The sequence below is a fragment of the Neofelis nebulosa genome, chromosome 8, assembly GCF_028018385.1.
Source record: "Neofelis nebulosa isolate mNeoNeb1 chromosome 8, mNeoNeb1.pri, whole genome shotgun sequence".
NCBI lineage: Eukaryota > Metazoa > Chordata > Mammalia > Carnivora > Felidae > Neofelis > Neofelis nebulosa.
The window spans coordinates 9,588,603-9,657,711 of record NC_080789.1 but is presented as its reverse complement, the minus strand read 5'-3'; the positions used below and the strand labels follow the sequence as shown (position 1 = coordinate 9,657,711).

The following is a 69,109-nucleotide window of genomic DNA, read 5'->3' as shown; positions in this document are numbered from 1 at the left end:
CTCAGATCATGATCTTGCAGCTTGTTGGTTCAAGCTCTGCATTGGGCTCTGTGCTGGCAGCTCAGAGCCTGGAGCCTCTTTCAGATTCTGTGCACTCTCTCTGCCCCTTCCTTGCTCATGCTCTGTCTTTCTCGCCCTCTCAAAAATAAACATTAAAAAAAAATTTTAATTAAGAAAAATTTTTAAAAAAGAAGTTAGAAAAATGAAAGAAACCAAAAATAGGAAATTAATAAAGATCAAAGTTGAAATTAATTAGAAAATTTTAGATGGTAGGAAGAACAAATAAATTTAAAAATCTCTTCCTCGAAAAGATTAGTGAAGTAAATAAATCCAGCAAGAACCTGAAAGAAGAAAAAAGACAGCAAAATATACAAAAATAAAGTATGAGAAAGAAAATATAACCTTGATACAGAAAATACTAGAAGAATTAATTACATAAGAATATTTCATGTGAATTGATAGAAATGACTTTGAAAACCTTGAGGAAATGAATAATTTCCTGGCAAAACATAAATTAACAAAACTGACCCAAGAAGAAATCGAAGACTTGGATAAACCTATTCTCATGGAGGAAATTGGAAACATAATTAAAGGTCTACCACTAAGAAAGAAAGAAAGAAAGAAAGAAAGAAAGAAAGAAAGAACAAAAAAACCCCACCAGGACCAATTGTATTCACAAATCTTCTTTTAAATTTTTTTAATGTTTTTATTTATTTTTGAGACAGAGAGAGACAGAGCATGAGCAGGGGAGGGGTAGAGAGAGAGGGAGACACAGAATCCGAAGCAAGCTCCAGGCTCTGAGCTGTCAGCACAGACCCTGACGCGGGGCTTGAACTCATGGAGGGTGAGATCATGACCTGAGCTGAAGTCGGACACTCAACTGACTGAGCCACCCAGGTGCCCCAGAAATCTTTTTATCATACATCTAAAGAATATATAATTTCAGTGTTGCTAAGAGATTAAAAGTTATAGAAAAATATGGAAAATTTCTCCGGACTCCTGTTGTAAAGAAATAGCCTTAATACCTATATCACTTATGAATATAGATGCAAAAATTATAAATAAAATATTTACAAATAGAATCAACAATGTATGAAGAGGATTTACAAAAAATGCAAGTATAGTTACACACAGGAAATAGATCAACGTGATCCATTATATGACTGATTAAAGAAGAAAAACCATGTGGTGTCACGTCAATAAATGCTGAACAGAATTTCATAGGATTTGGCCAGCGTTAAAAGATTAAGCAAAAAGAAAAATAAAAAATGCTGAAGTGTAGGAAAAGATTTTTATGGAAAATGCAGCAATGAATATTATAAATGGTAAAACATTAAAATCATTTCAATTAAATTGGGAATATGACAGGGAGGGCACCTATCACCATTTATTCCACGTTGACTTGGAGTTCTAATGCATGAAATACGACAAAGAAACTCCATAATTAGTGTAAACACTGGAAAAAAGATATTAACTGTCTTCTGTTGTTGACAATTTGACACCCTCCAAACCCAAGAGACTCCAGTTCGTGGGGAAAAAAGAAAGAGTAAATAAGACAGCTGAACACAACATAAATATATAAAACCTTTTCTCTATATCAACAACAATCATCTAAAAATGGAAAAGGGGAGGGGCGCCTGGGTGGTTCAGTCGGTTAAGCACCTGACTTCGGCTCAGGTCATGATCTCACGGTCTGTGAGTTCGAGCCCCACATCCGGCTCTGTGCTGACAACTCAGAACCTGGAGCCTGCTTTGGATTCTGGGTCTCCCTCTCTCTCTGGCCCTTCCCCTGCTTGAGCTCTGTCTCTCTCTCTCTCTCTCTCACTCAAAAATAAACAGACATTTAAAAAAAAATGGAAAAGGGGAAAGTATTATACTTAGAATAGCAATAAAAAGTATTAAATCCAATTCATACAAAAATCGATTGTACATCTATCCACTAACGAACAATCTGAGAAGGAAATTAAGAAAACAATCCCGTTTAAGGAAAAAGACTAAAATACTTAAGAGTACATTTCATCTTTTTATCATACATCTAAAGAATATATAATTTCAGAGTTACTAAGAGATTATAAGCAGGCATAAGGCCTAGACATGGCCAGTTTTAAAACACTGCTGAAAGACATTTAAAAAGACACAAATACATTCAAAGATGCCTCATGTTCATGGACTAGAAAGCTTAATATGTTAAAATGTTGAAACTACCCAAGGCAACTGACAAATTCAGTGCAGTAACTATCAAAAGCTTAAGCTCATTTTTTGCTGGAACAGGAAAAAGTATCCTAAAATTCCAGTGAAATCTTAAGAGACCCCAAATTGCCATGCAAACTTAGAAAATGCAGAAATTCTAAGAAAGATGCCAAGTTTCAAAAATAAAGTCTCGATGACAAAGGGAAACGTAACAGTCCTTGATGATGCCACAAATAAATATCACAAATTCATTGTTAAAAAGACCAAGCCTAACAATCAAAGATTTCAGTATAAATTTCCTTCGTGTGTGCATCTCAGTAAAGAATCAATCTAGATTCCTCAGTCCTGAAATCTCAATCAGCCTGAAATAATGTTTGACCTGTTATTTAAGACCCCAAAGGGTTGGGCGTGTGGGTGGCTCGGTTGGCTAAGCGTCCGACTTTGGCTCAGGTCATGATCTCACGGTTCATGAGTTTGAGCCCCGTGTCGGGCTCTGTGGTGACAGCTCCGAGCCCGCGGCCAGCTTCCAGTTCTGTGTCTCCCCCTCTCTCTGCCCCTCCCCTGCTTGTGCTGTGTCTCTCAAAAATAAAGAAACATCAAAATCTTTTTCAAATGTCTAAAGGGTCTAAAAAAATCAATCATACTGGATTTATAATTGCCATTTAAGTTTTAAGGAAGTGTAATTAATCACATTAATAATAATGTTTAAATGTTCAAGGAAAATTGATTTCCAGAGTTCTATTACTTTCATAAATTGTCCAATACACTAAGTACCAATACAATTGAGTGCTCCCCTCCGGGCACAAAAACCTACTGGATATTAAAGAACTGTCAAAAACGTACTCGTTAAATCAAGACTGCCTGTAAGTAACTGAAAGCCCCCAACTGGAGGCTGAAACCAGCCAGGAGCAGGGGCCTCTGAGGATGGTCTGTTCACCTCAAAGCTCCAAGGTCTCCCTTCTGTCTTCTACCGTGTGAATGCACCCCCTAGGTTTGTGCAGTATGGGACAGTATATGCAGTATGGGATGCCCTGGGCGGAGGTTTATCTCAAACAGAAAAGTCCAGATATAAGCTGCAGAGGTAGGACGATCTGTCAGCCCGGCTGGGGAAGCGGAGGAGAAAGGGGCAAAGGACCAAGCTGGCTGTCTCTTAGGAAAGGTCCCAGAAGCTGCCATTTGGCCTTTATTGTCACATCCCATTGACCAAGACTTAGTCATTCGGCTACATCCGGCAGCAAAGGAGTCTGGGAAATGTAGCCTTTATTATGTATGGAGGGCCATGTAACTTGCAAAAACTCAGGGGTTATACAGTGACAAAAAGGAGAACAAATAGAGTGAAACAATTAGTAGTCTGTGCCACATACATGAGAAAGTATCTAATAAATGTGAAATGTGTATGTGTTGAGTTGGATCGTATTCCCTCCAAAATGCATATCCTTTCCAGAACCTCCGAATGGGACCTTATTTGGAAACGGGGTCTTTGCAGACGTAATCATTTAAGATAAGGTCTCCACTGAAGCAGCATGGGCCTTTAATATGACCGGTGTCCTTATAGGAATTGGAGAGGGGCCTCCTGGGTGGCTCGCTTGGTTAAGCGCCCAACTTCAGCTCAGGTCATGATCTCATGGTTCAGTTCATGAGTTCAAGCTCCCCCATGAGTTCAAGCTCCCCATGAGTTCAAGCTCCTCGCTGAGAGCAGAGAGCCCACTTTGGATCCTCTGTCCCCCACCCCGTCCCTCCCCCACTCGTGCTTTTTCTCTCTCTCTCTCTCTCTCTCAAAAGTAAATGAACATAAAAAAGAAGAAGAAGACGAAGACAAAGACAAAGACGAAGAAGAAGAATTGGAGAGACTCAGGGGCACCTGGGTGGCTCAGTCCTTAAGTTTCTGACTTCGGCTCAGGTCATGATCTCACCACTTGTGAGTTCAAGTCCCATGGCAGGTAAGCTCGAGCTCCCCATCCCGGGTGAGCCCCGGTTCTCTCTCTCTCTCTCCCTCCCTCTTTCTCTCTCTCTCCCCTCCCCCCTCTGCCCCTCACTCACTTGCACCCTCTATCTCTAAAAAACAAAACAAAAACAAAAAAAGAGAAGAGACGCAGACAGACTTTCAGGGAGAAGGCCATCAGAAGGGCCCCATGTATAGAAGATGCAAGAAAGATCCTCCCCTAGAGCCTTCAGAGAAAGCACAGCCTGCCTTGATGACAGAATTCCAGCCTCCAGACCGTGAGAGAATTGATTTCTGCTGTTTAAAGCCGCCCAGTTTGTGATCATTTGTCACGGCGCCCTGGAAATGAGTGCAATGTATACATGAATAGGGGTCCTATGAACTAACAATCTCCAACTTAAAAATATTCATGTGTGGTTAGTGGGGGGATACTATTCACAACTGTCACGAAAATTGTGACATGCAGAGGAAAAGCCCTAAGAAGAAATAGGTACACTTTATGAACATAATTTAAAAAGTTGAATAAAGGGCATAAAAATAGAAGCTACACGAAGGGAGGAAAAATGCAATGTCCTTACAGAAAATATTTTACTTTTTTTTTTCTTTTTCTTCCATAAAGTGACAGGAATCTTAACCAAAATTTCCCTTTGAATTTTTTCCCCCCATAATTGGCCATATCAGTTTTCATCTCAGTATGAGAAGAGAAAATCTTCAAGAATAGCCAAGAGAATTCTGGAAAATAATAACAATGTGGGGGGGGGGGCGGGGGAAGGAGAGGAATTGCCCTGCAAAGTATTTTTAAAACCTTAAAAATATTGAAGATTAAACATACCCTAAAGCTAGAGTAGCTAAACGAGTTACAAGGGCTCCCGCCAGCCAAATCTGAGAAATTTTGAGCATTCAGGTAAATAACAGTACAGCGAACTATAGCCCGTTGAATGAAATAGGAAGCCATGAATCCATGCTCATAAATACATAACTACTTTGCAAATGTGGGGAGGGATCTTAACCGAATGATCCAAGCGGATGCCGGGAGCGGTGGGACAAACAGACACCAGGTGCTCTGTGCCAGGGTACCCTGAGAAGAACACAGCATCACTTTGGTCATGTCCCTGTGGAAGATGCATGAGGACCGGAACCTAATCATGAGGACGCATCCGATGAGCCCCAGTCCGGGCGCAGACTCTACAGAGAGCTCACCTGTTATCATCGGTCGGTCGTATAGCACCCCTAGCGGTGGGGAGCTGGGGAGGGAGGTTGGGTAAGTCGTGGCTTCCACTCCTCCCAATTGAATGAAGCTTCTGTCAGCAGCAAGATGAGTAGGGTGTTGGTGGGCAGGTGCGATGGGCTGGAATGTGTCCCCTGCAATATTCCCGTGCTCAAGTCTAAACCGCCCGGACCTCAGGATGTGACTGCATTTGGAGACAGAGCCTTTAAAGAGATTAGGTTAGGGGCACCTGGGTGGCCCAGTCAGTTACGCTTCTGCCTCTTGATTTGGGCTCAGGTCGTGATCTCACGGTTCGTGAGATCGAACCCACGTCAGGCTCCACGTTGACAGCGAGGCGTCTGTTTGGGACTCTCTCTCTCTCTCTCTCAAAATAAATAAATAAACTTTAAAAAAATAAAATAAAGAGATTCAGTGATGTCATATGGGTGAACCCTAATCCAGTATGACTGGTGTCCTTATAAGAGGAGGAGATTAGGGCACAGACACGCGCAGAAGGAAGGAGAGGGCAGGAGAGATCAGACTTCCAGGAAAGCGCTTCAGAGCTCAGGGCTATTAGGATCACACCAGGCTCGGACACCGTCGTCAGTCGTCATTCGGATGCCACCCAAGCAGGGGGGCCCGGGAAAAGACCGAAGGCCCTGTCGTGCAGTGTGGGGAGGGGGCGGGGAGGTGGGGCTTGCAGCCCCCAGTCCGGGGACCTGGCTGTCTCTTCCCCTTTCCAAAGTTGGGAGCCTTTGCAAAGCCAGGGCGGCCTCCGTCTCCTTTCCCCCACCGTCAGCTGGTCCTCCCCGAAGCCTCCCCTGGGCCGGACCCTCCCTTCCTCCGGACCAGGGTCCAGCCTCTGCCCCTTCCTACCCCCCAGCTCCACTGCGCCCCCCTTTCCTCCCACTGGCTTTAAATCCTCCCTCTCTTGCCTCGCTTTTCTTTCCCACCTCTTTATTCCTCCTCCCTCCCTTCAAACTTCTTCCTAGGCCTTCAGCTTTCCCCTCGCAGAGCGAGGGGGGTGGCGGGGACTTGACAGATGGCAGGGAGCTCTCTCAAGGCCACACCCGGGAGAAGCCAGCAAGGGCCTTCTAGGAGGGCGGAGGACATCAGACCCAGAGCCCCGCCAGCCTCCGTCCCAGAGTGGCAAGGGGAAAAGTGGCGACTCTCAAGTGTGGCCCGGGAAACCTCTCAGGGATCTGCAAGGTCCAGAGGTTTTCCTAATGTTGCTTGAGATCAAGTCTGGCTGAGGCGGCCCGTGGGAGCTCTTCACCGTGGCCTCTGCTTTGGGGTAGGTTGGAGCTTTTTCACCTTAAAAAGTTTTAAAACTGGGGCGCCTGGGTGGCTCAGTCGGTTAAGCGTCTGACTCTTGATTTCGGCTCAGGTCAGGATCTCACCTGAGTTTGTGAGTTCGAGCCCCACATCGGGCTCTGTGCCGACAGCAAGGAGCCTGCTTGGGATTCGCTCTCTATCTTCTCTCTCTGTCAATAAATACGTAATCATTTTTTTAAAAGTTTTAAAACTAAGAGACTCCTTCAAACATGTTTTTCTCCCCAAGCTTCGGCGCGGCATGTGGACTGCTTTCGGGACCTCTCTACACGCAGACACCTTCAACTCAGAATGAAAAACGTGCCTCTCTCTTCTACTGCACACGTTTCTGGGCTCAACTCGGTCCTCTCGCCCGCATTTCTGATTTTAGCTCCGGCTGGGTGGACGCCCCCCACCTTCACCCCCTGCCTGGGTGGGGGGCTCCTCTGACCCTGGGTGGGAACTCCCTTGCCCTCTGCACAGCTCGGAAGTGCAAAGGAGTCGACGCCCCTTGACATTGAAGGATAGAGGCCTGTGAGTGAGCAGGCCTGTGTGGGTCCTTTCGGAGGAGAACTGGAGGGACATCTGGAGGCTTCTCAGAAAGTTCAGGCGGAATCAAGCCCTCGTTTCCTACAGCATCAACCTCAATGACCCCCTGTCCTCACTCTTGCTTCCTAGGACCACCTCCCAAATACGGTGCCTGCACACTAGCCTCGTCTCAGACTCCATTCTCGCGGATGCAGTAGCGGTTCCCTGGGGCCTCCGTCACAAAGGGAGACCAGGCGGCTCAAACACCAGAAATTTATTTGCTCAACGTTCTGGAGGCTGAAGTCTGAGGCCAAGGTGTTTGGCAAGGTTGGTTCCCTGAGGCTGGGAGGGAAGGGTCTGTGCCAGGTCTCTGTCATTGGCTTGTAGATGGCCTTCCCCTCAGCGTGTCCTTCACATCGTCTTCCCTCTGTCTCTGGGCCCCACATTTCCCCTTTGCCTAAGGGCATCAGTCACATCAGACTAGGGCCCATCCTGTGGCCTCATTTTCACTTACCTATCTCTGTAAAGAACCTGTCTCCAAATTAAGTCGTATCCTGAAGTACCTGAGGTTAGGGCTCTAATACATGAATTTAGGGAGGCAGGGGGAGGCGGGGACACAAGTGAACCCGTAACAGGTGAGGGTGCTGGGATAGCGAGGGCTCTAGTCTTTGAATGGTGGCGTTGGACAAAGAAAATGGCGGCCTCAGACCAGCCACTGTCAACTCTGGTTATGCTGTGAAAGTTCTTGTAAGTTTTTTGTTTGGGAAAATAGTTATTTTTCATATATATATATATATATATATGTCATATAAAAACATGATATATATAGAGACATATATATAGAGACATATATATAGACGGTCTATATGTCTATATATATATGTCTATATATATGTCTCTATATATATCATATTTTTTCATGTTTTATGACATATATTCATATGCATGACAGCGTTTAACGACCCCTGATCTCCCAAAGCCCTGGGGTACGTCTTGCTGACCATCAGGCCCGATATTTAGCTACAGGAGGTGCAGACAAGGCTGGGCACATTGCCTTGGCAGGCCTCTCATTGGGGACCCTGACAGGGAAGGAACAGAACCCTAAGTCCCAGGACGGAAACATTTGGGATAAGGTGTCTGAGAAACTTGACCGCCAGAGTCTCCTGACCCCTCGGGCTGGCATCGGAAGCCCGTCACCCTGACTGGGGAAGGGCAGACCCCTTGCTTGGTGACCGCGTGAAGGCCTCACCTGAGGCAGACACCCCTCCAGATTACACTCTTCCTTCTCAAGCTTCCCCTCCGCCTCCTTTCCTTATCCCGGCGTGGCCCAAGCAGGGAAACACGCTCCCTCCCCAGGAGGAAATTGTCAACTCGCTCCCAGGAGCCGGGGCAGCCGCGGACACAGCGGAGCAGGAACGCGCAGCTCGCAACGCGGGGCTGGACTGGAGGGTTTGAGACCTAGTGGCGCGAATAAACCGTACAGGAGAAGATGTCGGCGTTGAGAGCGTCCCCATGCCGCAGGATCTCCCCCAGCTGACGAGGACACCTGGTGACAGCGGCGGGGCACGGCCAAGGTGGCCCCGCGAAGCCTGGCCCTGACGGCCTACTGTGGGATGGAGATGCTGTCGGGAGGGACCTGAATCCCCATCTTGGTGTTTAACTGCTGCCAGCTTTTAAACCTACATCTGGGCAAACTGATGAGAAAGCCTGGTGCGTCTTCTTTGGTGCCAGAAGATTCAAACCCGGCCGGTACCGGGGAGCTTGGCCCCGGCCCGCCCTCCCAACAGCGAGAAAACCCGGGCCACTCTCCTCTCAGGTCATTCTGGGCCCGCCTGAGAGACACCCCGCCCCCACTCTCCCCAGAGATCTCAATTAGGCATGTAATCCGTATTTCCACGCCCTTCTGGTGTGTGTGTGTGTGTGTGTGTGTGTGTGTGGCATGAATCTCAACATCTGAACCAAATTTGGGAGGGAGGGGTGGGTGGGGCTCATTTGCCTCTACAGGTGACCGCAACAGGTGCTAAAACCCGCCTGGGCATAGTTGCCAGGGAGGGGCCGGAAGGCTCGGGTTGGTGGAAATTTGGGGATGGATTTCTGACGTCTGACCCTGCTCTCCCCTGAAGGGGGCACATTGTGACGGCCTGTCACCACAACGCGATGGCTGGAGAAAAACACCACGCAGAGCTATGCCAGAAATAATAGAGCCTTGAGAAAATGTATATTGGAAGGTCTCTCTGGAGAGGCGGCCGACGTACGTCGCGAAGCCGAGCAGCTGGGAGACCCGCTCAAGGTGGACCTGCCGCCTGCCTCTTTGGTCTGTACTTCTCTGCTTCCTCAGAGACCACAACCACCTGCCACGGATCCGATCGGGGTCTTTGATTGTGCTCGCTCGACCCTAGATGACTCCCGCCACGCGCTTAAGCGAGTTCTGTCCTTCTCCGGAGAAGGCTCTTTGAACGCTGTAGTGAATCTTGAAGTCTTTTTGTTGATGGTTCGCACTTTCCCGATAAATATGGGAATGAGGAGCCGTGCGGGGCGACTGTCCTTCCAACTGTCGACCCCTGCTCCCTTTCTCTTGCCCCTGACTTGTTCGTGCCTCGTTCTTCTCTCGTGCGCCGCTGGATTTGTGCCCGTCGGAGAGCACTCGCCGCAGAGAAGATCTCACAAGGAGGACAGGGCGAGCCATCTATCCATCTGACAGGGGACGACAGCCAGCCTCTGCCCTTGACAGCCGGTGCCTGCACAGTAAGCCCGCCAGTGGAATGACCATAGTGGGTGTGACACGGAGGGTGCGCGTGGCCTGGCCGCCCGGGCTTCCTTTCACAAAGTTGTCCCGAGGCTAGTTCCCATCGCTGATGAATGGCCAACCTGTCAGAGGCAGGTGCTGAGGGTTCGCCCTCGATATGGCATCATCCTTCAAGGAGATCGGCCGGACCCTTCGTGGCAAGGGTCGATGACCCTTCGATTACACTGGCTTCCTTCCCTGCTGGAGAAGTCGGCAGTTCACGCTTAGCAGATCGGACACCAACGCGCGATGAGGGTTTGCCTTCTCTGCCCACACCACCCATCCATCCCACCACTGCCACCATCGCCCTGCAGAGCTGGGCCATTGCCCGCCAGGACCTAGTGTAGACACCAACAGTGCTGTGTCCAGGGAGAGCCGAGGGGGCAGACGCTACACTGGTCCTCCTCACCGCGGCAGTGTAGACCCTGGTCAATCAGAGGTCGACCTGGTTTCCGGCACAGGGTAAGGAATTCCTCGGAAGCTACAAGTACCAACCGGTCGCTTTGGCGAAAAGCGTGGTTACTTAACTGATGTGGCGAACTGACCTTGCTTACCCGAGATGCCAGGGTCACCGCCACATGCTGCGGGTAGAGAGGTCACTGAGGCATCTCTCAGTGCCCGGTGGCGATTTTAAACGGGCACTCGCGGCAAACTCAGCTGATCTGACAAAGACGAGTCGACAAGGACTCAGACTCTTTGTGGACAAGAGGCTGGGTCACCCCACCGGGCAGACAGCCTGGACCAATGCGAACTCGGGCTGAGTGAGGGAGATGGTGAGGGTCAGACACAGGCTTGGGGTTGGCCAAGGCACCGAGGACTCTCGCTGCTAAGTCTTTGTTTAGAGAGTGTAACTGGCCACCGTCTGGAAGACTCCACGAGAGTGAATTTGTGTGGCGAACGCACAGAGGAGCGGTGTGAGGCGTGGGCCGTGTCAGACGCCTTTAGTGGCCCCCCGGGCACACTTGGCCTCGGCTCTGGGTCAGCTGTGGAAGGGGACGGTTCCGTGTGCAATTAGACTGGCAGCGCGTCTCCACTTTCTGCCCCAGGCTCTTCCAATAAGACAGATGGGGTAATGGACGGTGGCCGCCGACATGTGCAAATCTTGGAAGTTGGGGGCTGGGTTCGCAAACCCTGGGGCAACCCTTGACCAGGGCTCAGGGAATAATGCTCCCGGCCCTCATCCTTCGGGAATGGGCGACTCTGGGCGACACGTGTGTCCTTCTGGGGTGACCTCAGGTAGAATGACACGGTAGTTGCCATAATGGCGACCTCAAGAGCCCACCTCATTGCGGCTTCTCCTCCTTCCCTGACCCATTCTACCCCCCTCACCCCTACTCCTTGGATCACTTCCCAAATAAAGCCCCTATCTTGGGCTCTGCTTCTGGGGTGGCCAAGGCACCTCCAAACCTGCTTCTCCTCCTCTAGCCTCCACCCACATGAAGAACCACCATCTACCCGGTTGTCCAAACCAGAAACCGGGGCATCATCGTGATGCCTCCCTCGCCCTCACACCAAATCGTTTCCCAAGTCTTGGTAATTCTACCACCTAAGTCTATCGCCAGCCGATCCGTTCTCCCCCTCTCCCTGACACATCCGTGGCTGTGGGCACCACCACTCCCCACCTGGGCGGCCACTGGGAGGGTTGGGACACAAGTTGACTCTTACCTGTTCTCTGTTACCAGTCCTGCACGCTCCTGTTCGCGGTCTCTACCCTGAGCCCAGCATGAGCCTAAATGCAGAGGAGGGTAGCGGACTCTCCCAGCCCCCACTCATGTTTGCTCCGACCGCCACTTTCTGGGCCCAGACAGGTGTGCCGAGCTTAGCTGAACGGTAGGTGAGCATTAGCCCATGAGAGTCCAGGGTTCCGGAACCTGCAACCGCAGAGACTCGGGATATGGACCACCCCCGGGTTCTAGAAGAGAACACTCTTGGCAGGAAGCAGAGAAAAGGTGAAGGGATCCCGGCCTCTGATGACACCCTGCAGGGACCCTAATGGTGGGCGCCTGCCCATCTATGCTCCAGCCTCCAGTCCCCAACCCCTTTCCCACCCCCACCCAAAGTAATCCTGCTGTACATCTGGAGGGCTCAGAAAATGTCCAAGATCACGGTCAGTAAATGGCAGACCTGGGACCTAAATCCCTGGGGGCTGGAGCTCCTTCCTCGGCCCAGCTGTGACTCCGCCAAAAACGAAGGCTCGAATGCAAGAGCTTTTTTTTTTTTTTTTTTTTCAAAATCATCTTTAATGTATTTTTAATAATTTTTTTTGCCTCATTTACCAGATAAATCATCTAAATAAATAGATGCTATACAGTCTCTTACCAATATCAGTACAAAAATAAACCGCGCTCTGCGTCCGCTCTAGCCCTCCCAGCACACACTCACTCGGAAAAGGCATGTGCTTGGAATCAACTCACACCCCCAACCCTCCCAAATACATTCACGTTGTCTGAACAAAGCTCGACGCTCATTCCGCGCAAAGGCAGCGTTCCTGTGCTGAGACGTGGAGGCCGGGCTGGCCACTTACAAAGCAAAGCTAAGCCACCTTACACGGGCATAGCGGCCCCCGCAGGAGGGGAGTCAGCAAGGGGATCATCACCCCGGAGGGATGACAGGGCTCGGCTGGGCATCACAAGTGGCCGTGCGGGGGTGGAGGAATCCTCTCCTCGCCCCATCCCACAGCAAGAGGAAAGTACCGACCGGGCTCTCTACATTCAAAATGGGTGGGGGCTGGAGGGGGGGAAGACAGGGGGTCCAACTCTTTCTAAGAACCCCCACCCCTGCAAGTACTGGCCTTCTGGGGAGGGGTGGGGTGGGAGCTCAGTGTCCCAGGCCCCACTGGGACGCTCAGGGCTGGGAAGAGGCCTGCAAGGCCGCACCCAGCCCCTCATAGAGGTCTCCATCCCAGGGAGCCGCGGGGAGCCCCGGCTCCCAGGGTTCTGCCCTCTCTGAGACGCGGGATGCTGAGGAAGGGGCAAGAAGCGTTTTGCTGCAGCAGACAGAACATCAGCCGTCTCACTCCACAAAGAGCCCCCCAAATCTCCAGGCCTGCTAATTGCACAAACAGCTCTTTCAAAGTGCCCATGAGGCAGGAAGAGGTCCCATGTCCCCTGGAGGAGGGGGGTTCCTTCTATTGCAAGCCGCCAGCCCGGTCCCAAAGCCACGGGCGACGGCATTCAATCAGACAGACCCCCACCCCCGGCCACCCTCCCCACCACCCTCACATCTGTTGGGAGCCCCTGTCCTGGGAGACACCCCCCCAATTCCAAACTGCCCTTCCCCGACCCAGGGTCTCCCAGCTGGGCAGGGTGGAGGTGTCCAGGTGCCCCTCCTTCCCTGGTCCACCCCCACATACTCCTCTAGAGTCAACTTCCCAGGCTGGGAGGAACCACCAGAGGGGACCACCCCCCAATGGAAGCACTGAATTGACCCTGGACAACGAAGGATTAAGGAGGGAGGGGAGAGAGAGACTCAGGGATTTAGGAATCTTGCCAGCAGGGCACCCCAAACAAAAATGGGGTACAGGCTGTCTTTGGTTTGGGAACCTGGGGAGAAGGGGTCTGGGGGAAGAACCGCCCTATCCTTGCCTCAGCAGGGTTCTGCTGACTTCCTCAGGACAAAGCAGAGTGGGGAGAGAGCCCTGGGAGAGGGCGGGCAGGCCCCCCCCAAGCGCCCCCACTCTGATGATGGGGGAAAGGGAGAGGGAGCCAGCCTTTTACTTTTGCTCCCCTGGCACCCCCCACCCCCCCGCCCCTGTCATCTGGCTTTTTCTCCCTTACGGGGCTGGGGCAGGGGAGAGGGGGAGAGGACGCTCCTCATTGCCTGGGAAGCCACTTGCCTGCGGGGCACATTTGCGCAAACCAGGAACCGAGGGCCCCTCCTCCTGGCAGCCACAGCCCCTTGCCGGGTGGGCCCGGGGCTTACACACAGCCTGACCCACCGTCCCCCGCAGCCAGACGGCAGAGAGACACGGCAGAGGTCCCCCCACAGGAAAGCTAGGTCGCTCCCGGCTGTGGCATTTCGGACGAATGGGAAGGGGACACAGAATGGGAGGAGGGAGAGTTTCGGGAGGTGAGGCTGCCCTGAGAAGGTGACGGGACGCTCCCTCCCTCTCTGGGAGGGCAGAAAAAGAGAGGAGTGGGTAGGGTTGAAAAGTCACCTGAGTCAGAGAAAACAAGAGCCCCTCGGGGGAAGAAGGACAGGGCCCAAGTGCCTCAGAGCCAGTGCTGACCCACGGCGCACCTGCACAGACACGTGCACACCTGTGGCCGGCCAGGTGAAGCCACAAAACCCCACTGCGTGCTGGGAGCATCGGAGGCCATCCTGCCCTCTGCTGACAGCTGTGAGCAAACAGAGTTGGGACAGAGCCCGTCACATGATGTGCTGTACAAGGGTGGTTAAGGGTGGGGTGCCCCCGACAAGTTCTCAGGTGCTGCGAATCGCCCCGCATTCCCCGGGCCAGGGTTTCCGAACAGGAGATTTGCAAGGCCCACGGCCCACGCCTGCAGGCAGCGCGCGTGGTCGCGAGGGCATGGGGCCGGGTGCGCCCACCTCACGGGTCAGGCGATGCGGGTGGGGGAGCTCCCCGGAGAAGGGGCTCGGCGGGCAGCCACCCCCAGGGGAAGACCTCTCTGAAGGGTCTGGAACGCACCCCAGCAACCTCAAAGCCTTCCTCCTGCCCCCTCATTTTGACCCAGTCCTTTTTGGCCAAAGCCAGCCTCCGTATCCCACCGCAAAGCCGGGGTGGAAAGTGACACACAGCGACCCACCCCCACCCCCGCCCCCAAAACGGAAAAGGGAAACCAACCAAAAAGGCGGGAGGGGGTGGCTCAAGGGAGAGGGTCTGGGCCTTCCCGTTCTCCTTTGGTTCCTGGGACCAGCTGCTGCGTCTCTAGAGAACACTGGTGGTGGAGGCATCCGGGGGTGGGGGGCCCAGAGACGGCACCCTGACCGACAGAGCGATGCCGGGCCTCCCCAGCCCCCCAGACAGACCACCGAGCCTTTCTGTAAACATCACACGCAGAGAAAGGGGCGAGGTGGCGGGAAAGTGTCAGGATCTTCCCCCCCTTCTCCTGTTCCATATATTTTTAAATAAAATAATTACCCCGCCCCCAACCCCTCCCCATCTCTGGAAGTCCCCACCCCAAGCCCAAAAGCAAACAGTTTACGAAGAGTAAAAACGGTGACTCAGAACTTCCCGCCGCGGTCCCGGAAGAAACCTTCAGCCGCCTGGGCCTCGCGGAAGGTGACGGTGACGGAATTGGCGGTGATATCGGTCACTGTCACTTCGCTCGGGGGGAGCACGGGAGTCCAAGGAGGGGGCCCCTCGGCCAGGTCTGCATCTGCGGCAGCCACGGGAGAGAAAGGCAGAGAGATGGGGGACAGCGTTGACGACAGCGTAGGAAAGGTGGGAGCGGGAGGCGGCATGCAGACCCCCGCCAGCCCAGCACCGGGTCCCCCTCCACGTCCGCGGCCAGGCCGGGGCCTAGCTCAAGGCTGGACACACGGGAGGACGCCACTACATTTATCTTCCCTGCCTGGACCAGTTCACCCACAGTGGGACCACGGGAGGAGGGGGACCAGGCTGAGCCGGGGGCCCCTGCGGGCTGTGCAGCCTCAGGAACCCGCCGGGCCCTCTCTGGGCCTTACGGCAGCTGAACCTGATGACTCGTGGGGACTTTCCAGCTCTGAGGGGCTCTGGGACTGGGCCTCGGGGCCTGGTCACCTTACCCTCCTCCTCGGGGGGCTGCTCAGCAGGCTCCCACTCGCCGGCCGCCTGCAGGACGTCCGGGGCTGCTGGCTCCTGCAGGAAGAGCTCCCGTGGATGGCTGTGACTCTCCAGGTCGGGCCCGCGGGGCGGGAACTTCTTGCGTGAGAGCCGCAGGTACTTGTGGGCCTTGCGCGGCTTGCGGAGCGGGAAGGGCAGGGTGGGCACCAAGGGGCCCTTGTCCACCAGCTCGGGCGCCCCTGCCTTGACCACCCCCTCAGGGCTCCCGCTGCCGAGTGGGCGCGTCAGGGAGAAGCACAGCTTCTCCTTGCCCTTGGCCTTGTGGGAGCTCCGCAGGTCCATGCTGTACAGCCGCTGCGGGGGCAAGCCAGGGCACGGCGGGTCAGCCCTGCCCTCCCCGCCACTGCCGCGCCTTTGCTCATGCCGTTCCCCCCCCCCCTCCCCCCCCCCCCGCCTGGAGTGCCCTTCCCTGCGTTCCGTGGCCCGGAGCCGGCCATCACCCCGACCCCCACCCCGGCCCAGAAAGCCAGCCCCGAGCAGCCCAGGTCCAGCCCTGGCCGGGTACAGCCACTCATCCTGGCCCCACAGGGCAGCCTCATCTCCCCGGGGGGTTGTAGGTGGCGCCGGGATGGGGCTGCAGGGACTATTACTCTGGTGCACAGCAGAGGAGCGTACAAGAGGTACAGACTGAACATCGACCAAGAAAAACCAAATCTCGGTTCGTGAGGCAGACAAGTGAAGGAAAGGCACTTCTGCTTACTAAAGGACCCCCAAAGCCGAAACAGCCAGGCCGTCGAGGAGATGGTGTGAGATGGAGGCCCTAAGGCTCCCGGGGCAAGTAACCAGGGGCGCACGTGGCACTGGGCGCACGGTCACGCGGCCACAGGGACAGTGCTCTGCCAGCAGCCTACAGGCGCTCCAGGCGCTCCTCCCCCTGAGCTGCGCGGGCCCAGCCCCCTGCCGATGCCCCGTCTCACTCTCGTGAAAATGGGGCCGGAGGGCACGTTCTCCCGCCACGCAAGGGCTGGATTTTTGTACTCCGGGGATTTGACTAATTGACTTTGGCAGAAAGTTAGACAAATCCACGAGAGATCCCTGGTGCTAAGGCGTCGGGAAGGCGTGGATCACGCTGGGACGGTACCTTCTGCTGCCACCTGTCACCAGGGGCCAAGAGTCTCCACGGAGAGCGAGGCCCTCAGATGGGGCCTGCCCGTCAAACATCTCCCAGTTGGGAGCAAAGCCCACATGCGCAGGCTCCATTGGCCAGTGCTGCCCACTAATGCCCGTCACACGGCATGGGACATGGGTGGTTATGGGACAGGAGGAGGGCCGACCAGGCGGAGATCGGGACAACACTGCCATGCCGGGAGGGCTTATCCGATGGCAGCTTTACCAAAACCTGCTCCTTCGGCCCGGCTCACAGGCCATCACGAGCTCAGTAAGCTCCTCCCTCCTGCCGCCCACAGAGCGAGAACCTGCGGCTGCCCACAGCCGTCCAGGAGCACCCAGGGCCAGACCTGGGTTTGAATCCAGCTCTGGGTAAACTACCGGCCTCCCTGAGCCTCGGTTTCTTCGTCAGTGAGACGATGAAGAAAAGAGTGGCCAGCCTCTGAGACCGCCCCAACGATGCCCGCCTCAGGGAATTCACAGCCATGGGCAGTCCCCTGGAACCCTGGGCACTGTGGGTTGGGACCTCCAAGGCTAAGTCAGTAAAGACCCTGTGCTCCCACCTTCCTCGTGCTCTCTCTCTCTCACATCATCCACTCTGGGGGAAGCTAGTGGCCACGCTGCAAGGCCACCCGGGAGCCCTTGGAAAGTACAAGGCCTCTTGACAACATCCCGTGCTGACCTGCTGGCACGCGAGCAGCCGGCCAACGGTCCAGCCCCGGTCAAACCTCCAGATGAGTGCGCCCTGGCTGACATCGTGACCGTAACCTGAACTAGAAATCACTAAGGAACCAGCTACAGGACCCCTGAATTCCTGACCCACCGGGACTGGGTGAGGTACTAAGTGTTTATTGCTCTAAGTTGCTAAGTTCGGGGCTAGTTTGCTACTTTCCTTCCTGGGACAATTCACACCAAACCCTGTGAAAATACCCATCGCATGAAGGGAATCCCACCTTATCTGGCAAAAGTCCCAGGTGATCTCTAATCAAGGGTGGGCAGGAGACTGGACACGTCTCCTCACCCTGCGTGGGGGCCAAGAAGCCTTATTTTTGGCTTCAAATACCCGGGTGAACCTTATTCACTTAAGGAGAGCAGGTACGCTGATCACCCCAATTTTACAGAGAACGCTCGAGCTCAGAGAGGCAGAGAGACCTGCCTCAAATCACACAGCCACGTCACTTCAAACTTCACCCGCGTTCCAAGCAGACCAGTGATGTCAGCAAAGCGGCCCCAAGACCTGGGTAACTTGGGGTGTCCCAGAGTCTAGACACAACCCCCCTGCCTGTGGCAGAGGATTGGAAAAGGGGGCCCCATAGGTTTCTTCTCGCTCAAAAACAACACATTTCTAGGGCATTTCAAGACTACGGTCTCAGAATTCTGAGTGTCCTTTTCTTGGATTCTAAAATCCCAGGCTCCCACGTTTCCTCAGTTCTAACGTGTATGTGTCTGAGGTTCTCCAATGTTACAATCTTGTGTTCTGGTGACTTTGAGCGTGATGAAGGCTAATTTACAAGATTCTAAGCTTTCAAAAGTCTAGGCTCCCACCAGCCATAGACCCATCTTCCCCCATACCCACAGCACCTCCCGCCCAGGCTATTTTCCTTCCCCACGTCCCCCTGTGGAGACGGACCCACTAAGTTCCACCGCCCCCCCCCCCCCGCCACCCCGTGCCCTGGGCAGAGCAAAGAGGTTAAGTAGTTCGGCTCCACTGGCTGGTGCAAATGCATGGGGTGGGGAAGGCTGGTAGGAGGAGCAAGGGGGGGCCTGTGGGTGGGCACCAAGGCTGGTGGCGTTACCTGCAGCAGAAGCCGCTTGGGTTTCGGACCTCTCTTCCTATACCCCGACGCTCGGTCTCTCTCCTCCCTGGGGTGCAAAGCAGATGGCAGAAGAAAAGCAAACACTGGTGACATTTAAGGGAAAGGAAAGCATCCGCTCCGCCCAGGCCTCCGCTGTCTATGGGGAAAGGGGGCACCCACCACAGGCCACCCCCCCACCCCGGAGTAGGGACTCCTCCCCATTGCCCTCGTTAGACCGTAACAGTGGGGTCCCACGTTCATGTCCCAGGGTCTCGGTCTTCCCCTCTGACAAAAGGGGAGGGCACAGCCACCGGTCCTAATGCTGAGGAGGGACGCGGGCGACATCTCCAAAAGCAGGCGTGTCTTTACCGGGCTCCAGGGTCACGCCAGAGCCCCGCTCTGCACGCCACTGGGAACAGCCTCCAAAACAAAACAGTTTCCACCCTCCAGGAGAGTTGCATAGAAACCCGCCAATCAAATTTGCCTCAGACGTCCCAGGGGGGCTGATGAGCATGGGCACGGTCCTTCTGTGAGCGAAGCCCTGCCCAGATTTCCCCCCATTTGGGATCTGCATGAACCTGGTGGAGAGGACAGGCCCTCACTGTATCATCTGGTTGGGGAAAGGGAGGAAAGCCCGCCTTTTCGGAGTCCCCGGTGGATGCCAGGTTCTCTGCTGGGTGCCCTCCCCACAACCCACCTGCACAAACACACACACAACCCAAGGATGTGTACAAAGTCACACGGGACACATGCGAGACATCGCAACAGAGACTCCAGCAACAGCTTCAAAGCCATTTTCATTCCACCTTTTCGTTTCATTCCATCCCACTCTCTATAGCTAGCCCCCACTGCAGAGGCCATGTGGGCAGGAGAGAGAATGCGGGGGCCGGGAGCGTGCCCCCTTCCCGCTGCGGGCTGTGTGACTCGGGGCGGTCTCTCCATCTGAGCTCGGCAAAACCGGAGAGTCCCAGGCAGCTGGTCCACCGCCAGCCCTCCTCGGGGCGGCAGCTGTCTGCCGTCTCCAGGGGTGCTGGGGAGACGCACCTCGCGTGGGGCCCTCCCTCCCTGCCTGTGCGCTTGGCCGCAGCAGGTCTGACCCGGGGCCCCGGAGCCAGCCTCTGAAAGCAGCAGCCAAGGCGCTGTGATAGCAGCCGCTCGGCTGCCAGGAGGGACCTGCCAGCCTTTAAGGGTGAGAATCTTCCCTCGGAAGCTGGTGCTGGGCACCAGGACACCCTGTTCCAGGCCCAGCTCTCCCCTGATCCACGGGAGACCCTGGCCGGTCGCTTCCCCTCTGGACCTCAGTGTCCTTGTCTGGAGCGAGCGGTCGCTTCTCAGCCGGCCACCAGGGCTCCTGGGAGGAGCAAGAGGGGTCCCTGGGATTTATCGAAATAGGGGGGAGAAAAAGCTAAAATGATAAAGTGAGGTGGAGTAGGAAGGGAAAAAAAGAAGAGAGGAAGAGGAGGAGGAAGTAGACAGGGGGAAAGGGAAGGGCCTTAGGGGAAAAGAATAATGATGGGAGCGTGTTTGTGACGTTTAGGTAAGTGTGGCGTATGATCATCACATACCGGACGCTCTGCACAAGGCACTGCTCTACCTAAGGCCCCCCTGTGAGGGAGCCACCATTACTATCCTCATTTTATAGTTGTGGAAACTGAGGCACAAAGACGCTAAATGACTTGCCCCATGCCAAAATTCTGACAACTTCTGCCACTGAGCTCCGGGCTCCAGGCCTAGTGAGGGTCAGGCCCAGGGTCCAATCAGGGCCCCCAGGGCAGGCCTGGAGCCCAGGCCACATGATCCGGGTTTCCAATCTACAGCGTGCATGCGTGCGTGTGTGTGAGTGTGTGCACGTGCATGTGTGAAGGGGGAGAGGTCCATTCTATCCAGTCCTGACCACCCAGGGCCTGGTTTCTGCCAGCCTTGGGTCCTACCCATCAATGGCCAGTGCTGTAGGGCTGTGGCGACTTAGGAGTCGTACCCTCTCGGCCTCTCCCTGCGGGCGGGACTCCCCAAAAGAGCCCCCTTGCCAGACTCCCTCTGAGTCTCTTTAAAACCCTGCAGAGCAGGTGTTAAATGGACATCATCCCTCTTTCACCTCCTTTTCACCAACACTGAGAGAGAAGAAGTCGGCTGAAAGTCACACAGTGGGTCTGTACAAGCTCTTCGTTTGTTCCTTAACTATTGACTTTTCTGACTCCTTCAAAATAACATCCGGATCTTGCACCAGGACCTACACGGCACTCCCTGAGCTGCGCCCCCCATTCCCTCAGCTGCCCCATTCCTGCCTCATCTCCCACACCTTACCCGGCTCACATCACCCCAGCCAGCCACACTCACAGCCACGCTGGCCTCCGTGCTGTTCCTTAAACACCGGCTCTCACCCCGGGGTCTTCGTACTGATTGTTCTCTTTACCTGGGATGTCCTCTAATACTCACTGGGCTCAATCCCTCGCTTAATCCAGGTCTCTGGTCACACCCCCCACCTAACCACCCACTGACCCCTGCACCCCTACCTATCCCCTCTCTCTGCCCCCAACCCTGTCTTTGCAGCAGTTATGACCATCTGATACTGTATACGGGTTTTTTTTTTAATGTTTTTTTATTGCTGGTCTCTGCACTGGAGCCCATGAAAATAGGGTTGTCTGTTGGTTTGGTTCCTTGCTGTGTCCCCAGACACCTGGAATAGTGTCTGGCACACAGCGGAACCTCAATACCTGTTGCGCAAATGAACGAACGACCCTTAGTTACCATCGGGAAGATAATTCACACACGTGTGCCCACACTTACTGGCCTACAAAGTGCTTTCAGAAACCTTGGTCCCCATGAGAGCCCCATGAGATCAGCACTCTTATCCTCACTTCACAGATGGGGAAGATGACGCTCCAAGAGGAAAAGGCCTTGCCCATCGCCACACAGCTGGCGAGTAGCAGAGCTAGGGTGCTAACCCAGGACTTTGGCACCTGCCCGGCACTCTCCTCGCTACAGTCCGGGACATTCCACAGGATTTTTCCAAGCACCCAGGGGCAAGAAAGAAGCTGAGGGACAGGGACACCCTGATTTTTAAAGGAAAGAACCATGGAAGGTCCTTGGAATCGGCAACAGGAAACTTCCTGGGGGAGAAGCCATGGGAAGAGGGCAAGGAGGGCCAGAGGAAGGGCATCTGACTTGGAGTCAGAAGCTCTGGGTTAAGTCCTAGGCTGGCTGCTTCCCAGCTGCGAGACACCCGGACAAGCTCCTTAGCTCCTCAGAGCCTCAGTTTCCCCATCCATCCAATGAGACCCTCATCCCTGTCTCAGGAGGCTACCGCGAAGGGCCAAATGAAAACAATTTTATGAAAAGATCCCGCCCTGCAGGGTCTCCAGGGAAGAGGCAGGAGGGTTTGGGCTGCCTGCTGGCAGGGAGGTCGGTCAAGCTGGAGCTCATGCGGCAGACGGGGATGGCGAGACTCAAAAGGCTCCCACATCAGGAGAAACAACATTCTGTCAAAGGCTCCCCCCTGAGATGCGCCCTCACTGCCCACCGGTGGAGCTGCCGATCGCGAAACAACCTTCGGAATCGGAGCAGAGCACTGGCAGGTAAGGGAGACTGAGGTAAGGGAGCTTTGCCCAGGGCCACTGAGCTGGGAGGCGGCCAAGTGGGATGGACCAGAACTCAGATGTCCTTGCTCCAAAGCCATGGTCCCCGGCCTTTCTCCAGCTTCACCGGACCTCCCTTCGCTTGGTGGGAGAATCTCTCTCTGATCTGTCCCCAAGGCCATGACGGGGCATTACTGATACTGTGCCCCTCACACAGGGCATCTGTGAAAAGCATTTTTACACTCTTCGCAGCAACTGAAACCCCAACTTTAGGGAAACCGGGGCCGGTGTTATTACAGACGGCCCATTTTACAGCAGAGAGACCGAGGACTGGGGAGGTTAGAGACGTGGCCAGCGTCACTCAGCGACAGGAATGGGACCCAGGACCCCCAGCTGCAGACTAGACCAGGCTGTCCCCACCAAGTCCCCGACCCCCATGCCCATGACCCTCATCCGGAGCCAAGCCAGCGGCAGGCTGAGGCCCCCCTTACTTCTCCTCATAGGCCATGACCAGGCGGGGGTCCAGGATGTGCTCTTCTGGCTCCCATGTGCTGTACCTGGGGAGAGAGATGAGAGGTCAGACGCGGCCCTGCTCCCCACTGGCATTCACAGAAGCTACGGCAGTTCCACCTGGGCCCACTGGGGGCAGGGGCGGGGCAGGCTTTTGGCCCTTCCCAGGTCCAGCGTAATTGTCACCAACTCCCGAGAGCTGTTCCTGGCTGCCCAGGCTGGGTCAGGAGGCTCCCACGACACTAGGACTGCCCTCGTTCTGAGCACCGATCACATCAGCCTCTAAACAAGTGTGTCTAACTCCCAGTTAGACCTCGTGTTCACCTCAGGAGCACAGGGTCCTTCTCCCAGGATTCCCTTCCCATGAGAGGCATGAGCATGTGGTCAAGAGCGGAGGCTCTAGAGCCAGACCAGCTGGGTTCAAATCCCAGCCCTGCCCTTGCTCGCCACACAACCTTGAAGGATTTCCTCAACATTTCTGTGCCTCCATTTCCCCAACCATAAAGAACTCCCGTGCTGCTTAATGCATTCACCTAAGGGCTCCATGCCTATCCCTTTTGCTGTCCCCAGCCATCCTCAAGCCCTGGCCCCAGCATGGCCCTCTCTGCCTGGGCCGAGCTACTCCCTCCCTCCTCGGTACACATCTGCACCTTCACGGCCAGGTCTGAAGTTCCCTTGTCGGGCCCGGCACGCAGCAGGAATTTGGTAGATGTCTAGTGACTGACTGGTAGATGCCACAGCAGGCCCCTTGGTATTTCCACCACCCCCACACCAGAGACCATCCCCTGTTGGGACAGATCTGGAAGTCAGAGCTCAGCAGTTCCACAGCTCAAGCCACCTTTGTTCCACATGCACTATCATTTACTTAATATCTGCCTTTCAAATAGATCACTTTTTTTTAAGTGTATTTATTTATTCTTTTTGAGACAGAGTGTGAGACGGGGAGGAGCAGAGAAAGAGAGAAGGAAAAAGAATCCCAAGCAAGCTCTGCACTGTCAGCCCAGAGCCCCAAGCGGGGCTCGAACTCACGAACCACGAGATCATGACCTGAGCCGACATCAAGAGTCGGACGATTAACTGACTGAGCCACCCAGGTGGCCCTAAAGCAGGTCATTTTTTTTAGTTTAATAATTTTATTTTAAAATCAAACTTTAGGGGCGCCTGGGTGGTGCAGTCGGTTAAGCGTCCGACTTCAGCCAGGTCACGATCTCGCAGTCTGTGAGTTCGAGCCCTGCGTCGGGCTCTGGGCTGATAGCTCGGAGCCTGGAGCCTGTTTCCGATTCTGTGTCTCCCTCTCTCTCTGCCCCTCCCCCGTTCATGCTCTGTCTCTCTCTGTCCCAAAAATAAATAAAAAAAAAATAATAAAAATAAAAAATAAAAAAATAAAATAAATAAAATCAAACTTTAGGGGTGCCTGGCTGGCTCGGTCAGAGGAACATGCCACTCTTGGTCTCGGGGTCGTGACTTTGAGTCCCATGTTGGGTGTAGAGATTACTTAAAAACATAGATAAAAAAAACAACTTTATATCACTTCATGAATGGAAAAACTAGTACAGTTCACCATAAACAGATGCCAGTGCATAAAAAACTAAAAGTTTTAAAACACAAATCTAAATGTGTGTATGCATACACATACTCAGACATACTATACACATACAAACATATAAATACAGATGTGTGTTCATGTGTGTGCACGTATGCATACAAACAACACCAGAGCCACAGACTATGATTCTGACCCAGGTGGCCCCCAGCTGCGCTGGGTAAGAAGGGAGGTGAGAAGTGTCACGGAGGTGTTAGGAGGCAGAAAGAGGCTGGGGCCAGCCCCTCCTCGGGCTGCCTCCTAATCAGCCGAGCTAAAACCTTCACCTTCAACTGTCCTGGGACACTGATACCCACCAGCAGTCCAATCCGGATTCGAACAACAAGCTACCCAAGGACAGAATCCTTTCCTCCTTCCTTCCACGGACGCTTCTGTGCACCTACTGTGCGCTGGGCCCCGTGTCAGGCTCTGTGGACTCAGTGACAAAGGTCTGTGCCCTGAGGACCTTATAGCCCTTACCCAAGTGCCACATGCCCAGCCTGATCGGGCACAATGACACCTTCCTTGTACGTGCTGTGCTCTCCTCCTGACGGCCAGTCCCTCGGTGACCACCTCCTCATCCTTTAGGAGCCAGGCCCTTGTAGCTTCCCCTGACATCCTCTCCAAGCTGTCCCACTCCCAGCCTCCTCCCTGCTGCTCGCCACAGCCTGGGCACTTGGTACTTCCAAAATTATTGATGAACCCAGCTGGTATCTTGGTTGGCAGGCTGTAAGCCCTCCCCAGGGTGCCCAGCCCAGCCCCAGTCCCTTGGTGCTCTAGGAAAGGTGACAGAAACCACTGTAGAGTTTTGCTCACCCTGAAGAAATGCTAAAAGTGAAACTTTTTTTTTTTTTTTTTTAGTAGTTGGAGTAATGCCCCAAGTGTAAGCAACCAGAGACTGGCAAAGACTCCCAACCTTCCTCTCCCAAAACAAAGGCTGACTTTCCCCAACTGTAACTAGAAACAAGAAAAGAGGAATTTTGCTTTCCTCCTGTGTCCTCTGTCCTCTGCCTCGCCCTCTCTGCTCTGTTAAAATATCCCTACAGTGTTCTAGTCCTCTCTGTCCTGCCCACTTCTCCACTGCCCTGCCCATTTCTTTGTTGATGGAGGTGCTGTGTGGTTCCTGGCAAGTCCCCAACCTCCTCTGGATCTCAGTTTCCTCATCTTAAGAATCACCACCATCATGGTAACAGCACGACTGCCAGGGACTCCTCAATTCCTCACAAACCCCCTATGAGGTAGGTTACCCCACTTAAAGACGAAGAAACGGAGGCACAGAGGGTAAGCATCTTGCCAAGGTCACTGAGACAGCACGTGACCAGTCTGTGGTTGGAACTGTTGAATCTTGGCCACCCTCTACCTTTGGGTCTCTCACATGTCACTGCATCTGGCTCCCCGCCAGACTGTAATGTCTTCGGGAGACGGGCAGTGCCCGACTGACCATGCCCTGTGTCTGACGGGGGCCTCGTACACAGTACGTGCACAGAAAGGGTCAGTGGATTCAGGGGACATTGTTACTGGGCTGGGGCTGCTGGGGGTCTGAAACAATGGGAGAGGGTCTGAAACAATGGGAGAGGGTCAGACCAGGCAGCAGGAGGCCAGGTCCTGCTTCGTGCTGCGCGAGAGAAAAAGGAGGGGGACTGCGCTACGTCTCACTCTCCCCGACATCCCTGTCCCATGAAGTGGAGGCCATTAGCCCCGCTCCGCAATGTGGAGAGAGAGAGAGACCACGTCGAGGGCGAACCCGCTTTGCGAAGAACTGGGCGCGGGCAGAAGAGCACCCAGCCGGCGGGGCTCACAGCCTAGATACCACGGAGCTGAGTCTGCGGGTCGCAGGGCGGAATGGGGCGGGGCGTGCAGGGGGGCGGGCGCGGGCTGGGCGGGAACGGAGCGCTCCGCGGGGCGGGGCGGAGAGCCCCACTTGGCCCCGCCCCGCCCCCTGCAGCGGGTCCGCCGTGAGCGCGCACGCACGAGGGGCGCGCCCCGGATTACCAGGCCAGCCAATGAGGGGCGGGGGCGGGGACGGCGCGCGCCGGCTCCGAGGTAAACACGGCCACGTGACCGACCGCCCCACCCCCTCCCCCCCTTCCCCCCCCCCCCCCCCCCGCCCGAGTCCGGGTAAACAGGCTCGCGGCCGCCCCGCCTGGGCTCCGCTGCGCAGGCTCCCGCCGTGCAGGGGGCGGGGCCCCCCAGAGCCAGGCCCGCCCTAGTACCCCCACCCTCCCATTTAAAGCCCTCCAAAATACGAAGCAGCGAGGCGGACTCGGGTGCGCCGGTAAGTCCGCCGCTGGGGCCTCCAGTTACTCATCCGTGAAGTGGGACTAATGTGAGAATTAGTTGTGCGAAGCCACGTGAAGCACTTAGTTCAGCGTGACACATAATAAAAGCAAATGCTCGTTAAGAAATCAGTTCCAAGCAAGTGCAAAAACCTCCCAGGCCCCAATCCTGGACTCTGCTGCGGCTGCCCAAACCCTGCGCTGGAAGGAGATGACGCCCTTCCTCTGCCCCTGGCATTGCTGTGAAACTTTTCTGGTCTCAGGCAGCCTTGCCAGGGTCCTGTGAGGCTAGGGCTCCATTTTACAGGTGGAGAAATGGAGGTGCAGAAGTTGAGGGCTTTGCCCTGGGTCACACAGCTTGTAAATCTACAGAACGAGGGTTCAAAGGCAGCCTGGTCTGCCCTAGGCACTCCAAAGCCTAGGCACTTCTTACTGAATAGTCAACAGACCAAAGGACAAAAGATCCTCAGTCACCTTTGGCAGAGCTGACTGTGTATCACAGGGGCTAGGTCCCCAAATTCTGGGGTCAGGCAAACCATAGTTCAAATGATCCCAGCTGTAGATGACCCTGGGCATGGCCTCCTCTGCTGTGGATTTGTTTCCCCATCTGTAAAATCGGTTGCCATGAGGCACTTAAAAATGGGCCAATACCTGACTCAGACAAGGTGCTTACTGACCAGCAGCCTGATTATTGCTGTACCCACTGACAACATCATTACCAAAGCTCCATGGAGGCAGTCCTCCCTAAAAGATGGGGTAGTATTCACAAGTGGTAAAGGAAGGAAGGAAGGGAGGAATGCATTCCCAAAAGGGGAACAGCAGTCCTGGGCAGGCTGAAATAAGTGGGGTATCTGACAGTCTCCGTGGGGCAGAGAGCCTATACCTGGTGACTTAACATCCATCACCCTGTTCCCCTGGCCCCTCCCTGGGCAATTTGCAGTACCTTCCAGAACAAACAAGATAGCTCCTCTGCCCCATCTGCTGGGGATGAAGGGCAGTCATTTGTCTGCAGTTGGGGAGAGAAAATGGGCAAAGCATGTAATGGCCTAAAAGGGGCCTGGCACAGAGTGTTTGTTTAAGTCATGGTTTCTGTTACTAACATAAGCCTCCTTGGCCACGGCGAGGAAGGTGCTGCTGAGCAGGAGAATCAGACTCTCCCCCAGCCAAGGCTCCCAGGCCTGCCCAACTACCCACTCCCCAGCCTCTCTCTCAGCCTCTTCTCCAAGCAAGGCCCCCTGAGAAGAGGAGACTAAGCCCCAGTGGATTATAAAAGGGCCTGGGTTCTCCTGCTCTCCCCCTGACTGAACCTGTCTTCCCCCAAGTCAAGTGGGGTGATACAGCAGGTAGCATGGGGTTGGAAGTTATACTCTTGTAATGATCCCCCCTTTGGGCCTCAGTTTCCCCATCTGAGGGCAGACCCAAATCATTTCTAAGGCTATGTTGAGTTTTTATGGCGGATGGGATTTCCCAGATCCCTTTCCTGGCTGCAGGGAAACCTAGAAGCTGAGCTGTCTGACTTTGTGTTAACGACAAACATTTCCTAAGTGCCTGGTCACCTGAGAAAGCACCAGTACTTTATCTCCATCATCTAATCCTCACAACAATGTTGTGACACAGGCCTCATCATTCCAACCTGGAGATGAGGGACCACAGGCCCCACCATGTTGGGGACCTGGACGGCTGTGAACCAGGCCAGGAACCCAGGACCAATGTGCAGGAGAGTCAGGGGTGCCCCAGGTCATCTGGTCAAACAGGACTCCCAGAACCTTTGGGGAGTCACCAAAGGCAGGCATTAGGGCCCCCCTGGTGGTCTCAGCATGTTAAGAAACAAGTGGCATCAGGGTGAGGGGCTCAGGCCAGCAGAAGCACGAGGGACTGCCTTTGGAGTGCTAGGCCCTTCTCTCCTGGCTGAAGCTCTGGTAAGCAGACATATCCGTTTGGGATTTAAAAGGTGGAAGAAGGAAAAAAAATTAAAAAATAATAAAATAAAATAAAAAGTGGAAGAAGGAACTTTTCATTGAGAGGTACCTCTGTTTAGAGAAGGAAATCTTTCAAAAGATGGGAGTCTACAGAGGAGGAAAAATAGCCAACGGTGCTGTGAAGGCCAACAGGCTGGTGACCACACCCCAGTGCAGTGCCTTCTGGCGCACAAGCTGAGTGGGGAGCGTGCATCCAGGGAGTCAGCGCTCCTGCGGCCGATCCTAGGCATCTTCCTTTTCTAGCTCCCCCTCAACTCTTAAGTGCTTCTTCACCCCGATGAGTCCACCTCTCATCTGCCGTGAGGAGCAGGGGATCCCCCTCCAGTTCTGGGGTGTTGGGGAGGGGGCAGCAGGGGCAGCGGGAGCCAACCGGCGCATTATCTGGTGGGCCAGCCACCGACCCCAATCCTCAGGACGCCTGCAGGGTGCCCTGAACACACGGGCCCAGGACTTTCACCCGCAAGGTGAAGGAGCCTGGGAGAGGGGAGCAGGGCCTGGCCTAATGAGCCTGTTTTGTAGAAAGGGAAGCTCAGGTGACATAGGCTGTATTCCCCTCTGCTCTGTTTCCCCACCAGGCTCCCATGATGCTCCTAGAATCCAATACCAGCTCAGCCCTCAACATAAACACAGCAGAAAGCCCCCTGCACAGAGAGCAGAGGCTCTGGGCCAAGGGGGTTTCCAGGAGGGCAAGGAGGCAGGGCACCCACAGACCAATGAAGAGGCCCCACGACTTGCTCAGTCCCTCCCACTCCCACCGCCCTGTTGGGTGGTGATTGGTTACTAGGAAGGTTCCTGATTGGACCTTAGCAGGAGAGGTGGAGCCACTGAGAGAAGTCCTGGATCCAGCACCCTGTCCCCCAACTCCAAGATGGAAGAGGCACAGAGGAGACTTCCGCAAGCAGGGAGGCCCAGTTCAAGTCCCACCTCTGCCTCCACTTGCTGTGGGACCTAAGGCAAGGCGCTTACCTTCTCTGAGCAAGCTTTCTCATCTTTAGAGATCACCACCATACCTGCTTCACAAGGCTGTATGGAAACCTGCTTGGTAGACTGGAGAATGCTGTCCAAAGGCATAGGGGGCTCAGGCTCTGCCCCTAGCTCTATGGCACTGAGGACTCATGCTGCACTGGCTAGACGTGTCTAATCCAGCCCCACAAACCCGCACTCGGCCTGTATTTGTTCTGCCTCCACCTGGCGAGCAGCCATCTCTGAAGCCAAGACGCTGGGCCTTCACCTCCCAGGTGCCAGGAAAGGCCACAAGGAGGGGAGGGGAGGCTGCAATCAGGAGATGAAGCTCAACCCAGAGAAGAGCAGGAGAGAAGAGGAGCTGGGGCCCACCTTGGCCCTCATGTCCTTCTAGCCCCTCAGCTGGCAGAGGGGACACTGAGACCCAGAGAAGAAGATGATTTAGTCAAGGTCCAATGGCCAATTACTAAAGCAGCTGGAGAGGCAAGAGGCATAGAGAAGGGTGAACAGGTAGGCAGACACACAGACACACAGACAGACACACACACACACACACACACACACACACACACACACACACAGGAGCCTTACTTTGGAGGCCATCCTTTCCATTTCACCAGATATTCGACTTTACCCTGGGAAGAAAGAAGAGCAGAAACAGTGAGATACACGGCTGCCCCAAAAACCACTCCTGGGACAGTAAGGCCCAACCCCTACTGTGCACTGATGTTCCCCCACCACATACACAGCCCGGGGACACGCCCCCTCCCACAAGACCCCCCACCAACCCAGAGACACCCAAACTTTGGCTGCTGCGTGATCACCCCTGGATCGCTTTCGCTTCCTGCGAAAGCACAGGCGCACATCTGGCCCCAAACATTTCTGGGGCTCCTGCGGCAGAAGCTCAGAGCTCGTGTCACACACGGGGAAACTAAGACCAAATGGGGCAGGTTATCGCCAAAGATCCAGTGTCCAGAGTCCCAGTGCTAAGACCGTAAGTCTTAACTTTTTAGAACAGAAGACTCTCCAGGTCCTAGAAAAATTCCTCACTGGTGTGTTTCCCGTGGTGCTAGTCCCACCAGCCAGCCCCCTCTCTGGGAGGGGATGCCTCCGGCCCAGAGGTGACCCCCGGCTCAAAAGACCCTGGTGGGACCCCAGAGAAGACTAACAAAGTCTCCCCCTTCAGAAGTGGTGGTCACATCTCTAGTAGTTACAAAATAGAGCCTGACCCCTCCCTTCCTCACTGACCGGGCCTGGCTTTCCAGTCCAAACCCATCCCCACCACGTCTTAAGACCAAGACGTGTCACCTCCTCCAAGAGGCCTGCCCTGACCAACCTTGCTAAGGCCATCTCTCCCACCTTCCACCTCTCTTTCTGCATAGCACAGGGCCCCACTTGAGGACATCTGCATTTATTTCCTCGTTCGTTATGTGTCTCCTCTGCCAGAATGCCAGCTCCGTGAAGGAAGGGATGTAGTCTTCCCTGGGGCTGAGAATGCTGCCTGGTACATAACAGGCCCTCGAAAAATATGTTTTGAATGAAGGCTGAAGGAACGATGTTCCTCACCCTCCACGAAGAAGGAAGGTAACCGCTGTATCTGCTTAGGCTGCAGTGCATGGAAAACACTGGGCTTTGTGGAATAAATTAAAATCGAGGAAACCTTGGAAGAAGGGAGAAGGAGGAGGAAGGGCAGCCCCAAGAGTTCAACCCCATCAGAGCTGGGGGAAAGAAAATCCCCACCTCAAACTTCACCCTTGGCCCAAGATGCCAGGACTGAGTTTTCTCTCTCCAAAGAAGATGAGCTAGCAATGAGCCAACTCGAGCTCCCGCTCTACCCCCATCACTAGCTTGCTGTGTGACCTTGACCAGGTCATTTCCTCCGCCTGGGTCTGAGTCTCTGCCTCTGTCAAACGGGAGGGAGAAGGCGATCTCTAAGACCCCTCCCAGCCCTACCACTGAAGCCTCCCAAGGGGCTGCAGAGAGGAGACGAGGGGACAGGATGGTGGTGACTGCCAGAGGATGAACTTTCCCCAAGGGCTTCCATCCCCAACCTCCAGCGCGAGGCGACCACTCTGCAAACAGGTGCACAGGACGTACGGACCGCCAAAGCCAAGCCCTGAGGCGCGGGTACCCGAACCCAGTGGAATAGATGCCTCCTTAAATTGCAGGGCGTCTGTTTGGGAGGCGAAGGGAAGGGGGAGGAGCTTAGAGGATGCCCCAGCGCCGTAGGCGGCTTCACTGAGCCTGGCCGGGCGGGGCTGAGAGTTGGGGTGGGGAAGACAGAGAGGTGTGCGCCGGAAGACCGGGAAAAAGACCGAGGTGGGGGTAGAAGGGATCCGAAAAGGTCGAAGTCCAGAGTTAGTCTTCGGAGGCGGGAGGCTGAAGCTCCGCCTCGAACTTCAAAGGTCTCGGTACCGAATCGAGAGTCTTGAGTTCGAGACCCAGCTCCGACGCTAACACACCAGGCAAGCCTTTTCCTCAACTTGGGCCTCAATCTCCCCTTATTTAGAATGAGGGGAGCTTGAGGAAGGATGGCGTTCAGGATCCCTACAGTCTGATCCTAATCTCCAGCTCTGGCGGGCTCAGCTGCCCCCAGGATGCTGGGGCGACAACTTTTATTCTACTCCGTCCTACAAGGCGGCGGGGGAAACTGAGGCACGGACTGGGGAGACGAGCCCAGCAGCGCGGAGCTGCCTGGGCCCCCCGCCCCACTTTTCCCCCTCGCCGCCAGCGTGGAGGGGACGGTGCTGGGGACAACAGGGGACCCCACAGGGGTCCTGGGAGCCGCCCCCAGGCAGCCTCACCTTCCGCACGCGCTTCTTCCGGATGCTCTCCACCGCGAACACCTGCTCGCCGATGGCTGACAGCTCCATGCGGGGCGGCGGGCGAGCGGGCCCGGGGCCGGGCCGGGCCGGGCCGGGGGCGGAGCTGCGGGGCCGCGGCTGAGGCGCGCGATGCTCGGGCCGGCGGGGACCCCGTCACCCTCGCCCGGGCGCGCACGCGCACGCGCACGCGCGCACACCCCCTCGCGCTCCCTCACGCCGCCGACGTTCCATTTTTGAACCTGCGCAACGTTTTCCTCTGCGCGAGCGAGCGAGCGAGCGAGCGCGCGAGGAGGGGGCGGGGCGGGGGCTCGGCTCGCGCCCGGCAGGTCACGCCCCTCCCTCTCGGGCCTCCCTCGCCCCGCCGGCCCCGCCCCCTGGCCCCGCCCCACGATGGAGCCCCGCCCCACCCGCCGCCGCGCCGCGGGCCGCGAGCTGCTGTTCTGCGGAGCCGGCCCGCGGGACTTATTTGGCGCCGGTGTTGCTTGGCACTGGGGCGGAGCGAGATCTTAATACCGAGACGCGTTTCTTTAAATGCTCCCGGCGACCCTGAGAGGCCGGAAGCGACACGCCCCGGTTGGGCAGAAGAGGAGCGGGCCGACCTCGGAGGCCAAGCGGCCCACCTCCTACGGGGGACGGGCGGGGCCGGGGAGCGAACCCCAGAGCGGCGGGAGGGCGGGGCCAGCCGAAATTTCCTTCTGAAGACCGAGGGCTCTAGATCCGGGCTCCGCGGCGGCGTGGTTTGGCCAGTCCTAAGCCGGCGCCTGCCTGCTCGTCAGTCTGTCTGTCCGTCCGTTGGGGGCTGTGCGGAGGGCCCCGGCTAGGCGATAATTCGCGGCAGGTGTGGCCGGGGCGGATGGAACGTGCACACCGGGACCGGTTTTGCTGCCACGCGCTTGGCGCTAGGCATCCAGTAGCCGCTCCACTGTTTGTGGAATGAATGGATCTCGAGGTCCCAGCCTCACCCACCCCAACCCGCTTCCGTTTTCGCTCCCGCGCCACCATTCATCCCCGCCCGGAAGCGCGCCCCTCCGGCTCCCACCGCCTACCTGCATCGATCCCAAGTCCTGCCTCTCTGCCCTCTCCCCTCCACACCCCTCGTCCTTTCCTCTGGGCTGCAGCCCTTTCCGAGCCCGCGTCCACACAGTGCCAGAGAGCGCTTTCTAAAATGCAGATGTGACTGGGTCACCTTAGTGCTTAAAAACCTCCCATAGCTCCTTATTCCGCTCAGAATAAAGTCCAAAAGCCTCAGTCTGGAGCACAGAAGAAAGAAATGATAGATTTACACTTGATTTTTTTTTTTTTTTTAATCAGAAACCAGCCAGAAGGCGCTGGAATGATTTATCTAATGTCCCGGGAAAAAAATAACCATCATCTTAGAATTATATACCCAGTGAAAATTTATTCCAAGAATTATGTGCCCGGTGAAAATATCTTTCCAGGAGGAGGTGGAATAAGATTTACAAATGCTAAGACTAAGTCTTTGCCACTAGCAGACCCTCCCTAAAGGAAATTCCAACGGAAGAACTTGAGACAGGAAGAAGATGATCACAGACAGGTCTGATGCAATAGGGAATAAAGAACAATGAAGAACATTGATAATATAAAACAATAACAATGCCTTCCGGATAAAAATAGAATTAAAATACACAAGAACAATAGCATATAACTTGGATGAGTGGAGTTAAAGGGTTCTAAAATCCTTTTTTTTTTACTCAGGAGGACAATGGAGATATGAAATAACACAGACTTGTTAAGAATGTAAGTTGTCATTACCAAGGTACACTAAAAGAATGGAACTGCAGTTTATAATATTTATTCAAATTCTTACAGGAGGAAAATAGAATGAGAAAATCAACCCTCTCAATCCTAAGCCAAGTGAGAATGGAGAGAAAAATAAATACAAGACAGGTGGGGCAAATGACAGATATAAATTCAAATGTGCTGTAATTCCATAAATGCAAGCGGACTAGATGTTGTTAAAATACAAAGATGGGGCACCTGGGTGGCTCAGTTGAGCATGGGGCTCTGTGCTGACAGCTCAGAGCCTGGAGCCTGCTTCGGATTCTGGGTCTCCTTCTCTCTCTGCTCCTCCCCTGCTTGTGCTCTGTCTCTCTCTCTCTGTCTCTCTCTCTCTCTCTCAAAAATAAATAAACAAACATTAAAATAAATTTAAAAAAATAAAATACAAAGACTATCAGACTGGGTAAAAATCCTACTACATGCAATTTGGAGAAGACATCCGCAGGAGACACTTCCCAAAACAAGGGTAGAGAGAGGATCAAAGTGAATGCATGGGAAAAGGACATCACACAAAGGCTAACGAAAAGAAGGCTGATTTATTCCCTTTAATTCCGGTGGGGGGGGGGGGACCCTCACTAGAGATCAAGATCAAGAGAGTTGCTTCAAAATGAAAACGATCCAATTTGCCAGAAAGAGAGAACAATTTCATATCTGTGTGCAAATTCCATAATCTTAACATATAAGAAACATGAAGAAAGCTACACAGAAAAATAAACCCACAATTATGGTGGGAGATCTAAAAACACACCCCTCTAATTGGTAGAACAAACAGAAATATATTCAATAAGAATATGATGAAAACATTTGACTAATGGACTTTCATAGAACACTGTGGCTACCACGGCAGAATACTTTCCAAGACTTGTGGGATATTTACAAAAACAGTAAATCTCAAGAAATTGCTAAAGTTTGAAATCATACAGAGTACATCTTCTGACCACAACGCAAATAAGCCAGAGATCAATAATGAAAAGATTTACGATTTCTTCTTTGGTCCATCAGTTATTTAGAAATTAAGATGTGTGTTTCTAAGTAACTGATGGACCAAAGAAGAACTCATAATAGAAATTATAAAATACTTTTAACTGAATGGAATGGAAATATTACATATTAAAAACTGCGTGGGTGCCTGGCCGGCTCGGCACCCACAACCCCTGATCTTGGGGTTGTGAGTTTGAGCCCCATGTTGGATGTAGAGATTACTTAAAAAATAAACTCTTTTTTAAAAAGTTTTTTAATGTTTATTTTTGAGAGACACACACTCAGAGTGCAAGTGGGGGAGGGGCAGAGAGGGAGACACAGAATCTGAAGCAGGATCCAGGCTCCGGGCTGTCAGCACAGAGCCCAGCACGGGGTTCCAACTCACCAACCGCGAGATCATGACCTGGGCTGAAGTCCGACGCTTAACTAACTGAGTCACCCAGGCGCCCTTAAAAATAAAGTCTTAAAAAAAAAAATTTAGCAGGATACAGCTAAAGCATGACTCAAAGAGAAGTTTATGGCTTTTAATGCTTATATTAGAAAAGAGAAAAGGCTGAAAGTAGTAAGTGCCCATCTCAAGAAGCTGGGAAAAGGACAGTAAAGTAAAACAAAGAAAAAAAAGGACAGAGTAACAGCAAGAGCAGAAGGTGATGGAAAGGATCAACAAAAAACAAAACTTACTTCTAGAAAAACACTAATTATAACTGACAACCGCTGGTGAAATTGATCAAGAAAAAAGAGCGAGGGCGCAATTAACCAATATCGGGAATAAAGAGCGAGAGAGTCTGCTGAGGTTGAGAAAAAGAAGATAAAAGATAATTATGAATAACTATTGCAGTAACTTCAACATTTTAATGAACTGGGAACATTTTTTCTATGGGTCATCAGAAGGTCTGGGGGATCTGGGGCAGCCATGGGGTGGCTGTGGCACTTGGCGGGTTGGGAGTGGTGGCTCTGTACCAACGGACATGAAATTATCTTGGTGCTATAGCAACCTGATGTCCCATGGCACCAACTGAACATCAGATCTCCCCATAAGCGTTGAAAGAATTGACTTGACCATCAGTAATGTTCCCACAAAGAAAACTCAGGCCCAGAGGGCTTCACCTAGGAGTTATTTAAAGAAGAAATCATTCTAGTCTCACCCCAACTATTCTGCATGCCACAAGTACAGCGCCAAAAAAAAAAAAAAAAAAAAAAAAAAAATTATAGACCAGTGTCACTCAGGAATATAGATACAAAATTCTTAATCAAAACATCAGCAAACCAAATGTGGCAGTGTAGAAAAATGATACTACCTCGTGACAAAACTGGGTCTCATCCGGAAATGCAAGGTTGGCTTACCATTTGAAAATCAGTCAATGTAATTCACCACATTGAAAGTTCAAGGAGAAAGACATAGGGTCATCTCCAGAGATGCAGGGAAAGCTCAACATTCATTTATGTCTTAAAATGTGTAGCAAACTAGAAATACAAAGAGAATGTCTTTATCCTGGTAAAGGTATTTCCAAAAAGCCTACGGCAAATATCCTAATTAAGGGAGAAATATTGAAAGCATTCCCCTTGAGATTGGTAAGAAAGGCAAGGGTGGTTGCAATCTCCGTTTCTATGACACGTGACACCAGATATCCTAGACCTGTGTTGCCCAATATGGTAGCCACTGGCCACCTGTGATTATGAGAACATCACCTGTGACTAGACCCAACTGAGTTGTAAGGGTAAAGCTCAATACTTATTGGACTTTTAACGACTTAGTACAGAAAAAAAAACTTCACGCCATAAAATGTTTCATTAGTAGTTCTATATTGGGGCACCTGGATGGCTCATTCGCTTAGGCATCGGACTTCGGCTCAGGTCATGATCTCATGGTTCATGAGATCAAGCCCCGCGTCGGGCTCTGGGCTGACAGCGCGGAGCCTGGAGCCTGCTTCGGATTCTGTGTCTCCCTCTCTCTCTGCCTCTTCCCTGTCCGCGCTGTCTCTCTCTCTTTCTTTCTCAAAAAGAAATAAAGGTTAAAAAAAAATCATTCTACATGGGTTACATGTTGAAACAATATTTTTTATATAGTGGGTTATATGAAATATAAAAATGAATTTCACCTACTTCTTTTGATTTTTTTTAATGTGCTAGCGAAAGATTTCACATTATGCATGTGGCCTGCATAAATGACCCACATTAGGTTTCTCTTGGACAGTGCTGTCCTAGACAGCAAGACCACAAAATGAAAACAAAAGTAAGAGGATTATTTTACCTTTGTTGAAGTGTCAGTGTTTTCAGATTCCATGTAGAAAATCCAAAAAAATTCTTCAGATTATTTTTTCAGGTTAATAAAAGCTTTTAGCAAAATGGTCGGATTTAAAAAAACAAAAACAATATACAAAAATCTGTTGTTCTGTGCTTCTCTATGCCGGTAATAAATGATTAGAAAATGAAATACAATAAGCTATCATTTATAGCATAATACAAATATGTAAAGTGCCTAGGAATAAATCGAGTGAAAATATGCAAAGTCATTATGGAATAAAATTTTATACTGAGAGGGGTGTCTAGGTGACTCAGTCAGTTGAGCATCTGACTCTTGATTTTTGTTCGGGTCATGATCTCACGGTTCATGAGATCCAGCCCAGGGTTGGGCTCTGTGCTGACAGCCCAGAGCCTACTTGGGATTCTCTCTCTCTCTCTCTCTCTCTGCCCCTCCCCCACATGCACACATGCTCTCTCTCTCTCTCCAAATATAAATAAAGAAACATTTAAAAAAATTCTATACTGAGAAACATTAAAGATGAGATCAAAATGGCTGGCTGGCTCAGTCCGCGAAGCACGGGGCTCTTGATCTTAGGGTCATGAGTTTGAGCCCCATGTTGGGTGCAGAGATTACTTAAGAATAAAACCTTTCATAAACAAACAAACAGGCGGTTACCAGAGGGGAGGTGCGTGGGTCGGGGGTGGAGGAAATAGGTGAAGGCTTACGAAGAGTATACACTTAACCGGGATGAGCACTGAATAATACATACACAGAATTGTTGAATCACTGTATTGTACACCCCAAACTACTCTAACACTGTGTGTTAACTACATGGGAATTAAAATGCTTTAAAATGGAGAGTTAAGCCGTGTTCACAGATTGAAAGACTCCGGACTGGAACCATGTCAATTCTCTCCAAATGGATCTGTAGAGTCAAAGCAATCCTAATCAAGATCATCCAATTTGGGGGAACTGGAGAGGCTGTATGGAACATTTATTGGGAAGTACAAAGGACCAGACTAGCCAGGGCACCCTTAAGGGAGGAGATGGTGGAGAAGAAATTGTCCCTAGCCGCTAACAAGACATTACCAAAACACTCAACAAACACATACAGAGATTTGGAGGGAGGGAGAGAGACGGAGATCGCTCAGTTGAGTATGTACTTTGTTATAAATGGTGCTGAATAATTAGTGATTCACGTGGGGGAAAATGCCATCATTTCTCCTACATCACGAAAATTTACTCCATATGACTTTCAAGCCTAAATGTGAAAAGCAAAACGCTGAAACTTTTAGAAGATATTTGGAAATATCTTTATTCATGTGAGGTAGAGAATAACGTCTTGCATGAGACACAAAGAACATGTCACACAGGAAACAAATCAATAACTCCGACAACATCCACATTATGAACTCTATCAGAGACTAGATAGTTACAAGAGGAAGAAAACAGGGTGTCTGGGTGGCTCGGTGGTTAAGCATCTGACTTCGGCTCAGGTCATGATCTCACCGTTCGTGAGCTTGAGCCCTGCTTCGGGTGAGCCCCGCTTCTCTCTGTCTGTCTCCCTCTCCGTCTCCCTCCTCCCATCGTGGGACTCTCTCTCTCTATCCCTCTCTCACTTGCGCCCCCTCCTTTCAAAAAACAAAAAAGAGAGAAAAGAAAAAGGAAGAAAACATTTAAAATACTCATTAATTGACAAAGGAGACTATGTAAGGAATTCCTATGAATTGATAAGGAGGATAAAAAAAACTGGGGCACCGGGGTGGCCCAGGGCTTGATCTCAGGATCTGAGTTCAAGCCCTGAGCCGGGCTCCACACTGAGCGAGGAGCCTATTAGAAAAAAAAAAAAAAAAGGCTAGGCAAGATCCTCTCCTAGGGACACACCTCAGAGCGACCACGCTTGTACACATGCACCCGAATCCCTGTTTTGTTTTGTTAAATGTTTATTTATTCTTGTGAGGCGGGGGGGGGGGGGGGGGGGGTAGTAGGGAGAGACAGAGAGAGAGGGAGACAGAGGACCCCAAGCAGGCTCCGCCCTGACAGCAGAAAGCCCCGATGTGGGGGCTCGAACTCACAAACCCTGAGATCATGACCTGAGCTGAACTGGGGAACTGGGACGTTTAACCTGCCTGAACCACCCAGGCGCCCCCAAAAAATCTGTTTTTAAAAGTCCGTACCAACAATACTTGTGAAAACCAGGAACTGGAACCAGCTTCGAAATCCAGTAGGCTGAGCAAGGAAAGCCTGGACTATTCACACACTGGGTTATTATCCGGCATTGAGATTTAAGGAACCACCGTGATAACATCAACTTGGATGGATCTTTCAAAATAATGCTTAGTGGAAGAACTAAGAATACAAATTACTTGGTACCACTTCCATACAGTTAAAAACCAGGCAAAGCTGACATTATTTTGTGTACGCATGGTAAAACTAATGAGAAACGAGGAAATTATTATTGCAGAGATCAAAATAGTGATTCCTCCTTGGGGAGCGACGTGTGTATGAACACAGAGGGACACACAGTCCTGGGGATGTGCCCTTTCTTAATTTGGAAGCTGTTTATGTGTTATTATTATTCTTTGAATTTCTGTATGCTTTCTGCACTCTTACATATATTATGTGTCGCAACCCAAACATTAAATTATATTAAATTTTTTTAATGTTTATTTATATTTGAAAGAATGGAGACAGAGTGTGAGCAGGGTAGGGGCAGAGAGAGAGAGGGGGACACAGAATCCCAAGCAGACTCCAGGCTCCGAGCCGTCAGCACAGAGCCCGGCTCGGGGCTCGAACTTACAAACTGTGAGATCGTGACCTGAGCCGGAGTTGGATGCTTAACCGACTGAACCACCCAGGCGCCCCCCAAAATTAAATTTAATTTAAAAGAAATGTTTCTGAAACTGTAGTCAGGGGGCCACACTCTACAGGGTAGTATTTTAGGCTATGTTGAGGATTTTTTTTTTTTAACGTTTATTTATTTTTGAGACAGAGAGAGACAGAGCATGAACAGGGGAGGGGCAGAGAGAGAGGGAGACACAGAATCCGAAACAGGCTCCAGGCTCTGAGCTGTCAGCACAGAGCCCGACGCGGGGCTCGAACTCACGGACCGTGAGATCATGACCTGAGCCGAAGTCGGACGCTTAACCGACCAAGCCACCCAGGCGCCCCGAGGATTTTTAACTTTACTCTAAAAGTAGCAGACAGTTCGGGGGCAGATTGCAGCTGCAGGAGAAATACAAAGAGTGATAGAAAAAAATCACTCAAAAGAAAATAAAAATAAGTCAGGATATTTGCGATGAAAGCTCCTCAGAGATATTTTAGGAGACACCCCATGAGCAAAACAAGAACGGGCTGCTTTGAGAAAGGAGCAATCAGAAAATGAGAACGAATTCTTGGGTGTGGAAAACATCGCTGAAATTTTCAAACTGGATGAAGAGTTAGTGGATCCCAGCACATGGCACGAAGATGTAGAATATGAAAGAAAAAACAAGAGCTATAAAGGATCAGTCCAGGTCCAACATTTGCTATCAGGAGTTTCAGTAAGGGAAGGTAGGGAGGCCACAGGGAACCAACTAGAAAAGAATTTCCCAGCGCCGAGCAGATACCACCCTGATCTGAAACGCTTGTCAGCTGACGGGCAGGATGGATTTTCAAAAGGCTAACACTTCTACACGCTAAGAAATGTCTGAACACCAAGGATTTAAAAAATTAAAAGCTTTCCATTTAAAACAAAATCACAAAGAAAGGAGTACGAATCAGTCTGGCACCACCAATAACAGAGGCCAGAAGGCAGCAGAGAAAGAAATCCAAATTCTAAGGGGAGATTACTTTGAACCAAAAATTATATACCTTCTGGGTCAGTTACAAATGGTCTGCAGAGGGGCGCCTGAGTGGCTCAGTTGGTTCAGCGTCTGACTCTTGGTTTCGGCTCAGGTCATGATTTCATGGTTTGTGAGATGGAGCCCCACGTCAGGCTCTGCGTTGACGGCATGGAGGCCGCTTGGGATTCTCTCTCTCCCTGTCTATCTGCCTCTCTCTCTCCCTCTTTCTCAAAATAAAAATAAACTTAAAATAAAAATGTAAAAAAAAAAATGGTCTATGTAACAAAAAATAGTGGCTGACTGCACCACAAACTACTAGGAGGCCACTTTTCTCATCTAATAAGACGCGTGCAGGAAGTCTCACTTTCTTGTTCCACGGATCAGCGACATTAGGAATATTCAGCTGATAGACAAGGGGAGAGAGAAAGCAAAGAAGGCATGTCACTTCCTCTCTCTCTCTCTCTCTCTCTCTCTCAAAAATAAACCTTAAAGAAATATTTTTAAGTCTGGCTGTTTGTCTTATTTCTGAGTTATAAGAATTTATAAATTTATTCATACATTTCAAGTCCTTTACCAGGTAAAAGTTTTGCAAATGTTTTCTCCCAGACTGTGGTTGTCTTTTAATTTTTTAAGGTGTCTTTCAAAGAATGAAAGCTCTTACATTTAGGTATATGATCCATTATGAGTTAATTTTTGTATATGATGTGAGACGAGAATCAAGTTTCATTTTTTTCCATGTAGTTACCCAGCTGGCCAATTTCTATACCCCTCCGTCCCCCCCAGAAAAGGCCTGATCAAATTTCTATTGAGATTATGCTGAATTTGTAGCTCTTTTTAGAAATCACTGACACCTCAATAATATTCAATTTTCCAATCCATGAAATGTTATAACTCTCCCTTTAACAACATTTAATATTCAGTTCTTTCAACAATGTTGAAATTTTTAGTAATGTTCTGTGGTTTGGGGGATACTGTTGCTACACATTTTTTATCAGAGTTATCCCTAAGTGTTTTGTGGCTGTTGTGACATTTTTCAATGTCAGTTTTCAATTGTTCACCACTAGCATACAGAACTAAACTTGATTTTTTTAATATTGACCTTGTATCCTACAACATTGCCAAACTCGCTTATTAGCTCTATTAGCTGTTATGTAAATTTCACCCACTTTTCTACATAGATGACCATGTCTGAGATTAAAGACAGTTTTCTTTCATTTCGAGTCCGTATGCCTTTCTTTTTCTTGCCTTATTGCACTGGCTAAGACCTTTAGTATGATATTGACTAGAAATATTGAGACTGGACATCTCTGCCTTTTTCCTGATCTTAGGGAGAAAGCACTCAAAGTTTTGCCAGTATTGATGATATCAGCTACAGATTTTTGTAAAAGCACCCTTTATTAGATTCAGAGAATTTCCTTCTTTTCCTAGTTTGCTTAGAGTTTTCATTATAGCAGAGTGTTGGATTTTGTCGAACGCTTTTCTGCACCTGTTGAGATGAACATATTGTTTTTCTTGTCTAGTTAATTAATATGGCAAATTAACATGTGATTTTTAAAATCAAAATAAAGCTAAATATAGCGTTTAAAGTTTGAGTTTAAATATAAAAAGTGCAGGGGCGCCTGGGTGGCGCAGTCGGTTAAGCGTCCGACTTCAGCCAGGTCACGATCTCGCGGTCCGTGAGTTCGAGCCCCGCGTCAGGCTCTGGGCTGATGGCTCGGAGCCTGGAGCCTGTTTCCGATTCTGTGTCTCCCTCTCTCTCTGCCCCTCCCCCGTTCATGCTCTGTCTCTCTCTGTCCCAAAAATAAAAAATGTTGAAAAAAAAAAAAAATTTAATAAAAAAAAAAAAAAATATATAAAAAGTGCAGATTCTCAGGCCCTGAAGGGTGTCCCAGACCCTCCTTCTGGCTCAGCTCCCACCCAGCTCTCAATTCCATCCTCTTCTCCCAACCAGGATGGTCACTACCACACCACCACTCTCCCTCCCAGATCAAACCACCAGCACCCCTCCCCTTGGTCCCTGCCACCTCTTCGCATCCAGCACTTGTAGCCAGAGTGACTGCATCATTTCCTACTAACCATTGATGATATTGTGATACTAATAAGAAATATGTATTTGGTCTTCTGCCCATTTCGGGTACCGCACTTCTTGGAATTCCTTAAATGTTAAGAGCCATAAAGATGTCTCGAGGGGCGCCTGGGTGGCGCAGTCGGTTAAGCGTCTGACTTCAGCCAGGTCACGATCTCGTGGTCCGTGAGTTCGAGCCCCGCGTCGGGCTCTGGGCCGATAGCCTGGAGCCTGCTTCCGATTCTGTGTCTCCCTCTCTCTCTGCCCCTCCCCCGTTCATGCTCTGTCTCTCTCTGTCCCAAAAATAAATTAAAAACGTTGAAAAAAAAAATTAAAAAAAAAAAAAAGATGTCTCGATGTCTATGACAAACCCCTTTCAAAGCACATCTGAGTTGATGTTAATGAAGTGACTTTTGGAAAGCAACTAAGGATGGGGGCTGGTTGCCAAGGGAACCAAGCTGGTGATGCCAGGACACCAACTTTCAGCCCCACGTCCATGACTTCCAGGGAGGGGAAAAGGGCTGGAGGTTGAGTTAATAGCCAACGGCCAATGATCGCATCAGTCGTGCCTGTGTAATAAAGCCTCCGTAAAAACCCAAAAGGATAGAGTTCAGAGAGCTTCCGGATTGCCTTTCACCTGGAGGTCTCCGGAGAGTGGTGTGCTGGGAAAGCATGGAAGCTTCCCACCCCTTTCCTCAAAACCTTGCTCTGCGCCCCCTTCCATGTGGCTGTTGCTGAGCCGTATCCTTTTATCATAAACCGGTGAGCTAGCAGGTAAACTGTTTTCCTGAGTTCTGAGAGCTGCCTTAACATTTGAACCCGAGGAAGATGTCATGGGAACCTCCGAGTTATAGCCGATCATTTGGTCAGAAGCACGGGTGACAAGGTGGCGTTGTGATTGGCATCTGAAGTGGGAGCTGGTGGCGGGGGCGGTGGGGGGGAGACTTATGGGACTGAGGAGCCCTTGGCCTGTGGGGTCCAACACTATCTCCAGATAGATAGGATCAGAACTGAGTTCATTGCTCGGTAGTGTTGGGAAGAACACATACTGGACCATCCTGCAATGGCTCCCAGCTCGGGACCTCTATACTTACTGCCTTTGCGGTTCCTTTCACCGGCCTTCCTCCCCACCCGTCCCGTGATTCCTGAGGACCTCTGCCAGTCGCTGTCGAGTCCATCTTTCAAAATGAAGCTGAACCATCTCCTGCTCCGTGAAACATCCCAGGCTACCCTTCTGCCTGATCCCCGGCAAACCCTCCGGGCTTCCCCTAGTCACAGCCCGGATCCTGCCGTCTGTTTGTGTGTGTCTCCCCATCAGACCGGGAGCTCCTGCAGGACAAGGAACACGTCCGGTTCATCTCAGCGTCCTGTGCCCTGCCTAGAGCCAGGCACTGCATAGGAGTTTAGTGTTTGTTGAGTGAATTAGTAATGCTCAGTAGGACTGCATAGGAGTTTAGTGTTTGTTGAGTGAATTAGTAATGCTCAGTAGGAAGCCGGCCTTCAGAAATGCAAGGGGAAGAGGGGAGAAGAATGGGGGTGGGGGGCAAGTGGAAGGGGTGGTATGAGAGGAATCAGGGGCGGGGGGGGGGGGGCTGTTAAAGGGCCAGCTCCAGCTGAAAAAGTAATTGCAGAGAGATGGCTACAGGATGTCAGGTGCCTCTTCCGAGTTGAGGGCTCAGGAGGACAGTGGGACTCACTGTGACCACCAGGTGGCACCAGGCTCCCAGGCGTCTGACTGCCCAGCTCCTGCTGCCCCGCTTCCCTCAAGGTACGGAGCCCCAAAGAGGGCAGAGCCAGAACCCGCAGGACCCACAGCAGCAACGAAAGAGGTGTCCCCTGGTGTCACTTCAGATCCTCAGGGGGTCTCACCCCACTTGCTTCTCTGTGCCTGAGATTCCGCCACGGGAGACGGGATGCCCGCTCTTCTCTGCGAAACCCCTCGGGGAGGGGGAGGGGGAGGGGCGTGTCACAAGGAAAACGGAAGGGAACAAACTCAAGTCCCCACTCTGACACTTACTGGCCCTGTGACTTGGGGGCTCTGAGGCTCGGTTCTGCTACATGCAGGCACATTCTGAGTGCTTTACATTTATTCCTCAGTTCCTTCCCCGCCCCCCCCCCCCCATCACCCTCGGATGTAGAAACCACTATTAGCCCTGGTTTCCAGGGAAGAGAACTGAGGCACAGAGAAGTTAAGTAGCTAACTAAAGGTTGCACAGCTCGGTTGTGGTTGTGGGTCACGGCCCACTGAGCCCCCGCTGGGGAGGGGTTCCACATGGATGTGGTGCCTGGGCTGGGAGGAGAAAAGAGGGCAGGGCCGAGGCCCCAGGAAGGCCCCAGAGGGTCCAGGCTGGCAGCCAAAGTCAAGCAGACTGAGGAAGAGCCGGCAGGGGCGGCTCTTGGAGCCAAGCAGCTGGGAGACACGGAAGGCACTGAAGGCCCAGGAGAGATGTGGCCGGTTCCAGAGTGCTGGCCACGGCATCTGGCGAAGGTGGAGAGACAGAATGGACAAGAGGGAAGGGGGAGAGGGCTGGGTCAAGGGCTTTGTCCGTTTGTTTTAGGGCAGACTCTGAGGATGAGTCTAGACTGCCCGGGGGAAACCCAGCAGAGAGGTGGAAGCTGGTGGGAGGGCAGCTGATGATTCTGGAAGGGGAAGGCAGGCGAGGGGAACGCCAGGAGCCTCCAGAGTGTGATGTCCTCGGGTCCTCGTTCCACTCTCCTTCTCCAGAGGAGCACACTGGAGTCTGGAGGGGTTAGGCGACTCAGAGCCCAGGCCATGACCTCTCCCCCCAGGACGTAGGCCTCCCTGCGAGCTCCGGCTGTGTGCCGAGCCCCACCCAGCGCAGGGAGGGAGACAAAAAAGCAGGACCCAACGGCCAAGCCCCAGGACCAAGATCACTGCCAGGAGACCGAGGCCAAGGGAGGCGGTCCCAACCTCTGGGTCGGAGAGTTTCCCACTTTCTCTCCGTCCTCCTCCGCCTCTTCCCATCTCTGTCCTGAGGGCCAGGAGGGACCAAAGGTCCAGAAGTAAAACTGTCCCTGGGGATGCCTAGTTAGAAGGCATCTGGGGATGGTTCTCTGGGCACTTACAATCTATACTGTTCTGCCAGTGTGGGCGTATTTACTCTCTGGGTCCTCCAGCCCCCGCAGAAGGTCGGTCGACCCCCAGACAGGCCAGACTCTTAAGCACAAGACCAGCTTGCTGCCTGTTCTGACAGTCAGCACCATGCCTTTCACAGATGAGGAAACTGAGGCCCAGAGGGGGAAACACCTCAAGAGAGCCCCCATCCCTGGTGTGGAGCAGAACCAAAACGGGACTCTGGCCTGGTGGCTCCAAGGCCACTGCCCCTTCCTCAGCCATGTGTGATGCCCCTCTGCCCCCTCCTGTCCTAGAAGACAAGCCTTGCTCCCATCTGGCCTCCCGTGGCCCCCGCTCCCCCTCCCTCCGCCCCCCACCAAGTTACAGTTCCCTCACCTGCCCCAGACACAAACCACCCACAGGGCTCTATCCCTTTCCTGCATCCCGTTTCAACAGCCCCCGTGAGGATTTCCACCAGGGATTGGAAGAGATCCTGGCCCTGCCCCAGTCCCGAGGCAGGTGCATGAGGGGCGCCGGACGAACGAGGGGGCAAGAGGACCGGTGTGGGCGGGTCCTCTCCGGGGCACACCTGAGCCCTCAGGTGGGGCCCGACCCCCCAGCCACAGTGTTCGGAGCCTGGCTTCCAGCTAAAGGGCCAGGGCCTGGGACTGGTGTCCATTTCCTCCTGGACCCTCACCACCCCTGCTCCTGCCCCTCGCCAAGCCCAGGTCTCTGCTCCTTTTCTCAAAGGACACCCCTCAGAAACCTGATCTCTGCTCACGTGCCCCTCCTTCCCTCCTCTACCTCAGCTTGTCTTTCCCCCAGCCGGGCCTGGGACAGCCTCCCTGCCCTCCACGGTGGCTCCCCACCGCCACAGCTCCTCACTGAGGCTCGTTGTGTGGCAGCTCGGAGGGACCTAGGGCTCCCTCTGCCACCCCTCAGTCTGTGACTGGGCAAGCTGAGGGCACGAACCCAACGGGCTCCTCAGAGGCACGGCTGGGGTTTGACCCTCCGTGTGTCCCCAAGGCCTGGCATGGAGCCAGCACAGGGTAAGTCCTACAGGGTGGCATGCCTGAGACGGCAGGTGGAATCAGCTGGGGCTGGAATCTAGCCGACAGGCTGTGCAGCCTGGGGCAAGTCCCTCAACCTCTCTGAGCCCCCGCTTTTCATTTGTCAACACTGGGAGGAGTGAGGCCTCCCTCACCGGGTTGTAGGGAGAATTAGTTAAGACAACGCATGCAAACTGTGCATCTCAGCATCAGGTGGTTGTTATTCATTCAGTAAACACTCATTGAACACCCAGTATGGGTCATTGATTCTGAGTTCCAAAGGAAAGAAACCAAGTCAGCAGACCTCAGCTTCCCCGATCTCCCACCCTGTGGCTCTTTCCTGGTGCACCTGCACCCTGTCTTCCTACTCTGCCCAGAGACGGCCCCCTAAATGCTCCAACTGCACATATCACTGTCCTGCTCAGAAGCAAGCTGTGGGCACTGGTGCCTGGAGTATGGCGAGCTGACTCCTGGGCGTGGCAGTCAAGACTCTCTGGGGTCTGGCTCCGAAGTCTCTTTCCCATCAACTCTCCCTTTGTTTGGTGACACCAAGTTCCACTGCAGTCACGTGGGCCTAATTCCTATGCCCAGAACACGCTGGGCTTTCTCGTCAGCACACCTTTGTGCCCTGAGTAGAACAGCGACCCACTTTATCACCGCCAGGCCATCTCCTATCAGCCTCTTCCTTCTCCTCTGTGTGGCCCCCCTGACGGCCAGGGCCAGCCCCGAGCCTACATCAGGCTCATCTAAGTGTCCCATTCCTCACGCCCCAGCTCAGGCCCTACACTGCCTCCTGGGTCACTAACTTGGGCAGGAACGGCCGGGCCCACGTACTCCGCCACGGCCATTCATATTCATCACGTTCTGAGGGCCTTGAAGGGTGGCCTCCGCCGTTCCAGAGCCCGATTAGCTTTGTCCCAAGTCCTGGTCCCCTTCCGGGTAACGGAGAGAGGCCTGGGGTCCCGCCACTTCCAGCTGCCCTCCCGAGAGGTAGGCTGTCCTCCGTAGTCCCAGCACCTTCCCCGGGGAGACCCGATTAGATTGACTTCTCCGGACAGAATGCCTGGACCCGCCCCTCAGCTGGTGGAGGGAGGGATCCCTGAGGCTCCTACGCTGTACCCTCCCCCACCCAGGGCTGGGTCCCCTCTCCAAGGTCCCAAGTCTTGTCAGCCTGAATTCGCCCATCTCTACTGACCGGGAGCTCTGTCCCTTAAGGAACATCTTGTCCATCTCTGACTGTTCACACTGAGCTGAAAACCCTCTCCACGTAACTTCCGCCTGGCTCAGTCGTCCTTCTTCTTGTTCAGCCGGCACGCACGGAGCACCTACTGGGTGAGAGTTGAAGCACCCACTCGTTTAAGCTTCGCCCCACCTCAGTGGGCTGCTGAGGCTGAGGCTGATGGTGATGACGGCCAACCAGTGACGGAGGAGACTGAAGTTCAAGAGCGATGTCTCCGCACAGAATCTCATAGTCAGGGAGCAGTGGGGCCGGGAGGGGTGAGTTTCCATCTGAGGGCTGGACGGCCTGTGCTCTATCTTCCACGGGGCTGGATGCCTCCCTCTCAGGCCCCGGGGAGTAATGATCCCGTGGGGAGACAGGGGTCCCCCAAAACCTTCAGTGGAGGTTACGGAGCTGGGCCTTGGTCAAGGCTGTGGAGGGGAACCAGGGGGAGCCAGGCTAGCCTTGGGGGCCTTAGAAGTTGGGAGACTCAGCAGAGGAGCCACTGGGAAGAACCCTTCTTCCCCAGGAGCCACCGACATTGTGTTGGGAGGGGAAACACGGGGTCCTTGGAGCTCAGCCAGCCTCCTGCCTTCAGGCTGTTTGGCTTTGTTTGTTTTTTTGGCCTTTTTTTTTTTTTTCCTTTTTCTTTGGGCTAATTGTTCTCCTTAAATCTTTTTGTCCTGTTTTGTTTTTTACGAGGCTGACAATGCTGCGCCCTGCTCAGCGCGGCTTCCTGTGTTTCTGCCCCAGCACAGGCCTCCGCGGGGGCCTTGCTTCCTGTTGTGAGCTGTCGCCATGACGACTCAAGGCCCGGTGGGCTCCGTGGGGTTGGAGGGGGTGGGGGGGCTACCACGGTTGACATCACCGGGTGAGGAGGCAAGGGTCCCGTCCGGAGGGGGTTGAATGGGGGCCGGGCAGGCAGTGGCGGGAGCCTGGCGCATTGCTGAGGGGTGACTCACAGCCTGGGAAGGGGAAGAATGCCCTCACATTCTTTTGGGAGGTAATCAAGGTCAGGGAGTGCGGCTGGGATCCTGTTTACCTGACCCTGGCCCCCCGGGGGACCAGGAACCAGTGCGGGACAACACGCTGGAGCAGAACCAGCCAGACCTCTGGGGCTAAGGGACCAGGAGGGAAGGCCAGGAGAAGGTGAGGGGCCGGTGGTTCTAGCTCGGACACCCTTCTAGAAGGCCAAGACAAGACTGGGATTCAAATTACAGTTCTGCCAGGTGACAGCTCTGTGACTTTAGGCAGGGCACCTGGTCCCCCTGAGCCTCGGTCTCCCCTGTTTTCAATGGGCTCATCCCCCTGTGTAGATGGCTGTGTTCTCCAACTGCTTGGGGGCCGGTTTTGGGGGGACTGGGGCTGGGCAGTTCTGCAGCACAGCCCGGTGTTCTGCAGGCCTCTCTGTGGCCCACCTGCCGGCAGAGCTCGGTCCAGGGCTAGGCACTCCAGACTTCGGGCCAGTGTGGGAGGGCCGCACCTGACCCTCCGGGTGATGCCCCCGAGGTGCAGCCCAGCAGAAGAGCCAGGGGCAAGCCGGTCTCGGGAGGGAGGACATGTGTGCACAGAAGGCAGAGGAAGGGACACCTATGGCATCACAGGGTGGGGTCACTGGAGCTCATGCTCTCCCCCCCAACCTCTGCATCCCCCTTCAGCCTTCCCAGAGCCCCACCGCCTCTCCCTGAACATCCCCGCTCGCCCCGCCCATCACAACCTCCCCTGCCCATCACAAGGGGCCCAGAGGAGCCCCTCCTGAGCCAATGGAATGTATCCTAGATTCGCTGGTGCTGGGACCTGTGCAGGAAGAGCCAGGAAGAGGCCTAGCGCTGGCCTGCCAGCCCCTGTATCTCAGAGACAAGCCTCCACACCCAACCCTTGGCCAACTACAAAACAGACCAGCTGCCAGGGAAGGGGCTACCTCTCTGCAGCACGCCCCACCCCCATCCTCTACAGGGGCCAAGGGGGCCACCGGGAGACGGCCCCCGGCGGCTACAGTGGCATTGAGACCACCTGGCCCCGTGGCCGAGAGCAAGGACATCAGTGTCAGGCTGACCTGGATGGAGTTTGGCTTTGCCACTTGCCAGCTGGTGCCCTCCAGGCAGGCTCCTTAGCCCCTCCAAGCCTCAACTTCCTGATTTGGAAAACAGACTCTCCCAGGGTGACTGCGAGATTAGTGAGTCGATGCCCATGAAGCACCTCGCACATAGTAGGTCCTCAGTACCCAGCTGAACCCACACAGACCCACTGTGTCCTCCCCTGCTGTGCCGGCCCCCTAGGATCCCGTGGACCGAAAGCCCATCCCAGGGCAGGAGCGGTGCCCAGCACATACCCTGAGGTTTTCCCATAAGGGGGCTGGACTTGGGCTTCCCTGTACAGGGAATATCCTGTTCTAGGAGGTGGGGGGAGGAAGAGGAGCGGGAAGGACACAGCCGCTCCGCATTCCTGGAATTCTTGGCGGCAGCCCCGTCCAGCTGCCTTGAGCTGCCACTGCCGGGGGCACTGGCCCAGGGCCAGGCTGTCTCGGCACGGCAGGGCGACATCCCACTTGGGGTACCACTTGGACATGGGGTGATAGGAGACCCACCCCCCCGGCACCCGTCCCACTCAACCCCTGCCGTCGCAAAAACAGACAGACCTCCACCCTGGACCCTGGAAGGAAAGTTTGGGGAGGTCTCGGGGCATTCAGTCAACAGAGGAGGGTTTTCTGTTTGGGGTTCTGCCTTCAGGGGTTCCCCGGTCTCCTCCCTTCACCCCCAGGGAAGCTCTGGAGGGTGGCCAGAGGGCAGAGGTGGATGGGTACAAAAGGAAGAGGCAGAGGGATCCTCGGTTCTAGTCTCTAGTGCCCGGGACAGTCGTTTTCCTTCTCTGAGACTCAGTTTCTCCATCTACAAAATGGGAGGGCTGTCTCCCTCCTTTGAGCAACCTCAGCACTTGCTACATTGTGGCGTTGTGACCCAGTAATCGGTCTTTGCAAAGCCCCTTCCCCTGACCCAGGGGAGGAACCCAGCTCCCACTCCCCACTGAGCCTGGCCTCACGCTGGGTAGGCAGTTTTCAGTGTTTATCGAGGGCCCCCTCCATCCACAGCAGTGGTCTGCAGGCTTCGGAGACTCGGAGAAACAACACGGTCCCAGGGTGGTCTCGCTCTGGAGCCTCGTCCACGGGTGTGTCCTGGGGCTCCCGGGAGGCAAATGACTTGTCCAAGATCCCACAGTGAGCCAGGTCGAGCTGACTCTGGACCTCATGTCTTTTTTGCTGCTCCTCCCAGCGCTGGGTTCATTCTTTTCCCAGTTTCCCTGCAAACAGCCTCTAGTTTCAGACCATGAGAGCCAGAGCAGTCTGGGAAGGGAGCCCGACAGGGCAGCTCCCCGGGGGACCACGCCAGAAACCTCTGCTCCTCAGGAGACCAAGCGTAGGAGCAGGTGACCCTGGATGCTCCTCTCCCTGCACTGCCCTCTGCAACTGGGGAGCCAGGAGGAGTCACACAGGGCCCAGCAGGGAAGGCAGAGTGGCTACACGAGGGTGGACATATCTGGGGTCAAGCCTGGGGTGCCAGTGTCTGGACCCCCTCCCTCTCTCCTCTCCTGTGGCTCAAGGACCACCCCCAGCCCCTCTGTCCAGTCCTAGAGACCCTCCGGGGTACTGCCCTCAATGCCCGCCGCAGAGTTAAAGAGCTTACTCTGGCTCTGGGTTCAGAGGCCCGGGGAAACCTGGTCCAGGCTACATGGGGAGGCAGAAAAGCCTCTTTGCCCAAATCAGGAGTCCCAAGAGGTCCCTACACTGGACCTCAGCACCCGCAATCGACCGTTCGAGAGTTGGACAAGGGGGTCCCTCTGGGCCAGTCCCACTGAGGTCGTACTGAGCCCGTCTGTGGTCCCAGGATTCTGAAGTTCAGGTTTTGGTTCTGTGAACATTTACCTCACTCTGCGTACCCTTAAGACTATGAAACAGAGGAAGCCCTGTCCTGTCACCTGCCTTTGTCTGAGACTTGCCCCTCAGAGTACAGCCGGGGTCCTGCTCCCAACGACCCCACCTTCCCCATCACCTGATCCCCCTGAACGCCCAGACATCCCCAAAGCCATTGCCTCCACGTGGCCGGGGCCCCTCTCTGCTTCCTGCCTGCTTGTCCTGTGTGTGTCTGTCCCGACATCTGTCTGTCTGAGGGACCATAAAAGGAAAAGGCTGGAACACACCCTGCGGAGTCCACATGACCTGTTCACTCCTCACCCTCTGCTGGGAAATCACCTCGATTGTGGAGACGGGGAGCCGCGGCCCTGTGCGCCAGCGTGTCGGCGGGCGTGGGGGCGCGTATGTGCGTGGAGGGCGGCACAGGGCAGCGCGTGGGACCCTCGGGAAAGCGAATTCTGAAAATCTGAGTAGAACGGGTGGAATGTCAGACACCCATTAAATACGGTGTCTTTGAAGAATCATGGTGACGTGAAAGGTGGTCACTATATAAGATTTAGTCAAAGAAAAAAAGTGCACCCAAAAGAAAAAGTTGAGGCCAATACATCACATGCTAATAATCATTTATCTCCAGATTCCTAAATCATGAGTAATCTTGTCTTTCCCTTACACTCGCGGATATTTTTGACGTTTTCTGCAGTGCGTACTTGATTTGTGATCAGGGAAAGGAAAGAGAGGTAATAAAAATAAATAAATTAATTAATTAAAAAAAGATGAACCAGAAAACAAATAAACATGATTGAAGATAAAAGAAACTGAGGTCTAATGAAAACTGTTACACATAAAACTAAGCCAAACGTTCAACCCAAGATAGCAAACCCTGAGTGAGCACCCACCGTATACAAAGTTCTGCTGAGCCTGGAGAGATCTGGGTAGCCCTTCCTGGCAAGTGCACTGTCCATCGGGAGGGTGGGACAGTCCCCAGTCACAGATACCACAGACACAGGTATAATGTGGTTCTCCCCACCCCTTGGAGGGCACCAGAGAAAGAGAGAAAGTGATGGGTGAATCAGGAGGGCTGCAGGGAGGAGGTGACTGCTCACAGGAGGGTTTTGGGAGGGCATGCGGTAACGGAGGAAAAGTATGGTGGGTACTTAGGGGACCACCTTTGTCTGGGGCACGACTGACAAACAGGCTGTAGCTCACCTGAAGTCTGTAGTGCTGGGTTGAGAGACACTGTGAAATTGAGTGGGCATTCGCGGGGGAAAGAATGCAAGGATCGATGAGCAACTCATTCATTCATTCAAGAAATATTTCTTGAGGATCTGCTCTGTGCCACGCACGGCCTGGGGGTCCTGCAGTGCAGCCTCTATCTCAACGGAGAGAAACAGGCAACAGAACAATTAATGGGTCAAATATATGGTGTGCCAGATGGTAAGGAGTGTGACGAGGAGGGACGAGGCGGTGGGAGGCAAGGACGGCAGGGCTTCGACAACTGGAGGGCAGCAGGCACTGAGGTTGGGCGGGTGAAGGCTGAGAGGGGCAGTGGTGAATCTGACACATCCCTAGGGCACAGTGGAGTGGGAAGCCAGATGTGGGAGTCTGAAGTCCAGGTCCCAGCTGGGGACACCCATTTGGGGGTCATTGGCTTGTGGGTGGTAGTTACCCTAAGAGATAGGATGAGATCACCCCAGGAAGGGATATAGGCAAAGAAGAGGTCCAAAGATTGAGCCCTGGGCTCCCCGCAACGATTACCATTTGGACAGATCAGGGGAGACCAGCTATGGAGGAGGGGGAGCTCAAGAGAGTGGGACAAATATAGTTCCCGCAGAGAGGTGGGTGCAAGTCTGATGGGAGGGGGTTAAGCTGGGAACAGGGGAGAGGAGCTTAAAAGGGCAAGCCAAGACAAATCTTCCCAGGAGGGTGGCTATACAGGGGAGCAGCAGTCGTGCCCTGAAACCCAAGCAAGGGGCTCAGAGGGCCCCATAAGTCACCCCACCCCCACCCCCCTCCCCAGTGGTGGCCAAGGGGTAGCTGTTTGCTGTGAGGGTGGGGGATGGTGGACAGAGCTCGGTCTGGGCTGGGAGTCCACACGCAGGTGTTCGGGGTCAAGGTGTGGGTGGAACCCAAAATGAGAAAAGAAGGAGGCTGGGCTGGAGACCAGTGCCAAGGCCACAACCACGGCCAAGGCTGGCTCCCCACCTGCCTCTGTGTTCCGGGAGCGGGAGAATTCTGAGTCCAAAGTCTTCGTTAAGAAGCTCGACTTCTCTCTGTCTTCTCTGAACTGGGAGCAGCTCTCCTTTCACAGCCCCACAGCCCCTGAAAACGTCTGCCTGTGCAAAGTTCGTCTCCACCTCCTTCTTGGTCACGAGCACCTCTCAGCTGTTGAGCCGATCACTGTCTACAGTGGTGCTAAAGCCACCGGACACACTGACAGATGACAGCCTCAGCCAGCTTGGCAGCCCCACGTCTCCTGACCTCACTTATTCCCAGCCGCAGCTTCCGAACCAGCGCCATTTTACGGGCCGTAGAGACAGCAGCCAAGTTCACTGGGGCTGGGGCTGGGGCTGGGGCTGCCGCCGCGGGGGTGGTTGGCTCTGGGGCTGGAACTGGGGCTGTGCTTGGGAGCCCCCTCATTGGTTATGCCAGGAACCGCTCTCTGAAGTAAGAGCTCTTCCCCTCCACCATTCGGGGCTTTGCCCTCCAAGAGGCCACGGACTCTTGTGACTGTTGGTGGCCTTTCTCCTCTTCACCATGTGACAGAGCTGTTTCCACCTCCCGTGGGTCTTTCTCCCATCTCTCGTCTGCCTTGTAGGTTCCTTTTCCGTTATTTCCCCAGGCAGCCTGGGGAAAGCGGGTGGCTCAGGGTTTAGCAGAGGGGAGACAAATAAATACTGTATGAACAAGAAAGAAGATCTACCTCTCAAGTAGAAGGAGCCTATATTTGACTTCACAGGTGTTTCACGTATTTATGTCGCTTGGATATTTAGACTTAGAGTATGCGGACTTCCATGTGGACTCTTGCCCCAGGCCCTGGCAATGTTGGGGTTGACCTGGGAGCGGACAGCATGAGTGGTGGGGTGAAGACACGGTTGTTTTTCGGTTTGGTTCAGGTTTTGTTTGGTTTTTAAGATGGGAGAAGGACTAGCATGCTCGCCCGAAGAGCGAGCCTGGAGAGGGGGAAATGGCGGTGAAGGTCGAGTGCGGACTGCAGGAGGCCTGGGGTCCAGCGCACGCATGAAGGAGACTCACAGGTACTCCACCAACAACGAGACCAGCAGGGAAGGCAGCCTGAGCAGGTGCTGAGCCCAGCAGGAGAGTGCGTGGAGCATGTGGACGTTCGCCCATGATTCCTTCTGTTATTTCAGTGCAAAAGTAGCAATCCCATGGGCTGCAAATAAGAGGAAAGGGTCCTGGAGGTCTGCGGAGGGAAGGGAAGGTGTGAAAGAGTCCTTGTACATAGAGAGGGACCAAGGGGACCTGAGAAATGTAGCTGCAGTGCCCAACAGCACTCTGGCAGGTGCATTTTCCCAAGATGGCCGCAACAATATCTCCCATCCCACAAGCGCTTCTAGAACCTTCCATTCCCCACTTCGCTAAAGAGTGAAGTCTAATTCCCCTTCCCTGGAACCTAGGCAAGTTGGCGACTCACTCCTTAGCAATGGAATACAATGGAAGTGACGTCGTGACCTTCTTTTTTTTTTTTTTTTAATTTTTTTTTCAATGTTTTTTATTTATTTTTGGGACAGAGAGAGACAGAGCATGAACGGGGGAGGGGCAGACAGAGAGGGAGACACAGAATCGGAAACAGGCTCCAGGCTCCGAGCCATCAGCCCAGAGCCTGACGCGGGGCTCGAACTCACGGACCGCGAGATCGTGACCTGGCTGAAGTCGGACGCTTAACCGACTGCGCCACCCAGGCGCCCCCGTCGTGACCTTCTTGAAGCTACATGGGAAACACTTCCATCTTGTAGAACGCTCCTGCCAAAGCCCTGAGCCGCCATGCTGTGAGGAAGCGCAAACTAGCCCATGCAGAGAGACCACATGGGAAGGCTCTGAGGCCATGGAGAGAGAGAGAGAGAGAGAGAGATCCCGCCAGTGCCCAGATGCTTCAACCCTAGCCACCAGGTGACTGCCACTCTGTGAAACCCTGAACAACCCAGCTGAGCCCCTCCCAGATCCATGACCCACAGACTCCACAAGAGATAACAAAATTACGGCTGTCTTACGCCTTTCGTTTATGACCCGGAAAGAGCTCATCAGAACAAACACCAAGGGCCAACTTGAGATTTATGGTCACAATTTTAAGGTGACACCCCCTTAGCCTGGCAACACCCAACACATGTCTGTAGGGACAGAAGGCTAGACAGTTGACACAAGCTTCCCTTCCTGCCTCCAGGGAGGAGGAGAGGATGTGAAGGAAAGGTTGGGGGCACTGGGTCTCAGATGTCAGGGTGAGGTGTTTGGACTTGACTGTGGAGTCTCCTTAGGAGTAGATTCCGCCTTCCAGGCACGTGACAGGTCCGCTCTGTTTTAGCAATATAGAACACAGCCGCCATTTTCAGATGAACTAGGGTGGGGGAGGAGAGGAGCCTTCCCAGAGGCCTGGGGACTCAACAGGCAGGGTCCTAAGCCCTTCCCATCTGCCTGAGGCCTTAGGCATACGGCCAGGGGAGTAGGAGAGGGCCGGAGAATGGTGAGCTTTGGCGCTCCCACCTGAAAAATCCACTTGAGGCCTCTAAGTGGTGCTCTGTCTCTGAGACTAAGGATGCCACAGGGATCTGCTTTGACGTGAGCATCGCCTGCACTGCCGGGGGCTCCATCTTAAGCTGGACTTGAAGGAAGAGGAATTCTGGCCCTTATTATGCTATAGGCTTTGTGCAGGAGGTTCAGGTTCCAAGTCACAGAAAACCCAGCTCGAGGACTGGAGGTTTCAGGCAGGGACAGAACCAGCCCTGCAAACAGGGTGACAGGACCTGGTTTCTCTGCCTTCATCTCTTGGCTCTGCGTTCTCGAATTTGCTCCTTTCCCAGGATGACTCTCCCTGGGGGGTCTCGGTGTGCCCCCCCCCACCCCTCCCACCCCCCCATCATGTCTGGGTCTGCCTTCTCTCCACATCCAGTGGGAAGAGAGAGAAAGTCGACTTCCTGGGGAGCTTAAGTAGAGGCCGTTGCTCTCAGTGGACGACTTGGGTCATGTGTCCAACCCTGAACCAATCACAGTAGCCATGAGATAGGATATAGTAATTGGTTTAAACCAATCAGGGCCCACCTGGAGCAGAGACCGTGTCTACCCCACCCGTGTGTGGGCTGAGAATCGTGGGGTCCTGTCAGGAGGGAGGGAAGGTAATGGATGCCAAGCGAGGAGTCACTCAATGTCTGCTCCTGTAGGACATAAGAATGACAAAGATCCAAGGCATATCCCTCAGTCCGCCCGGCAGAACCTTCTAGAGACGGCGTGCTCTGTCAGAGAGGAAGTGGCTGAGCACCGGAAAGGGGGGAATCTCCTATCAAGGCTATTTTCAGTGACATCTGCCCATCTGGCCAGCCTGGAGTCCTGGGATGGGGGCAGCCACTGTTGGCCAGAACCCAGGGCCTGCCTGGGACACTTGGGCAGCTGGGGACTGAGTAAGCTGGGAAAAGTACAGGGCGGGGGGGAAGGGGGGGGAGCCATTTGACTCTTCCCTAACACCAAAAAAGGGAACAGGAAAGGTCAACTTGGGCGCCAGGAGAGACCCAGACAAATAGCGTGACAAAAGCAGATAGCCCTGTCCATCTGGGCTCCGCTCAGCTGGGTCTTTCCGTCCGTTGCTCACCCAAGAACCCAAGGGAGCAAGGCTGAGTGGGGGTTACCCCATTACTCAGATGAGGGCGCAGAGGCCCTGAGAAATGCAGCTCACCCAAGGTCGCGCAGAGAGGTAGGGCAAAGCCAGAATATGAACTTGAGCTCTCTCAGGATAGCCCTCCTCCCCTGGCCCCTCCCGGTAGCACAGCTCAGAGTCAGGCCCTTCCTACAGACAGAATAATTCGACCGTGAAGTCACTGGTTGGGGGGGGGGGGTGACATTCAGTCCCCCCATGGCCCTTGCTGTCTGGCAGGCCAGGGAGATGGAGAAAAGGGGGCTGCAGGGTCCAATTGGCCCAAGTTCAAATCCTGCCTCTGCCACTCTGGCTGTGCGAACTTGGGCGAGTCAGGGTCCTCGTTTGCGGACAAATGAAGAAATGAACAGAGGTCAGAGGGCAGAGTGATTGACATCACATACGTAAAGCAGCTAACACCGGGCGGCCCGCGGTGAGTCCCGTGTATCTCCCATCGCAGAAGGGGTTCGTAATGTTTAATTACAATATCACAGCAGAAATGCCGTGATCTGCTGGGCCGAACGCGGCCAGATGGAGGCCACGGAACTCTTCCAGGTTAACACTGAGAAGCAGAACGGGGGTGGGACTTTGGCGAGACGTTAGCCTCTGGGTACAGATGCGGGGGTCCTTGCTCTCTGGGAGGGAGTCAGGCCCAATTCCAGCGCTGTCTCCGCCGCTCAGTGGAAGTCCAGACACTGCAGAATCTGTTTCCACCCTTTCCCTGGGCACTGAGGACCGGAGCAGGACTTTCATCCCCTGAGCCTGGACTCAGCAGGGGCGAGGAGGCTGCAGACAGGGGGTCATTGTCCATCCTGGCTGGGCCAGATCCCACAGCTGCCAGTCCATCTGGGACGCAGGGTCTTCACGGACGAGCCCAGCCATGTGTGTGTATTGGCCGGAGGGGTGTTTGTCCCCCAGTTGCCACTGGAGACCCAGATTCCGCCCCCGGGCACTCTGTCCAGTGTCCCGACGGTGACCCCAAAGCATCTCCGACCAGCAGGCCTGGGTGGGGCCTGAGAGGACAAAGCCGCCTTTTGCTGCTGGCGGCCGGGCGGGCAGAGCGCGTCAGCTCATCGGCCGGCCGGGGAGACCTGGGAGTCGGCCTCGTGGCTCACCCCCAGCCCCATCACCCCTCACAACTTGTGTGTGTCATGACATGATATGACAGGTGCTTCTTGTCAGTTCTGCTGCGGAAGCGTCTCTAGACCCCGGCCCCTGCCGTCCAGCCACACGGCCACTGCCCTGGTCAGCTCCTCCACGGCAGCCCTCCCTCCTGGCTCGCAGTCTGTCCTCCTCCTCAGCCCAGCGGGAGCTTTTAGAAATGCAGTTCAACCACCTCCGTCCCCCCCCCCCCCCGCCCCCCGTCCCCGGCGTCGGATCCATTGCGTATTTACAAAACGTACACCTGACAAAGAGCTCGCGTCCAAAATATGTAAAGAACTCCTACAAATCAATAAGAAAAAGAGAGTCAACGAGGAAAAAGGGGCAAGAGGCCCTTCACAAAAGAGGTTCAGCAGGTGGCTTAGACGTACACGAAAGCATCGTTGGTCATCGGGGGAGGGCAAAATAAAACCACACTGTGGTATCACTACACGCTGGCCAAAATTGCTAAAATGAAAATTCGAGAAAATATCGCGTGTCGGTTACGGGTGTAGAACAACTGGGTGCCCACGGGAGCATTTCTGGGACAACCGCTTCGGAAAACGGAAAACGGCCTCGTCTACGACGGTCGAACGTGGGCCTGCCCTCTTATCCGGCGGTTCCGCCCCTGCGCTGAAGTCCAACGGAAGCGCGTGCATGTATCTCTTGAAAGACAGGCACACGATCCCCTGTTGCAGCGGTATTCACGGCGGCCCAAACCCAGAAACAACCTGAATATCCACCAACAGCGGAACAGAGTAAGAATCGGTGAGGTGCGGACGCATCTCACGCGGTGTCGAGGGCCAGAAGCCGGACACAGAGGAGTAGACGCCGTGTGATTCCATTTATGCGAACTTCAAAACCAGACGACAGGGCACTGAAGTCAGGACGGTGGTTATTTGGGGGGAAGAAGGAGACACAGTGTCTCGGGAGGCACAGGGGGGATTTCCTGGATGCGGACAATGTCTTGTCTCTTGATCCAGGCACTGGTTACACGGGTGTGTTTGATGGATGTGAAAATCTATCCTGCCGGGCACCTAATGATACAGGCATTTTTCTGTCCACATATTACCGTTCAATAAAAAGTTAAAAAACAAACAAACAAACAAACAGAAACAAAAACCCTCCACCTGCATCGCCCAAAAGTCCTCATTCATTGTTGGACCTGTAGACGTGGCACGTAGTTCTCTCTGCCTGGAGCCCCCTCGTCCAGTTGGCAAACGCGCCACTCTGGAGTCACCGCCCCCGCCAGGAAGCCCTCCCTCCTGGCCCCAGACCGAGGCGGTTTCTGGGTCCTGGAGGAACCATAAGCGCCTTCCTTTCAGCCCTTATTCCTCTGACACTTATTCCACAGTGTTTACTGAACCCTGGTGAATAAACAGTCACGAGTAACGGGTTACACTTAAAAACAATTAAATAACTGCAGACACATTGCAGTAAATGCCCCAAAAGGGAAGTCGAGGCAGTCAGCGGGGAACAACGCAGAGGAGGAGCGCAGGGGAGGGGCTGGTTTACAAGGGGCTTGAGCAGCAGAGCCCCAGAGAACAAGTGGAAGCGGGGCCAGGAGACTGTGGCAGGAGTCTCCAGGCTGAGGGCACCTTGCCCACCGAGGGTTCGAAACTGAGGCTGTCCTGGGGTGGGGGTGGGGGGACGTCTGGGTCACTCATGTCTCAGTCCCCGGAAGTTTAGCACAGGGGGGGGCCCAGTTAGGTGTCTGGGAGGATTTTAGGGATGAACGAGTGAATGGATGACTGAATGAGTGAAAGTTGAGAGGCTGGAAGAGACAGGCAGGGAGAGCAGAGGCAGCGGTTTGGGGGCCCCAGGGACACTGGCTGCCGCTTCACAAATGCGGGGCCTCCTGCTGGCAGAGCCAACGTAGGAAATAAAGTTCAGGGTTCCCGGAAGCACAGACCCCACCACCACGGCCAGCAAGCATGCAGAAGCATGCATGGCCAATCATTCCTTCCTTCCTTCATTCTTACAGTCGGTAAACGTTGAGTACAAACTCGCCAGGCTCCGTAGTAGGGGCTGTTCCCCTCACCTCTCGTTCACTTCAAATTCCCAGTGGCCATTTCAGCTTCTGGGATCCCCGGGGGTTCACGTCTCTCCCTGCTTCTGGATGTTTCTCCCTGCCTGCTTCACTGGACCAGGCGGGACTCTCCCCGGATCACCAGGGAAAGCCCCGGGGAACCTTCGGTTATACTGCCTGGCGATTTACAAGCCCAAACATGTTCACCTTATCCAAATAATGTCTGCTCTTACCAGAGAACGCCCAAAGCTATTTTAGTCTTCCCAATAGGATTTCCCAGACCCAGCCGGTGGGGGCACGAACAGGTACTGCCCTCCCAGGAGCAGTCAGCCATGCCTGGGGCAATTGCGGCAGTGTGGGCCCGTGACCCAGTAGTCCCACACCTTGGGACGTTACGCCCAGGTCGCCAGGGGGGCCTGCCCAAGATGTTCCTGGTGGTCCTGCTCGCGGTGGCTGTGAGGTGGGGGCACCAGGTGTCCCCCACTAGGGAAACGGGTAAGGACGTGTGGCAAATGTACATGAGAGGCAGAAGCAGTCCCTCTGTAAAGCCTTGTGAGTCAAACCGAAACACCTGAGTGTGGGTAAAAAAGGAAATAAATGAAATGCGACATCTGACACGACGCCTTTTGTGTGAACTTGAAATGCATACACACGCCCAAAAAAGCTACCTTATTGTTGAGGGTACGCATATTTAAGGGCATATATTGAGTACATGAGAGGGGGAGTCTTTGGAGGGAGGGGAATAGCAGTTGTTTAGGAATGAGGGGAGATACACACACACACACACACACACACACTTTCTGTAAAACAAGACGGGGCCCTGCACAGACAGTGAAAGTATATGAAGAATCAAAGATTTTAATGAACTCAACAATCTCCCCTTGAAGTAAAAAGTAAAATTTAAATTAAAAAAAAATTCTTAAGTTTATTTTTACTTTGAGAGAGAGCTAGAAAGCAAGCGGGGGAGGGACAGAGAGACAGGGGGAGAGAATCCCAAGCAGGCTCGGGGCTGCCAGCACAGAGCCCAGTATGAGGCTGGAACTCACGAACTGTGAGATCATGACCGGAGCAGAAGTCAAGGGTCGGACGCTTGACCGACTGAGCCACCCAGGCGCCCCTAAATTTAAATTTTACTGCTTCTGAGAGATGGCGGATGTACTCCTTTCCCGATTCCTCCGAGGGCAAGTAACACCCCAGACATAATATATAAAACAAGCCCGAGGAGGCTCTGCAAGGAGGGGAGAAGAAGGTAGCTTAGCTAGGGATCATAGGACCCAAGAAACAACCCAGTGGTGAATTTCTTGGTGGTTGGATTTTTGTTGTTGTTGTTCCTCATATGTCCCAGACTTGAAGCTGAAATGCCAAGGGGTCTGAATATCACAAACTCCAACAAAAGCCTACTCTATGTAACCAAAGAACCAGAAAAGAGGCGGCTAGCAAGACAGAAAAGTTTTAGGCAATACTCGGTGTACTCCAGACAGATGAGAAAAAGCCGTGGCCTCACCCAGGCCAGCAAGACCACGTGGGAAACCCAGATGCCACCTTCAGCGGTACATAAAGTGCTCCAATCTCCCTGCCAGGGTGCTGTCAGGGAAGGCCAAGTCGGGGGCTGGGACTTTCCTCTCCACCTGTGCAGCGACAGGGAGCCCCACAAGTTCTTGCATCAACAGAGGCCAAGTGGGGAATTTGGACTTCTAACCTTATTTGGCACTTTGCCACTTAGGCAGCTTCCCAGGAAACCGGCTACAGCAGAACGTTTAATAAGATACAGTCTCATCACATAACACCCCAAATACCCAGGTCTCCCTAGAAAATCGCTCATCATGCCAAAAGCCAAGAAGATCTCGATACATGCCAACACCAGGATAACAGAAGTGCCACGAACACATCTGAGACCAATGAAAACGACGGAAAGTCTCAGCAGAGAAACAGAAGACAGCAAAGTTTAAAATACCACGGACAGAGTTCAAGCCCCGCGTCAGGTTCTGTGCTGACAGCTCAGAGCCTGGAGCCTGTTTCAGATTCTGTGTCTCCCTCTCTCTGACCCTCCCCCATTCATGCTCTGTCTCTCTCTGTCTCAAAAATAAATAATAAAACGTTAAAAAAAAAATTAAAAAAAAAAATACCACGGGCAATTGCTCAAAAAAACCCCGTAAAATACTTAGGTGTAAATCTAAGGAAACAGCGGGACATGCCCGCTGAACGCTCACACAAAGCTGATGAAAGAAATCAAAAAAAGACCAAGAAATGGAACGACATACTGTGCTCGTGAGGAACACCCAGCACAGAGAAGGCGTCCGTTCTCCCCAGACTGGCATACAGACTTCACGCAAGTCCCATAAAGACTCCAGCAAAATGTGTTGTAGACAATAGGCAACACGATCCCAGAATGGACACGGAAAAGCCAGGGAACTGGGATCATGGGGACGATTTTGAAAAAGAACAAGATGAGAGGAACCAGTCTATACGAGTTATCAAAAACCTTATATACAAAGCACGTGAGACTTCTTACATACCCACCGTGAGCAAGACTGGAATATTGACACATAGATCGATGAAACACACTAGAGCCCTCGGAAATAGACCACTCAGATATTCCTGCCTAACGTTTTACAAGAATGCGAAAGCAATTCAATGGAGGAAAGACAGACTTTTAAGCAAATGGCGTTGGAGTTATTAAAACATCCAAGAACCAGGGCGATCCGACCTAAGGCTCACACCTTATGCGAAAATAATTCAAAAGAGACCATAGACTTAAATGTGACACGTAAAACTATAAAACTTTTAGGAAAAAAAAAAACACAGGGGAAAAACTCGCAGATCCAGGGCTAGGCAAGCAGTACTTGTACTGAGCTATAAAAGGAAAGATGAATAAATCGGGTTTCATCAAAATGTAAAGCTTTTCCTTTGTGGAAGAGTCTTTTAAATTTTTTTTTGTTTTCAACGTTTTTTTATTTATTTTTGGGACAGAGAGAGACAGAGCATGAACGGGGGAGGGGCAGAGAGAGAGGGAGACACAGAATCGGAAACAGGCTCCAGGCTCCGAGCCATCAGCCCAGAGCCTGACGCGGGGCTCGAACTCATGGACCGCGAGATCGTGACCTGGCTGAAGTCGGACGCTTAACCGACTGCGCCACCCAGGCGCCCCTGGAAGAGTCTTTTAAAAAGCTGAAGAGAAACTACAGACTGGGAGGAAAATATTCACAAACCCCTTCTCTGACGAAGGACCGGTGTCTCGAACCTATAAAGAACTCTCAAAATTCAACAGCCAGAAAAGGGGGGAAAAGCTAGTTAGAAAATGGGCCAAACAGATGAAGAGACATTTCACCAAAGAGAATGGCAGATAAAGACACAGAAATATGTTTAGCAATCATCCACCAGCAATGAAATGCAAATTGAAGCCCAATGAGCTATCATTACACACCTATCAGAAGGACTAAAATTTTATTTTATGTTTTTTAAATTTTTTTTAAGTTTATTTATTTTTGAGACAGAGAGAGAGATGGAGCGCAAGCAGGGGAGGGGCAGAAAGAGAGAGAGAGGGAGACACAGAATCCGAAGCAGGCTCCAGGCTCCCAGCTGTCAGCACGGAGCCGGATGCGGGGCTCGAACTCACCAACCGTGAGATCGTGACCTGAGCTGAAGTTGGACGCTCAACCGACTGAGCCACTCAGGTGTCCCAGAATGACTAAAAATTTCAAAACGGTGCCAAGACCAAATGTGGGTGAGGATTCTGAGAAAGTGAATCACTCACACGCTGCTGATGGGAACACAAAATGGTACAGCCACTCTGGAAAAGAGTTTGGCAATTCCTTTAAAAATTAACCGTGCGGGTGCTTGGGTGGCTCAGTTGGTTAAGCGTCCAACTCTTGGTGTTGGCTCAGGTTATGATCTCACAGTTCATGGGATCGAGCCCCACGTTGGGCTCTGCGCTGACAGCACAGAGCCTGTGTGAGATTCTCTCTGCCTCTCTCCCTCTCTCTCTGCCCCTTGTCTACTCGCGCTCTGCCTCAATAAAAAAACGTAAAAAAAAAAAAAATTAAACCTGCAACTACCATTCAACCCAGCAATTACTCCTGGGCATTTATCCCAGAGAAATGTAGACTTACGTTCACACCAAAACTTGTACAGAGATGCTTACAGCAACTTTATTCATAATCGCCCAAACCTGGAAACTACCCAGATGTCCTCCAACAAATGAATGGTTAAACCCTGTACATCTATACCAGGGGATGCAACTTAGTAACAAAAAGGAACAAAGCCGTGGGTGAGCCACACAACAACCTGGATGGTTCTCCGGAGATGATGCTGAGTCAGAAAAGCCAATTCCAAAAGGCTACATGGTGTAGGATTGTTCTTGAAACGACAAAATTGCAGAAATGGAAAACAGGTTAGTGCTTTCCGGGCAGGAGTGGGGAGTTAAAGAAGGGGGAGGGGATTGAAGGGAAGTGGGCATGGCCATAAAAGGGCAACTTGAGGATCCTTGTGGCAGTGGAAATGCTTGGTGTCCTGACTGTATCAGTGTTAACATCCTGGTCGTGATATCATATCCTATATTTTTTTTTTTTTAATTTTTTTTTCAACGTTTTTTATTTATTTTTGGGACAGAGAGAGACAGAGCATGAACGGGGGAGGGGCAGAGAGAGAGGGAGACACAGAATCGGAAACAGGCTCCAGGCTCCGAGCCATCAGCCCAGAGCCTGACGCGGGGCTCGAACTCACGGACCGCGAGATCGTGACCTGGCTGAAGTCGGACGCTTAACCGACTGCGCCACCCAGGCGCCCCTCATATCCTATATTTTTGCAAGATGCTCCCCTTGGGGGAAACCAGGTAAAGGGCGCAGGGGAACTCTGCATGATTTCTTTAGACTGCATGCGAATCTCCGGTTGTCTCCAAATGAAAAGGTTATATTTGCAAAAAAGACATTAGCCAGAATCACCTCCCTCTTCCCCTCTCTGAGCCCCCACCGCCTGAGAGTTGTGGGGGATGGCCAGCCTCCCGGACGGACAGAGCTGCCGGGGTACCAGAACAACAGCCATCACCTCCGAGAGAAATGAGAGAGTAGAACTGGCAGATGCTAATGTTTCAAAGGAAAAGCCAGGAGCCAGGGACCCTCCACGTGGAGAAAGCACACGGTGAGCGTCCCTCTCAGACATCCTTGTGCTAAGACAGACGTGGGGCTGGAATGGGTTGGGGGGGGGGCGGGGAGTGGTCACTGGTTGAGTAAGCGAGCGGTTGTGCTTCCTGGGTCTCTTCTGGCACACCCCTATTCTACAGTCTGGGGTGCTGTTGCTTAGAGACGGCAACCGGTTGCCCCATCACACAGGAGGCCAGGATCTGAACTCAGGCATCCAGCTCTCTGCCCGGCTTCACTTGGTCAGAGATGGGGAAAAGGAGAGCCTCCGCTGCAGCCGGAGAAACGACGGCCAGAGTCCCCTGTCCCAGGGCCTCTCTCCATCCCCAGCCGCGCCCTGGCTCAGTGACATTCATCCAACAACGCACAGTGAGAGCCTACTGTGTGCTACGCACTCCGGCGGACTCTGAGCAAGCAGCAGTGAACGAAACGGACACAGACATCCTTGCCCTCTGGAGCTCACATTCACGTCTGCACGTCTGGTCCCTCCACCCATCCTCCACCCTTCATCTGCAGCCCTCTGAGACTCCTGGCTGCACACCGGGGGCATTGTCACCAGCAGGGGCCTGGAGGCCTGTGGGCTTGGGCCCCATACTCAGGGAAGAACCTATATTGACTTTTGAGGTTGTTTTCCAAGTAGCGATCTACGTACAGTCATTGCACGGTATGTTGCGTTACGTTAATTTGACCGACGTAAGATACCTAAAACAGCACAGATTTGCTCACCCTTTTTGGATATTTCCTCATGTTTTCAGTATAACCAAAAACCTTCAACAAAAGGGAGGTTTCCAGGCCTTTCTGGACCTGCATGAGGTTCAGGGTCACCAGCCCCCTCCTCATCTGTCCCATAGCCTCCCAGCCATAGGCCCCCCTCCTCCCGTATGCTCCTTTCTGGCATGGGGAGGGAAAGGATCCTGCCCCAAGAGCAAGAAGGCTCAGGTTCGAGTCCTGACCCCACTGATTACTCGTAAGATTTTGAGTCCGTTCCCTCTCCGTTTTGTGGCTTCAGTTTCCCCATCTGTAGAATGAGAACAGGATGGGGTGACCTTCAGGGTCCCTTTCTTTTTTTTTTTAATGTTTATTTATTTTTGAGACAGAGAGAGACAGAGCATGAACGAGGGAGGGGCAGACAGAGAGGGAGACACAGAATGTGAAGCAGGCTCCAGGCTCTGAGCTGTCAGCACAGAGCCCGACGCGGGGCTCGAACTCATGAACTGTGAGATCACAACCTGAGCCGAAGTCAGACGCTTAACCGACTGAGCCACCCAGGCGCCCCTTTTCAGGGTCCCTTTCTACACCAACCGCACGATCTCCCTAACTGGACTTCAGCCCCCCAATATCGGTGTCTCTCACCAACTCACGTCCCTCATGTATTCATGGCAGGTCTTCAGGGAACAGGTGCAGGACCCAGTTTCCACGTCACCGACCCTGTTGGCCATCGGGACCTGGCCATGGAAATGCTAGTTTTCTCTGGGAACTATAGCCACCTTCACGGATCCTGAGCCAGGACCCCTGAACCACAGGCATGAGCCGGGTGACCCTATCCTACAGCTCTGATCCAGGGCCAGCCCGGAAGATTCACAACCGGCTCAGGGCCAGGAACTTTGCTGAGCGGACCCAGAGCCTTCCCTTCCAAACACTCTTCTGGTCTTGCTTCTCAAAGTGTGGTCCCTGGACCAGCAGGGATGGCCTCGCCTGGAGCTTGTTAGAATGCGGGAACCCGCGTTGGCCCCTGCAACGTGGGTATGCCCCCTTAGTCCTCACACACCGTCTGTGGCCTTGTCCACCTGGAGGTCTGCCAGCGTGTATGTCCGGCTGTCCAGTTTATATTTGCTGGTATCCACATTTCCCTTCTTTTCAACATGTGAAACATGTGCCTGCCATTAGCACCTGGCTCCGGTGCCCTCAGAGATGGCGGCTGTGGTTCTGGTCCCCTGGCTGAGTCAGAATCTGCGTTCTAACCCAACCCCCAGGGGATTCTTTTGCACACTAATGTTCGAGAAGTGCTGTCGGGGAGCAAAGAATCCCAAATGCCGCTACCCAGCCCAACATCCGCCCATCAGCGATATGTTTGCTATGTGAATTCCACCACCTTTCACCGCTGGGGTCTCCTGTTGGGGACGAATCTCGTACCTCCCGGGTAGCCATCCAAGTAGCCGCTGGGTTGTCAGCCCCCACCTGGTCAACACAGACCCAGAACCCAGGCCCTAATCTGTTCCAGGTGACTGCCCTGACCCGGCTCTGACCAAGCAGGCCCCATCTGTTGGGGTCTGGCTACAGTGAGCTCAGACTATTTTGTTTTATTTTTTTAATGTTGGAAATCAAACGCTAAATGATGTCAATTTGAGATTTATTTATCTATTTATTTATGCTTATTTGTTTTTGAGAGAGACGGAGCGTGAGTGGGGGAAGGGCAGAGAG

General features: G+C 53.2%; 1 protein-coding gene and 1 pseudogene across 2 annotated transcripts; one reads left to right on the top strand and one right to left on the bottom strand.

Moving 5' to 3' along the window:
- Positions 1-9,363: 9,363 nt before the first annotated feature.
- CBX7 (chromobox 7) lies at positions 9,364-32,640 on the bottom strand. Of its 2 annotated transcripts, none has more exons than XM_058741256.1 (6): positions 32,341-32,640; positions 30,128-30,171; positions 22,718-22,783; positions 18,652-18,718; positions 15,691-16,042; positions 9,364-15,302 (listed from the first exon to the last, which is right to left on the bottom strand). In XM_058741256.1, exons 1-6 carry the CDS (start codon positions 32,407-32,409, stop codon positions 15,148-15,150), a joined length of 753 nt encoding a protein of 250 aa, XP_058597239.1. In that variant the 5' UTR covers positions 32,410-32,640; the 3' UTR covers positions 9,364-15,147. The 2 variants fall into 2 exon arrangements, with proteins under 2 accessions (XP_058597239.1, XP_058597240.1); XM_058741257.1 differs by having other exon boundaries at positions 15,691-15,763; positions 32,341-32,639.
- Positions 32,641-54,583: 21,943 nt separating this feature from the next.
- On the top strand, positions 54,584-55,287 carry LOC131483733 (ATP synthase F(0) complex subunit C2, mitochondrial-like; annotated as a pseudogene).
- The last annotated feature ends 13,822 nt before the right edge of the window (positions 55,288-69,109 follow it).

What these genes read in the sequence shown, in the direction of transcription:
- CBX7 (XM_058741256.1), bottom strand. Translation starts at nt 32,409, where the DNA reads ATGGAGCTGTCAGCCATCGGCGAGCAGGTGTTCGCGGTGGAGAGCATC. An exon ending in TGGAAAGGATGGCCTCCAAA is followed by an intron (nt 22,784 to 30,127) that starts GTAAGGCTCCTG and finishes CTCTCTCCCCAG; the next exon opens with GTACAGCACATGGGAGCCAG. An exon ending in GTCATGGCCTATGAGGAGAA is followed by an intron (nt 18,719 to 22,717) that starts GTAAGGGGGGCC and finishes TTTGCACCCCAG; the next exon opens with GGAGGAGAGAGACCGAGCGT.